This window comes from Ochotona curzoniae, unplaced genomic scaffold (assembly GCF_017591425.1).
Source record: "Ochotona curzoniae isolate NIBS_2020 unplaced genomic scaffold, NIBS_Ocur_1.0 scaffold_4937, whole genome shotgun sequence".
Lineage (NCBI taxonomy): Eukaryota > Metazoa > Chordata > Mammalia > Lagomorpha > Ochotonidae > Ochotona > Ochotona curzoniae.
Window position 1 is genome coordinate 3,587,699 of NW_024467126.1, and position 69,435 is coordinate 3,657,133.

The window sequence follows — 69,435 nt, forward strand, 5'->3', positions numbered from 1 at the left end:
ATTGGAGTGGCGGGATCAACAGCAATCCAGAACTGTGGAACTATGGAAACCTCTTGAGCAGGACCCTCGGAGCAAGCTCCACATCGGGGACCGGGGTGGCTGGGAGGCTGGGTGGGGCTTTTCCCCGTAGCTCCCCATCTCCCCAGATGCAGGAAGGAACAAAGAGAATGTCAAAACAGTGGTCTCACCCACTTTCCTCTAGCCCTCGACTCTTCGCACTCTAATCAAATATGTAAAAATGATCAAAAATAAAATTTATGTAAAAATGAAAAGAAAAATCATCGAGACAGACTGGGCAGAGGAGAGCTACACAGTTTATCCTCGCGCTGCAAGTCCAAAGACCGAGTGAAACGACACCTCAGCTTGACACTGGTTTTAATTAAGACCATCATTAATTCATTGCTAATTCAATCACATGATAATGAAATATTTTGGTTAACCCAAGATCCAGAGGCATGGGAATGTGGGCAGTGCCCAGACAAGGTCTGTGAACGTAATTAAGAACAATCCTGGGGACCCGGCGGCGTGGCCTAGTGGCTAAGGTCCTCGCCTTGCATGCGCCAGGATCCCATATGGGCGCCGGTTCTAATCCTGGCAGCTCCACTTCCCATCCAGCTCCCTGCCTGTGGCCTGGGAAAGTAGTTGAAGATGGCCCAAGGCTTTGGGACCCTGCACCCCTGTGGGATACATGCAAGAGGTTCCTGGATCCTGGTTTTGGATCAATGCAGCACCGGCCGTTGCGCTCACTTGGGGAGTGAATCATCGGACGGAAGATCTTCCTCTCTGTCTCTCCTCCTCTCTGTGTATCTGACTTTAGAAAAGAACAAAAGCAATTGACTGGAGGTGACGTGGCTGGGTGCGTCAGTTTTCCTCCAGGTCCCTGTCCTGCACAAAGATGACACACCTTGTTCAGACTGAGAGAAAGTGGACGGTGCGGGTTCTGTCACTCAGCAGGGGGCAGTGGGCCAGAGGATTGCTCAAAGGGCGAAAGGGGGACTCTGCAGCAAGTGCCGCCCGCTGCTGGCACTGGAGCTGCTGCTGCTGCAGCGTGAAGCCGCCGGCAATTCCAGGGCGTTTTCACAAGTTCCGTGTGGAGATTTGCACACAGATTCCCCGTATTTCCACGGGAACTCCCCTGGAATCCTGGCTGAAGTAGGTGCAACGTGATAAAGAGCTTCCTGTGTGTTTGTTTTTAAAGATTTATTTATTTTTATTGAAAGGTCAGATATACAGAGAGGGAGAGGCAGAAAGATCTCCCATCTACTGGCTTACTGCCTCAAGTGGCCGCACCGGCTGGAGCTGAGCAACCCGAAGCCAGGAGCCAGGGGCTTCCTCCGGGTCTCCCACACGGGTGCAGGGTCCCAAGACTCTGGGCCGTCCTCGACTGCTTTCCCAGGCCACAAGCAGGGAGCTGGATGGGAAGCAGGGCCGCCGGGATTAGAACTGGTGACCATATGGGCTCCTGGCGTGTGCCAGGTGAGGACTTTAGGCACTAGGCTACCGCAGCGCTCCCCGTAATGGGGGTTTTGGCTGACAAGGAGGACAGAATAACCTTTGGTGCCCGGGACTTGCGTTCCGCCGGCCGACCACCTGCCTGCGCACCCTGCGTCAGAAGCGTCTGATCTACGCTCACCGGGATGGGTTAGGAAAGCTGCCACGCTGCCTGTTTAGGGACCGCGTTGGTTTTTACTCTCCATACGAAGCATAGTCACTCAGCAGCTTACCTAAGCCACGCGACATGCTGCGTCCGTTCACCTCGCAGCTCGTTATTTTGGTCTCGATCGCGCGAAGCAAGCGTTTCTTTGGCCAGAATATTTGGTGCGCAGCATATGTGCACTCCGTTCCAACCACCCTTGTCACCTAGAACAGAACGTGATGACCACGACCAAGCTTCATTCATAACAGATCACTGCAGAGATCTGAATCTAAAAAAAGGTTAAATCTGGGAATAGTTTTAATCCAGACTTTAAGAATTAAGAAAGGGTCCAGCATGGTAGCCTAGTAGCTGAAGTCCCCATGCCCGGGTGCCAATGGCGCTGCCCAAGGCCCTCCGGCTGCCCAGCAGTGTGATGTATAGAGCATTCACAAGGAGCTTCGAAGCTCAGCCCGAGCACCAGCCCTGTGAGAGACCAGATCTGGGCTAGTTAGAGTCAACCAGGGCATGAGAACTGGTGAGCACGCGCACTAAAGCGAGGGCTGGGGGCCTCTTTGGCAGGGCCAGGTCACAGTGTGCACCAGTGGGAGCTGGATCAGGGAACTGGGAATGCTAGGCTGGGCCACGGCACTAACCAGCACGCGACAGAACTGGGTCTGGGCACAGATTCTGTGGGGGGATGTGTGGGCCCACCCCTGTGGAATTGCAATTTGCGCTGGTTTGCTTGGGAGCTGGGGTTCCAGGCTGAGCCATGCATGACCTCCAACACTTGTCAGTACTGGGGTTCAGTACAGGCTGGGCTGGTCCAGGCTGCTGCACCTGCAAGCACACACATGAAATACGGTGGTGGGTCGGGCCATGACATCTACCATTCATACACAAGCTGGGACAAAGAGGGTAGTCTGTGACCAGTAATGGCCTAGAACCCGTTGGTACATGCGAGATCTGGGTTTGGTGGGGCAACTTGGGCCGTTCACCTGGTGGGCCATTGGCCCCACTAGTAAGCAAGAGAAGCTTGGAGAACTCCTTTGTCAGGTGAGCACAAGAACCAACAGACCGAGCAGGGTAGCTCCACCCGCTGGCAGATGTGTGAGTGGATTCTGGAAGCGGGTGGACCGGGCAGGGTCAGGCCAACCTTAGCTCACTTGCAAGCACAGGAGCCAGGCTGGAACGTGGGGCATGCCAGGTGAGGCTGTCACACCTACTGATTTGTGTGAGTCAGAGATGAGATCAAACTGGGCAGGGCCAGGCTGTAACACTGGCCGGCAAAAGTTGGGACTGGGGCGGGTTGGGACAGGCCAGGCTATAGCATCTGATGGCAGAGGTCAGACAGGGGATGGGCTAGGCTGTGCTGCGTCAGAGCAACCACTGGCATGCACAAGATCTGGGGCTGGGAACAGGCCTGCCTGGGGAGCTTAGGGGGCGCCCCAGCTGGGTTGTGTTTCCCACTGGTGAGCACAAGAATTGGGAATGGGGTCGGTGGTCCGGGCTGGACATGGCCACAGTGGCCCTCAGCATTGGTGTGAACTGGGTCTGGGACGCATCAAACTGGGCTAGACTTCAGTACCTGCTGGTACTCGTGAGGGCCAGAACAGGTATAAAACGGGCTGGGCCAGGTCTCGTTCCTGCTGAACCACGCTAGCGCTGTCAGGGTGTGGATCAGGTGTGGCTGATCAGGTGTGGACTCTAACACCCAACAGTAAGTACCAGATTGGGTGTTTGCAAGGGCAAAGTTCCTGCCAGGACAGGACGTGGACTAAGTCATTCTGGGCCAAGGGCCTGCTGGTGTGTGTGAGATCTGCCACTGGGAGGAGAGCCGACAGAGCAGCGTGGGGAACTCCTCTGTCAGGGTTCAGTCCCTGCAGGTGAGCACAAGAACCAAGGCAAGGAGCAGCCCAGACCAGGCCAGGTAGCAGTACCTGCCGGCATATGTGTGGGTCAGGACTGGGGGTGGGCCAGGCTGGGCCAGCTCATAACACCCACCAGCAGATCTGAGAACCAGGACGGGGTGCAGGCCAGGCCAGGTTGGGCCACAACAGCAGCCAGCTCACATTAGAGCTGGGACTGCACATGGTTGGATGGTAGCACCTGCTAGTGTGACCTAGGACTGAGGGCAGACCGGGCCGAGTCAGACTGCAGCACCTGCCAGCAAATGCCAGGTAAGATGGAACATACCAGACTGGGCCACAGCACCCACCAGCACATGTGCAACCCAGGGGTCGAGGTGAGCCTGGAAGGGGAGCAGTGAGGACTCCCCTGCTGGGCCTCTGCATCAGAGCTGGGACTGGGGCAAGTCCTGTTGAGCTAGACTGCAAAAATGCCTGGCGAGCACAATATCCGGGGCAGGGGGCGGGCCCGTAGGGAAGCTGTGGGCACCTCTCTGATGGGCTGTAGTTCCCACTGGTGAGCACGGGAACCAGGACTGGGTGTGGGCCTGGCTGGACAGGTGGTGGCACCTGCCGGCATGAGTGTGGGCTGCAGGGTGGAGTCGGTTGGGTTGAGTTAGGCTCCAATGTCCAATGATGTGTACAAGATTTGAATGAGATGTGGGGCAGGCCAGACCAGTCCACTGCACATGCTGGCAGGCACAGGAACCAGGGCTGGGGGCCGGTCCAGTGGGGGATGTTGGGGGTCGCTCTGACTGGGCTATAGCTCTCCCTGGTATACTTGAGGGCTGAGCATGTGGTGGGCAGGGCTGGGCTAGGCTGCAGCACCCATTGGTTTGCAGAGAAAGGCAGGCAGGACAATGATCAACTACTCCAGTGAAGCTTGATGGCAAATTTCTAGGCAAATGGAGACTGAGGTGGACTATGTCGGCCAGTCAACCTTGGAAGGATTTCCTCATCCTTGGATCAGCAGCATCTCATAAGCCACTTGAGCAGAACCCTCAGAACATGCTCCACCTCGGGGACCCCGGGATGACATCGGGTGGCCGTTCCCCATCCCCGGGTGCTGAGGCTGTTGAAGGCTGGTGGAGGCTTCTCCCAGAGAGGACGCGGTCTCTGGGCTCAGGACGCTTACACTCCAACGAGGGAAACCCACAGCACTCAGATGGAGCCCCCCCCCACCCCGAGACAACTGCAGTAGCAGGCACCGCACCCCGGGTCAGGCTTCAGGTCACCCCGACGCTCAGCTCTCATGCTAGGGGGCCCAGACTTGCCCCACACTTGCTGGGCTGGCTCTCCAGGCCTGCTCTGTTGCAGCTCTGGGCTCTGGCCACTGGGTGGCCCTGCCCTGCCCTGCGCCTGGCGGGTGCTGCCATCCCTTGCTAGGCCAGGGGTGTCCTGCCGCTCCCTCTGCTGACCTGTGCCTGCTGCCTGGGAATGCTCCCACACCTGCCATCCCGAGTGGAACTGCACACAGTTGATTACCAGCATACACCACAGCCAGGCCAGAGCTCAGGGCAGACTCATCTCCAAGTAGTTCCTTGTTGACACCTGCCACGTTTTTTTTCTTCCAAGATTATTTGTATTTTTTAAATATCATTCATAGGCCAACAAGATTATCAACTTAAAAATTAGCTTAATGTGTCAGGGAAAGCAGTACAGGACGGCCCAAGCCCTTGGGCCCTACACCCACATGGGAGAACCGCACAAGCTCCTGGCTCCTGGGTTTCGGGCTGGCCCAGCCCCAGCCATTGCAGTCATAGGGGAGTGAGCCAGAGATGAAATATGAATTCACCTCTCCTCTCTCTGTAAAACTGGCTTTTAAATCAACACAAACAAATCTTTCATAATAATCAGCTTCCTTTAGATTTATTAAATTTTGAGTTCCCCGCGGTCACCTCGGTAGGGCGAAGCTTGCATGGCCCTGGACCGGCCATTCTCCACCATGCTAATCTTACAGCTAGGTTCTCATCTCCAGAAACAAAGAGCTGGGCGTGTGTGGTGCAGAATCCTCGGCTTTCAGGACTCCAAGTCCTCTGCTAAAGGATTTCCGGGCTCCCTCATCTACAGGCTTGCCTCAGAAACACTTCCTCCGGGCTGCCGCTGGCGGGAGTGCCACCCGTCTCCTTTATCTCCACCTAGAAGAGCCACCGCGGCCTCGTGAGCACGTGCTGGACGCTGGCTCTGGCAGCTGCCCCCCGCAAACTGACCCGAGTACCACGGGAAGGAGCAGCCCCACGCTCCGAGTCTCTCCCTCATGGGGCCACTTCAGGACTGTGGGCCCTCCAGGGGACGAGGGGAGACAGGCCCATTGCTTTGCCTCCCCTCCTTCACAGCAGGCCAGCTGAGGTCTCAGAATGTGCTGGAACACTGACCCTTCCTTCACCCCCCGAATTCTTCAAAGTCATCAACAAGGCTGTATTTAATGTCCTAGTTCATTCTTTTGTTTTTCCCTCAACACGCCAACGATTGGTGTGATGTGTTGGTCCAATTGGAATATAGTTATCATCTATATTTGTGCTAATATTTAAATAGTAGTCCTGCTCTGACTCACCAATGGGAAGATAGTTAAAATGACCCAGGACCTTTGGGAGCAGTGTATGCTCAGCCTGGAGGCCAAGGCCACCACCCTCCCGCAAAACCACTCAGCAATGACACAGTGGGAAACCAAGCCCTGGACATCCGCTTCCAGCAGGGAAGGAAGCCTGGGAGCCTGGGAACCTGCGAACGGCCCAGGGAACTAGAGGTGTCCAGGGCCTCGGAGGCAGCGGGGGTCCCGGGGACACCTCGGGGCCAAGGGTCCTGCCCTCAGCAAGGGAGCGACGCCCACCTGGGTTTCCAGCCCCATGGCCCCCAGCGGCAGGCAGGGACCCTCGATCACGTCACCAGCTCGGCTCCCCTCACCACGCAGGCCACCCGGGACACCCGACCCCAGCACCCAGGTTTCTGGCGCGTTCTCAGAATGCTGGCTGAGGAGAAATGTGCAGAGCCAGCGGGTGGGTGGGGCCAGGTCCAACGCCCGTGCCCAGACTGGGCAACCGAGGCACCTGCAGGATGCTCTGGGGATGCACAGGGCAGCAGTTGGCCCCTGCACATCCTAACCGTGCAGACCTCCGGCCCTTGGTGCCCCAGCTTGAGAGTGCGCCAGGGTACTGGCTGGTTCCATTCAAGCACAACGAGCTACCCGCCCCTGACGGGGACTAGGAACAGTGGTCAGAAATGACAAAGGCACTTCAGAAAGTGCGCAGGGAAGATAAACTTCAACAACTAGGTGCACTTTTTTGTGTGATCTAATATTTCCACACGTTTTTGAAGACCCCTGCCACCCTCTAAGTCACAAATGCAACTAAATTTGTGTGTGAGGTGAGCCAAACCCACGGAAGAGCAAAAGCTCTCCCTGAAGCGGAGGTTAAAAGTTGTCATGCTCCTTTTCAGTCGGGAAACGCAGGGCGGCCTCAGGGGGCTGGCCCGAGCTGCCTGTGACCAGGCGCGGTAGGGAGCACTCAGCCCAGGGTCTTTGCACCTGCAGGCAGTGCTGCAGCCGACGGGAAAATAAAAACGTGTTTTGTTTTGTTTTTTTTTCTCATCTCCAAGGGGAGAGACCATGCCACAGCAGCACTGCCTTGTCAGGAGACAGTTCTGGGCGGAGAGGCTCTCCTAGCGCCCCAGCCACGCACCTGGCCCCTCACGCGCTGGGGAAGAAGAGACAGATGACAGCAGATGGCATTGTGTTTTATTAGTGGTAATCTACATCCACTCTGTGCACTGACGGCCCGAGAGCAAACGGTATTTACATGCGATGGACGGCCCACGACGGCTGCGCTCCAAATTCAGTTCCTAGCGTCTTACACGCCCTAACACTAAGCCTTTGAGCACCCTCCTGCCCTCCTGGACACGGACGGCTGCCCTGAGGAGCAGCAGCGTGGGACCTGGCAATCCCGGGACGCTCGGCCGGCAGAGTGGCCGGTGGTCGCCGCCGGCGTTGCGGGGAGCTCTGCTGGCCCTGGCAGCGGTGCCAGCTTGTCCGCACCGACCCGGCTGGACACAGGGATCGGGGAGCTGCTGCTGTTTTTTTCTGCCCTGCTGTTTTCAGATCTTGAAGGAAAAACAAACCTCAGGTACATTTAGATGGGATTTCCACACTACAAGACAAACATAACGAAACGGGTAACTTTCTTCTATGGTGCCCGCAGGTCAGGCCAGGCTATTGTAACCATCAGCGTAGAGCAGGCAGGAAGAGGCAGGCCCGGTTAGAACAGAGGAGTCAGGGGAGCCCGGAGCAGAGGACTGTGGGTCCACAGGGCTGCACTTGGCCCCCGCAGCACAGCGGCTCGGCCTGTGGAGCTCTGGATTCACAAGAGGCCGCCCACGGAGAGTTGCTGTCCGTGGGACAGGCTGCGCCTGCCATGGCCCCACTCAGCTCCACTCCTGGATGGCCCTGCCCCCCATGTGCGGCTCAAGGCACCCCTCTGAGCAGGTGGGGCGCCAGGGAGCGGGCGCCAGGACCACAGCACGGCCATCCTGTCTCCGGCACAGTGGTTCTCTGGAGACAGCGGTCCTCAGGCACCTGCTGTATTTGTCCTTCCACAGGTTCTGCCGTCACAGCCCTCCTCCTCCTCCTGACAGATGCCTGCCAGCTGACAGACGCCAGTCCCACAGGACAGTCACAGAGCAATGCTCCCTCTAGCCACGGGGCAGTCACGGCCAACGCTTTGGAGGGAGGCCCATGGTCACCGATGTGAGGGGAACACACTGCCACCAGGGCCCTCCTGGGGGACGTCACCCAGAAGACCCTTCCATCTGGGCGTTTCACCCTAAGGCACTGCGTTTGGAGGACTTGGGAAGCTAGGGACGCAGCATGGGGCTCACTGCTCACCCAGAGGGGAACATGGCCTACGGATCAAGACAGCTGCCCACGGGGACAGTGCCTGCCTGCAGCCACGGCACCCCCTGACGGTGCGTGACGTGACGTGTCGGCGCTCTTCAACAACACAACCCACCTGTCCCTGAACACAGCCAGCGTTCACACGGCCATGATGACGTAAGAGGCCCTGACGCCCCGGCTGGCGGCTGGTCGGCCGCCCTGAGGTCCACGGGCAGGACGTCCCCCTCCTCCAGGATGCCACCGCCCTGCCATCCCTCCCCCCACCAGCCCTGGGGCACCTGGGCAGCTGCTGCCGAGGGGCGCGGGCCCGGCAGGGGAGGGCGGCACTTGGCTGGTCTAGGGAAGCGTGGGCTTTTCTAAGGTGAGTTTCCATCCCGGACTGTGATCACATGGCTCGCTCCAGGAGGGTCCCTGCTGCTGCTCGGGGGGCTCCCGGCCATCACTTCCTGGAGTTAGATCTGAGCCCGAACAGAGCGATGATGTCGGTCATGGCTTGTCTCAGGTGCATTCCGAAGCGATGGGAGTCCTGGGAGGCGAAACAAGATGGAGGAGAATGAGTAGCCTGCTGCACCATGGCCTCTTCACGTTTACCCTAATGCAACACTGAATGAGAAAAGGCTTTAGCGGCCAGCATGCTGGCATATCCGACAACGCTCCTGTGGCACCGGCATCCCATATGGGTACTGGTTCAAGTCCTGGCTGCTCCACTTCTCATCTAGCTCTCTGCAGATAACCTGGGAAGGCAGCAGAGGGTTCCAAGTCCGTGCGCCCTGAACCCCGTGAGAGACCTGGAAGAAGCCCTGGCCCCCAGGTCTAGCTATTGCAGCCATTTGAGGAGTTAACCAGCAGGTAGAAAAACCTCTCTCTCAGGCCCAGCGTGGTAGTCCAGTGGCTAAAGTCCTCGCCTTGCATGTGCTGGGATCCCATATGGATGTCAGTTCTAATCCCAGCAGCTCTGCTTCCCATCCAGCTCCCTGCTTGTACCCTGGGAAAGCAGTCAAGGACAGCCCAAAGCCTTGGGACCCTGCACCCACATGGGAGACCCAAAAGAAGCTCCTGGCTCTTGATTGGCTCAGTTCTGGGCATTGCAGTTATTTGGGGAGTGAATCATCAGATGGAAGATCTTCCTCTCTGTCTCTCCTCCTCTCTGTATACCTGACTTTGCAATAAAAATAAATTAATCTTAAAAACAAAAGGAAAATCTCTTTCCCTCTCTTTCTTTATAACTGTGGCTTTCAAATAAAAGAAAATACATATTTCCCCCTCATGCCTTTTGGCCACTCCGGTGGCTTCGGCACTATCCTGCATGAGTTTGGAGAAACCTCAAAGCGCGTGGACGCTGCGGCCGTGGTTCTGATGTGTAGCTAAATAGACTCTGCATACTGCAGCACACGGACGCCGCTCTGCTGGTAACAGTGGCCTTGACGCCGCCTGTCGGCTGGGCACAAGGCGGGAGGAGGATCCAGCGGAGTAAATATGCCAGGTGAGCAGCAGCCCACCGCCTGAGGACCCGGACATCCAGGCTCTGTCACGCAGGCCTACTGTTTGTCAAACATTAAAATGGTTTTGAGAAGTAGGGAGGGAGAGCAAGTGAGCACACTTTCATAGTACGTAGTAAACGCAGAGTGGCCAGGCTAGGGCCAGAGGCTGGGCCCCTATCCACGCACCCCGCCACGTGCGGCAGCACCCCATGTTTCTGCAGTATGTATCCACAGGAGGCTGGAGCCCAGCACCAGAGCTGAGCCTCAAGCCCGGGGCCCCCGGCATGGGACACGGGTGACCTGACCGTGGCCTTAGCTCCCAGCCCGAGAGCCGGCCCCGTGGGGAGTCCTGCGCGCTGCCGCGATCATGCTGACCCCTGCTGGCTCCGCAGAAGGCACTCACACCCTAACACTCAGCCGTGTTTCCCTAACGCCGGGCCACAGGACGTTGAAGCTGTGTATGCAGATGCCACAGCGAGTAACTGACCTGAGACTTCCTGTGAAATCCCGACATTCCCCTCACGCCCCACACCACCCCCAAACGAAGGACATACAAAGAGCCCCTCTGCAACAAGCTCCTGTTCGTACACACCGTCTCAGGACAGGAAAACTTGGAGGAGATGTGGAAGTGGATGAAGTTCTCGCCCACGATGATGTAGGACACGCCGTAGCCATCGTCCGCAACCTGCGGGGTAAGGTGTACCGTGGGGAGGCGGGCCCACGCTTGGGGGCTCGTACAACCAGCACCTGCCATGCAGTGGGACGGGCCCCCCACCGCCCACAGACTCTTGCTGCACGCACCGGCCCGAAGCCCCCTCCGCCGGAGACGTGCTCTGGGTTCCGCTCAAAGTCAAACAGCTCCACCTGCTGCTGAGGAGTCTGGCTTGTCGACAACCTCCAGGGCTCCGATAAAACCTGGCGGGCAACAGGGAAAGGCTGCTTCTGTCCTCTGGGGGCTGAGAGGGGCCCCCGCGGGGCTTGCTGCTGTGCAGACTGGGCCACGGGCACAACGGGTGCCCAGGAGCCAGCGGCCGTGCAGCCAGCGCAGTCAGAGGGGCTGGTGGACACACTGTCGCACAGCGGCGGGGCAGGGGCAGGATTGGAGGCCTGGTGCGAGTCCCGAGAGCTGAGTGACCGTGACATCTCCCTTTTAATGGCTTTTTATTTTTATTTGAAAGGCTGAATTTTATACAGAGAGATGGAGACAGAGAGAGCTCACCGTCCATGAGCCCAGTTTTCAAATGGGCACCACAGCCTGGCCGGAAGCCCGAGCCTCGTCTGTCCCCAGGCGGCAGCAGGCCCCGAGCACTTGGACCACCTTCTGCATCTCCTGAGAGCGGGAGGGGAAGTGACGCAGCCTCGACTTTAAAGAAGCACCCGTGCGGGATGCTGGCATTGCAAGAGGCAGCTTTACCCACCGTTAGTGGCTTATAAACTCAGCCATTAACCAAAAAATTTACAACTTACACTGAAGAGACAAGTGTGGTGGTGTGGTGGGTTAAGCCACCGTCTGTAACCCTGGCATCGCATGTGGGCATTGGGTGCAGTCCTGGCTGCTCCATTTCCAATCCAGCTCTCTGCTAATGTACTTGGGAAAGTGCTGGAAGATGGTCCAAGTGCTCGAAGCCTGTGCCCACTTTGAAGACCTGGAAGAAACTCCTGCCTCCTGGCTTTTGCCCAGCCTAGCTCGCAGGCACGCTGCCTAGATGCTGCGCTCAGCTGAGCAACAGGGCACAGTGAGGCTGCGCGGGCTGTGCGGTGCCACAGCAGGCGCTTCAAACCATGGAAGTGGATTCAGAGTATGAGAAAGCAACAGAGGGACCAAGCAGCTCCAAAGGCCTGAGCAAATGCAACCCTAAACCTGCAGACTAAACCACCGCCCCCGTCTGACCCCTGACCCCACCGGCGCACTTGCCCGCTGCCCCCTCTCCTGGACCAGGCTCTGCTCACGGGCTGAGCCTGGGCCCCATCCAGCAAGCACAGCGCCTCCCGGGGAGAGGGACTCACCTCCTTCAGGAAAGGGGACTCCACGCCCAGGTACTTGGACACCACGTAGAGGCAGAAGAGGTGCCGGTCGATGCCCGCGCCGGTCATGGCCAGGCGATACAGGTGCTGGTGCTTCTCGGATGCCAGCTTGAACAGGCGGAGCCTCTGTTCCACCTGAGAGACCAAGGGCGCAGGCACGGGACGCGTCAGGCCGGGCCACCTGCCTCTCAGCCCCCAGGAAAGGGGCACATAGGCACCTGGGGTCTCCTGGTGCCACACAGGGCGGGCAGCTGCCCTTCCCAGGGGGCATCCCCAGGAAAGGGCTGCACTGGCCCCAGGGTCTCCTGATGACACACAGGGCAGGCGGTTGCCCCTTCCCTAGGGGGTTCCAAGGGGCAAGGCGGACAGCTGGAGAACCACACCCGAGGTCGCCTGGGCCTGTGTGCCCTGTATCACTTCACCTGTTCGCATCATACCCACCGTGTCTTAGCCTCCTTGCCGTGGCACCATGGGGTATGGTCTGGCTGACAATTCTAGAACAGCACTTCTGTGCCCTTAATTCTGACCCTGAGTGCCCCTCTCAGGTTCCTTGGGACTCGGTGACGGAAACCATCAGGTCAGGGCAGCGTAATGCTCACTCAGTGGACTGAGTGCCACCCATCAGGTCTTCAAGGCCTTTTCTGGAACAATCCCATCAGAGCCATGAGCCATGGCTCATTTCTCTCCTCAGAACTAAGAGCCTTTTCAAAGCAAAATTTCCCACAGAAAAGAGAACCCTGGCCCGCCCGGGGTTGGGTGGCCTGGGCACAGCTCTGACAGCTGCCACTTACTAGGTGGGTGGCACTGACTAGGTCATTTAATCTTGCTCTGTTTCTTCGTCCATGGAAGGGAGATGATACTATGTCCCAGGTACTGCTGGGACTTGAACAGGCAACCTACAGAAACCCTTCACTCGATTCTATTGCAAAGACCCATGGGGAGCACAACCTGACTTCTAGAAGCACAGGACCCAGCCCTGATCTGCCGCCTGTCCCTGCCCGCTCCCTGGGGATGGGGGTGGGGGTGTGGGGAGGCAGGGAGGAGCAGGCGGAGGGCCACAGCACGAGGAAGGCACCGCACCGGCCCACCGCTCATGTCCCTCATGGGAGGCGGCAGGGCACTGCGTGTTACCGTCTGGGTGGGGTCCATCATGGCCAGCACGAAGTTGCAGGACTCCGTGGTACAGGAGCGCACGGTCTCTGTCCTCCCCTCTCGGAATAGCCGGGTCATGGAGGCCTCATACGTGAGGCAGAATTTGCCCATGTCCTGGGGGAAGAAAAAGACCTTCAGGCCTGGGCTAGGCATGTGGTGAACCCTAAGGCAGGAGGGTGGCTGCTAGGCTGGCAAGGAGAGACTCACTGCTCTGTGCTTTTCTCTTCAGTGAGAGCCTGTGTTGGCACGTCCTGGTCACACGGAGTGGACAGCCGTGGTATTTGCTTTGGGACAGGCTGGGTCAGGGATTGATCCCTGGGTGTCCCAAGTATGCCTTGCTACCACCAACTCTGTCGGAAGGATTGGATGCAATTCCACAAGGGGCAACACTTGTGGATCGAGCTGGGCACAGCGTGATGCAGCTGTGCAGGGTGGCCCTCAGACTCAATGCAGCTGAGAACGGCCTGGTGACACTGTGGACATGGTGACAACACACTACGAGGCATGGCTCCCGACCGCACTGCCGATCCTAACCCAGCTCAGGACAACGAGCCACGTGTCCTCATGTTTGGTACTCACACCCAGCACTTCTCCTCGCCCTAGAGTGGACGTCCACAGCGCGCAGGTGGGACGCACTCTGGCCCACACATCCTGAGCAGACATTGGGGTCCCCCGTCCTCACTTTCCCACCCAGCTCCCTGCTATGTGTGCTCCGTGGGGGAGAGCTGGATGCCGATGGTTCAGGCAGCACGGTCTCTGTCACACACAGCAAGCTGGACTGCGTGCTACACTGCTGGTTGAAGTCTCTCCCAGCCCAGGCTCACAGACAGGGCCGCGGACTCCAGGTCTTGGCTACCCTCTGCCCTGGCTCTGCGGCAGGTGCACCTGGCCAGGCCCTCACGATGCTGAGCATCTCACATCAGGCTCCGTAAGTTCTTGGTTCCTGTGCTCTGCACATCCCACGGCCCTCCAACTCAGGACCTTAGCCCCATGTTATAAGACAGGGGGCATCCCGTTTGATGGCTGCTTGACAAGCAGGGCCCAGTGTGAGGTCTCGGGGCCACTAGGGCACGGACATGTCCTCAGAAAGCAGTTCTCAACAGAGGGACATCACAGATGACGAAATCAAGCCCAGCCAAGCCCCTCTGCCACGTCACTTCTGGGCAAACCCTCCCTTACAGGCCCCACCCCTGCAAGGACGCCAACTCCCTAAAGTGTGCACCTCATCAATAGGTCTTTTCTCTAGTTACTAGACGGTGTCTGACACGTTCTGTTGTGTTGCTGGAGTCAGTTAACACAGGGCTCTAGGCTCCCCAGACTTCCCGGAGCACGGAGGTTTAGCAGGCGGGAGCAGGGCTGGTGCTGTAAGCAGTCAGATGGGCTAACAGGTACTTATGGTCTCTGGTCCACGGCAAAGTTATTTTTTAAGCAATGGCTCAGTAGCTAATTCCTCACCTTGCGCACACCAGGATCCCATATGGGCGCCGGTTCTAATCCCAGCTGCCCCACTTCCCACCCAGCGTCCTGCTTGTAGCCTGGGAAAGCAGTGGAGGATGGCCCAAAGTCTTAGGACCCTGCACTCACATGGGAGACCAGAAGAAGTTTCCTGGCTCCTGGCTTAAGATTGACTCAGTTCCGGCTGTTACAGCCACTTGGGGAGTGAACCAGCGGATTATCTTTCTGTCTCTCCTCTGTGTGAATCTGCCTTCCCAATAAAAATGAGACCATCAAGACCTACGGCTTGGTGGTGTTGTCATACCGAGAGCATCTCCGAGTTCCTCTCGGAGTTGAGCTGATCAGCAGCAGGGGAGGAGGAAGCCCGCAGCCCCACCCTCCCGAGGGCCCCCTGCTCTGTCCACGGTGAACGTGCTCCTTGCTGAGACGGTGCCCAAGACAGCACTTCTGCCTACAGCGGCTGGAACCCTGCGGAAGCTCCAGGTGTGAGGAGTCAGACGGACAGTAGGCAGTTGGGGTCTCTGGTCCCTGGAGAAGCGCCTCTCCATTTCCTACCCTCCCAAGAGCACGTACTCCTGTGAAAGGGGAACCAAAGGGCAGGTGAACACATCAGTTCCCTCTCAGCACACTCCGAATGGGAGGAGGCAGCGGCCCCAGCCTCCCGCTGTCCTCTGCTTTGCCCTCCGAGTGACTCCCCTGAGATGCTAAGACACCAACCCCACACTTCCCTGGGGCCTCTCCTGTCACTACGGCAGGAGGCCTCTTTCTCCCATTCCTAAGTAAATCCTGCTTTGCAAACTAGATTTGTCCCCACAAAAACTCTTCTCTCATGTGACAAGAAATGAGGCTGCTGCCGCGTTTCGTATCGAATTCCTTGTGACACTAGCTCATGGCTCCTACCTCTGGACCAGCCTGGGCTGCTGCAGCCCTGTGCGAAGAGAAGCAGCAGGCGGAAGGGCATTCCCTCTTTTTGTAACTCCATATTTCAAATAAATAAATACACTTAAATTTTTTTTTCTAAAAAAAATAAAATTCTCTTATAAAAAAGTTGGAACTGTGGGACTGGGTGGAGCGGAAGTGACCCAGGTGACCTGCTCAAGGGGACACTCCCAGCTTAGATGCTTACAATGCATTGCTGGGACCACCTGACCTTGCGTACAAAAGGTCAAGATCAAACAGGAGGAGCAGTCTGTGCTACACCCTGCATGTCACACTGCAGTCTCCTCCAGTTCCCAGGGCCAAGCAAGGGTGCCCGCTGAGCCAGGACCCCAGGCCCGAGCCAGGACCCCAGGCCCGAGCCAGGACCCTAGGACTGAGTCAGGGTGCCCGCTGAGCCAGGACCCCAGGCCCGAGCCAGGACCCCAGGGCCGAGCCAGGACCCTAGGACTGAGTCAGGGTGACCACTGAGCCAGGACCCCAGGGCTGACCAGGACCCCAGGCCCGAGCCAGGACCCTAGGACTGAGTCAGGGTGCCCGCTGAGCCAGGACCCCAGGGCTGACCAGGACCCCAGGCCCGAGCCAGGACCCTAGGACTGAGTCAGGGTGTCCACTGAGCCAGGACCCTAGGGCCGAGCCAGGACCCTAGGACTGAGTCAGGGTGCCCGCTGAGCCAGGACCCCAGGGCTGACCAGGACCCCAGGCCTGAGCCAGGACCCTAGGACTGAGTCAGGGTGTCCACTGAGCCAGGACCCCAGGGCAGAGCCAGGACCCTAGGACTGAGTCAGGGTGACCGCTGAGCCAGGACCCCAGGGCTGACCAGGACCCTAGGACTGAGTCAGGGTGACCACTGAGCCAGGACCCCAGGGTTGGGCTAGGATCCCAGGACTGAGCCAGGGTGCCCACTGAGCTAGGACACTAGGGCTGACCAGGACCCCAGGGCTGAGCCAGGGTGCCAGGGCCAAGCCAGGACCCCAGGGCTGACCAGGACCCTAGGCCCGAGCCAGGACCCCAGGACTGAGCCAGGGTGCCCACTGAGCCCAGGGTGCCCAGGTGACCCCAGGGCTGAGCCAGGGTGCCAGGGCTGAGCCAGGACCCCAGGGCTGAGCCAGGGTGTCCGCTGAGCCAGGACCTCAGGCAGGCCCTGCAGCTGAGCTGTGCTGGGTCTGTGTCAGCACCTGGAACACCTCGCTCAGCGGACACCTGGACAAGTTCATGGCACTGAATGAAGTGGATTTACACTTCCGGTGGGCTGTTCTAATGGGCAGAGTGCTGTAGGAACCTCTAACCTCGGGGAGGGGCCTCGTGTTGCTAACCGGAGCTCCAAGAACACACCTCAGCTTGGGTCATGAAACAAATGATTCTTTTCTTCTTGAAAAGCAGAGTGACCAGGTCTGGCATGATGGCTCAGCTGGCTAACCCACCTCCAAGCACCAGGATGCCATGCGGGGGCAGGTTCATGCCCCCACAGCCAGCAGACCGTAGGCTCCAGCGGGCGGCCCCTGGGTTCTCATAGCAAAGTAGAACCTCCACTTCTTCTCCCTTGAGCCAGAGCTGCGCGCACCTGCGCTGCTGCACGCATCTCCCCAAGCTGGGGAAACAGCCTGACCTCGCAGGCCTGCTCGGGCACTGAGCCAGCACCTGCCCTGCAGGCGCGGGTGCCCCGGGCAACGGCCGACCGGCTTTCCTGTCTCATCATCCCTCAGAACGCACTCCGACCCGTTTGTTCCCGCTCACTGGGCAGCTCTGAACGCCAGGCCCTTCCCTTCTAGACCTCCGTTTATATTTTCTAGCTGCGGAGGAAGCTGAGCGCCACCGGCTTCACCTCAGCCCAGTCAGTGGCACCTTGGAGAGTCACCTGCCTCCTTAATCTCGTCTTCCCAGTCTGTGAAATGGGGTCGAATGCTCCTCGGTGAGAGACTCAAGAAGTCCGGGAGGCACACAGGCCAGCGGAAGGCCCATCATGGCCCAGCTGCTGCCACACGATCCAACTCGTGCCACAGGTGCACAGCGAAGTGGGGCTCAGCCTTGGCCAACACCACGCTGTCCCCAAGACAGGCAGGAAGGCCCATGGACACTGAGTGAGGAGGAGGACACACCCAGGAGGGCAGTGCTGTGGGTGCCAGGGCCCAGGTCCTCTCTAAAGCCATGGAACCGCATAGCGCTCACATCTAAAGCCCCGGTTCGCAGCCTCACCTTGTAATGAGCCAGCTGCAGGGCCAGCTGGATGAAGGCGTCCGGGCTGGTCCGGCACTTCTTGATCAAACCTTTCCCAAAGGTGTGGAAAGGGAATGAGTGGAGATCCACGTCGCTGGCCAGGAGCGTCGCGCTGCTCAAGGACGCCTCGATCACCTCTTGGCACTGGGGAGAGAGCAGACAGGCCCGTCAGCGTGGGGAGAGGGTCTTCCCGACGCAGAAGGCCCCTGTGGCTGCTGAGCGGCTCCTTGCAAACCACAGAGCACGTATTCACCTGGGTCCTTTTGGGGATACCCATCATCTGGAAACCCCAGGGTGCTCCACTCCACCTGCCACCCCATCTCAGGCACAGCGGGGTCATTGCAGGGGCTCTCTGGGCTACTGCTTGCCAGTGAGATCCCCCAGGAGTTGTGCTTAATTGAGCTGGCTGCTGCCTCATCCAGGCAGTCGAGGGAGCCTTTTGAAAACAGTAAATAAAGCGATGAGTGGAGAATCAAGATGGCGGAATAGGGTGAGGACACGTTTAAATAGAGAAACATTAGCCGGTGTGAAGCCAGGAAATAGGAGAGGGCAGAACAGCAGCAGAGGGGCACCTGGAGACTGACAGACACAGGAAAGCAGTGAAAACAACAGGGTGGTGTTGCAGTGACTGATACCCCAGCGTCATTTAGCTAGTGCCAATCTGAACTCCACCAGCAGCCGGAAATCCACCAGCAGTCAGGTGGGAAGACCATGGTGGAAATCTAACATAAGATCCCAGGAGAGGGTGGCACAAGTGACTGCATACCAACTGCAATAAGTAAAACTGAACTGTAGACCTGTGGGTGTCAGAGCTTAGAAACCTGCCCCAAGGAGAAGACTCTGCTAACCAGAAGTACAATGACCAAGGGCAAAAGAAGAGACAGAGGCACAATGAATATTACTGAAGACTCCCCTGCAAAGGAGCAAAAGCCTTTGCCTACCTCAGCTGAGGAAGACATTGAGTAATGGGGGATACGGAATTCAAAACACGTGTTATAAAGCTTCTTATCAATAATGAGAAACACGTAAAGTAGGTGCTCACAAAATTTAAGGAATATGTCACACTGGGAATGAATCAAACGAAAGCTGATACATTGGAAATGAAGAACACAGTGGAGCAAATTAAAAGTACAGTGGAGAGTCTCCAAAATAGAATGAAAGAGGCAGAAGAAAGAATCTCAGAATTAGAAGATATTTCCTGTCACCGGGGAAAAACAAACAAAAAGCTGGAAGCAGAGCTGGATCAGGCTAAAAAAAAGTATTCAAGAATTAAGAGACACTATTAAAAGACCAAATATAAGAGCCATGGGAGTTCCAGAAGGTGCAGAAAGAGAAGCTGGGTTTAAAAATGTTTTTAATGAAATAATAAGGGAAAATTTCCCTAATCTAGACAAAGAATTGGGAAACAACATCCAGGAGGGGCACAGAACTCCCAACAGGGTTGATCAAAAGCTGTCTTCACCATGACACATGATAATCAAACTCTCTTTAACTGAACATAAGGAAAAGATCCTTAAATGTGCACATGAAAAAAAATCAATTGACATATAAAGGAATGCCAATTAAGCTCACAGGAGATCTCTCACAGGAAACTCTACAGGCAAGAAGAGAATGGAGTGATATATCCCAGATTATAAAAGCAAAAAATTATCGGCCCAGGATAACATACCCAGCAAACTTTCCTTTGTCTTTGAAAATGAAATAAAATTCTTCCACAGTAAAGAGAAGTTAAAAGAACGTGCCTCTTCCAAATCTGCCCTACAAATGATACTTCAAGATGTTCTCTTAAGAAAGAGGACTAGAAGAGAAATCACCAAAACCAAAGGCAAATGAGAACATTCAAGTAAAATAACCGAAGACTAAATCAATGAACAACGCATTGCTAAACTCACAGGATGTTAACCCTGAATGTAAATGGCTTAAACTCACCAATCCAACATCATAGATTAAAAATGGATTAAAAAATAAAACCCATCTGTTGCCTACAGGAGGCACATTTCACCAACAAAGACCAGAGGAAACTGCATCTCGGGGATTTTGATTTGTTTGTGTGTGTGTGTGGTTAGTTTCATCTCTTCAAAACACTTTCTTATTAAATTCTTCAATGACTCATAGATCATACAGAGCAGCATTTTCTTCAAGAAGATTCTTGATTTTCTTTCATATTTCTTCAGAACACATTAGTCACCCAGTAGCACGTTATTGAACTTCATGGTGTTGTTAATTTCTTTTTTTGCCCTATTGTTGATTTTGTCTTTCAGCTTTTCATTTAAGGGGTTGTATGGTAACTGTGTCATGGAGACTATCCTATCCAGATGTGAGGATACAATGCAGTAGGCATCTCCACTTCCAGACAAAGATGGACTCCCAAGGAAACAGTTAACTATACCTTGGAAATAGGATGCTGAACTCTGCCATTGTCCATGTCTGTAATGATGGACATATGACTGTGTATGAAGAACTATACTATAGTCATGATATAGGGGACTCAGTGAGGAGGGAGGGACTCTAGGAGGGGGTAAGGGAAATCCCAGGGCCTATGGATTATAAAATGATCATAATAAAAAGAAGTAACATTAAAATTAATAAATAAAGGGATGAGCACACATGGTGGTAAGGGGCATTGGTCCCCAAGCGCTCCGGCAGGGCAGGCTGAGCAGGGGAGGCCCCTGTGGGGACAGGAAGTATTCACCCCCAAAGCTAAAGCTGCTCTGGGACAGGAAGCAAAGAAAAGTGCTGTGGTCACCAGCAGGACCCCAAGGACAAGCGCCCTTATCCTTCAGGGGACCACGCCGAGCCCGTAGGAGGAAGGCGGAGGCAGGAGGTAGCAGCTGGGATGTCCCCAGGCCCCATGAATATGCCCAGCTGAGCACTGCCTACGGGGTCTAGAACCCTGAGTGTGGCAAACCGATGCTGGGGCTGCGCTGGGAGAAGCAGGCTGCATCCCCCACCCCCCGCGGACCGCCTGGACTCACCTCCTCGGGGATGTCCCACTGCAGCCTGGTGGGGTACGGGATGCTGGGGTTGGGGTCCCCTTTGCAGTGTCCATCATCCGCGTAGCCCAGCTGGAAGCAGTCCGTGGCCATGACGTACTGTGGAAAACACAACGTGAGCCTCGAGGCCAGACACTGTGTAGCTGCGGCCAGCGCTGAGACACGTCTGGCCCCAGGCAGAGGTCATGCTGCTCCCTACGGGGAGCCTGGCGCCATCAGCCCTCTCAGGGGGCACTCACAGCACACTTCCCACCCAACAGACTGGGGGCTCAGCTCTACTGAGGACATGAGCAGGGTCAACCCCTGGACTAAGACCACAAGACACTTGGGGAGCACAGCCAGGACCCACGCAGAGTGCCAGAGCACATGCAGGCCGGAAAGCCGCCCAGGGTCTGGGCCCTGCAGCAGGACCTCTCTGTGCGAGGTCATGCGACGTGAACATGTAACCAGGTGGACAGAGAGGAGCTCGGCCTCGTACTCCACACTCACACTCCACAGGCGGCCAGGCCCTGACAGCGTGGACGTTCACCGTTCCCTGCCGGGTAACCCTAAGCCGACTTCTGCCACAGGACTCCTCAGGGCCTTGCAGGGGGCTGGCACCAAGCAGCAAGGACTCTGGCCTTTCCCCAGCAAGTGGCACACAGTCACCCCTCAGCATCTATGGGTTCCTGCTTGCAGGAGCCTCCGAAGACACATGACATGCCGATCTAAGGGTAGGCCTTCTGTGCGGAGTTAGGGTGCCACTGAGATGCCGGCGCCTCTTACTGGAGTGTCAGTCCTGCCCTGGTGCCCTGCTGTGTGCGCACTGAGCTCCTGGCCCCTGGCTTTGGGCAAGCCTAGCCCAGGTCCCCAGCTTTAGACCCAGCCTGAGCTCCTGGCCCCTGGCTTTGGGCAAGCCTAGCCCTGGTCCCCAGCTTTAGACCCAGCCTGAGCTCCTGGCCCCTGGCTTTGGGCAAGCCTAGCCCAGGTCCCCAGCTTTAGTCCCAGCCTGAGCTCCTGGCCCCTGGCTTTGGGCAAGCCTAGCCCAGGTCCCCAGCTTTAGACCCAGCCTGAGCTCCTGGCCCCTGGCTTTGGGCAAGCCTAGCCTTGGCTTGTCTGGTCCTTTTGGGATCACAGAAGATCTTTGTCACTCTCTTCCCCTCTGTCACTTTGCCTTTCAAAGAAAAAAGACGATATCAACATATTTTTAAAGAAAAAAGCCTGATTTAAAAGGCAAAGACATCCGCTGGGTCACCCCCCAACACACCCCTCAGCAGCTGGGACCTGGGTCAGGGCCGAACCAGGAGCCCAGAACTCAACTCAAGTGTCCACATGGGTGACAGGGACCCACTGCGTCTTGGGGCACGGATGACAGGAAGCAGAGCTGGGACTTGAACCTGGGTACTCTGGTATGGGCTGTGAGCATCCGAGCTGTTCTGCCAGACATCCACCCCCGTGCCATCTTACACCAGGACCTTCTGTAGCCTCAGACATGGGGGTAATAATACCTACCCAAAGTCAGGTTGACCTGGGGGAGCACTGAGAGGGTGCAGGAGCCAGTACTCCCCTTTAAGCTGCTCCAGACCAGACTAAATGAACACAGAGACGCAGCAGGAGCAAACAGGAGGGAACCTGGGCTAAACATGGCTACAAAGGACAACGTACCTGCAACATGTGGCACTGGACCTCTGTGACGAGGGACTAAGTCAGACCCCACCCATGCCCGAGTGCCTGGGCTCCCGTCCCCTGGTCCCCTGGAGTCACGGGCCAGCCCGCCAGCTGGACAGTGGCAGTCCAACAGCAGCGCTCTGACCAGCCTGGCCTAACACCAAGTCCCCGCGGCCTTATCCAGATCTGGGAAACCTGTAGCCTTCTCTACTGGGGAGCGGGGTGCCCTGTACAACCCAGACCACCTGGGATCACAGCCCTGGTGCCTATGTCACTAGGGAAGCTTCTGGAAGGGGTGGAGGGGCCTGGAGGACCGTGCCCCACTGTGAGTTGCCAGGTGTGCCCGTGGCTCTGCGTGGGCTGCAACAGGTGCCAGCATTTTCGCTGACAGCACCTGCTCAGCTTGGGCTGGCATCAGCAGAAACCTGGTGGGGGTGGCGGGGTGGGGATAGGGACCTCTGGCCACGTGTCTGCCGTTTACCACGAACGAATGTCTTAAGTGGCAGCTTTTCCTTCTACACCACAGTGCTAACTCCCCTGTCGGCTTTCTGCGAGCCAAGACTTCAGGCTTGTTTGTAGCTGGCCTAAACCTGGGCGGGGAGCTCAAACGGGACTGCAGCAGAGGAGAGCTGGCCGATCCCAGGGAGAAGGGAGCGCAGTCCCGCCCGAGGTGCCCCAGTAACTGCACTATTTTGGTTCTATAAGGACAGGGCACGAAGCACTGTCACCTCAGGAACCTGGGTGACAAGAGTGGGGGCAGAAACACAGAGTAGTGACAGGTGTCAAACACGCAGTCAGGGAGAGGGGTGTCAGGCCAAATGGTGACAAAGCCACCCGAGGTTCCTGGATCCCACTCTTGTCCCGAGTGCCTGACTGGGGGCTCCCCATCCGCACGATCCCTGAGAGGCGACAGTGATGGCAAGGGAGCGAGGGCAGCTGCCTCCCCTACAGGACACCCCAGCGCACTCAGAGCTGCCTTCCAGCCACCTGTGCTGGCTCAGCAGGCCCCCGGGGGCGGCTCCAGTGCCACCGCTGCAGCACTGGCTCAGGAACTCCCTCGTGGCCTCTCACACAAACATACAGCCCCTTGAGAAGACTGCCTGGGACAGCCAGACCACCATCACTGAGAACTCACCTCCCAGAGGTGGCCAACGATGGGCGCGTCGGCCCACGAGTGCTCTGCGTTCATGCCCATCTTGCCGTTCTTGAAGACGATGAAGGTGAAGGACTTGTCAAACCACCTGGGGGACAAGCGTGTCATAGAAGGGCCCAGGGCACAGCGCGGCAGGCAAGCACGTGACCATCACGCAGCACCAGGCCCCAACCAACCCCCTGACGCTGGACTGCAGCAGGGGCGGGCGACACAAGACGGGACCCACGTGTGCACACACACACTCTCTCAAGCTGTGTGTGACACTTTCCGCAGAGGAAGAAAACAAAAGTTCTACGTTCAGGCCAGCTCCTTCCTCACATGCAGATCCTTGAGACTGGCGTCGCCCACGCGGGACGTCGCTTCCAAGCTCCCAGGGAAGGGAAGGGTCTTACCTATCGAAACACTTGCCGTGCAGGAGGGACTTGGCGTAGCTGTCCATGGACGCTTCCGGCTCTTCCTTTCTGTAGCCCTGCTCCGTTTCATCCAACGTCACGAAGAACGCTGCTTTCTCGATGGCGTCCAGAGACTGCTTGTTTTTCCCGCGTCCGAAATAGGCCTGGCGACACTTGGCCCAGGGCACTCTGCAGCAAGATCAAATGCAGCTCAGCTGAGACCTGTGGCCACGCAGGGACAGCTGCCTAGGGAGGTCTAGAAGGCAGACTGGCACAATAGGGGCAGCTACTGGGTGGCAGCTGAGACAGAGCCCCATACGGGGTTGTCTGCTGGTCCCTGAGGGACTGCCCCCACTAGGGGGTACAAAGGAATATAAAGCACCTGGCCGCCTCCAGAGACAGGCCAGGTGGAGAGGGCCCGCACCTGTCAGCCGCGGTGAGGGCCGCCAGCTTGGCTTCCCCCGCCTGGGGCTCCGAGGAGTCATCCAGGATCCTCTGCATCTGCTGCTCCAGCTCCCGGGGCTTCAGCAGCCGCCCGTCGTGGTACAGCCAGACCTTGAAGTAACGCCCCTTGTGGTACACCACGATGTGCCTGCTGTCCTTGAGGTGCTGGAGGGTGTCTGGGGGCACAGGTCACACACACTGAACCCAGGGTCATGGCCACCGCGAGCGTGTGCCCGTCACACCCCGGCTTTGCCAACAGCTGCGATTCCTGACCCCGCGTCATCCCCTTTGGGTTCCCGCATCCTCTCCCAAGACTGCTGACAGCATGAAGTGCACAACAGAGTGGGGCTCTGTGGAATCGGGCAGGATCTGGCCTCAAAGCTCAGCTTGGTCACTCACTGGATGTGTGGTCTGGAGCAGTGAGTGACCCCTAAGCCCCAATGTTCTCATCTGGGAAATGGACACAATACAGCCCTGGAGTGGCTGTACTAGAATTAAAAACAGCATCCACACAGCTCACAGACAGTAAACTGTACAGTGAGCTTTCCACTCATGAATTACAATAGGAAACCTTAGCCGATGTTCTCAGAAGGGAAATGGAAAATGGCTCAAAAGAACGAAGGCTGTTCCCTAAAATGACTCAGACAGAGGGGAGCCTCAGAAAGCTTCAACGCAACAGAACCACGATAAAGTGAGGCGCGTGTCTCAAACACTGTGTAAGTGCTGTTCAGGGTGGGGCGTGCGGGGACGGCTGGACAAGACAGGGGCTGGGGGACCGCAGGATGGGCACATCAGGTGAAGCAGGTGAGCGTGAGAGGAGGCTGAGAGCACGTGACCATGTGAGCCAGCCCTGCTGCCACCCGCTCAGGAAGTGACCTGGGAGAAAGACCCGCCACATCCAAGCTGGACCGCCAGTTCCAACCTCAGCAGTTCCACCTCTGACCCAGCTCCCTGCTGATGGCCCGCAAGGGCAGTGGGGGATGACCCAGCCAAGTCCTTGGGCCCCTGCGCACACGATGGAGACCCGCATCAAGCTCCTGATTGCTGGCTTCAACCTGGCCCAGCGCTGACCACTGTAACCATTTAGAGGATGAACCTCCCATGGAAGATCTTTCGCTCTGACTCTCCTTCTCTCTCTGTAACTTTACCTCTCAAAAAAGAAACGAAAAACAAATCTAAAAACAACAACAACAAGAACAACAACAAAAAACCTGTGGCCATGCAGCCATCAGCAAGCACCTACTGAGCTTCAGCAGTTTCGTGCAGAAGCTCGGAGTGAATGTGCACCCCAAGTCCTCGCCTGGAAAGCCCACGTGGGGGGTGGCCAGATCGTCTGGGACACGTGCGACCCTTGCTGCAGCACCCGGCCTTCCCAGAGTTCCTGGCTCAAGGCCACGCTCCTCTCCGCCACAGCTTCCTGAGCGTGGGGGCAGGAGGCGGTGGGATGCGGCCCACCTGGGAGACCCAGATGGAATTCCTGGCCCCGTCCTGACTGCTGTGGGCACCTGGAGACCGAGACAAGGGCCAGAGCGTCTCTAGCTCTGTCGTCCCCACTGAGATCCTCTGGCCAGGGTGGGGGAATAGGAAACGGAGATGACAGGCATTCGAACGGAGCCAGTGACACGGCTGCTTGCAGAATGGGACCAGGTGTTGTGGCGTGCTCATCTCACAGGACAGCAACAGGCAGAATACCCAAGGGGCTGAAGAGCCAACAGCAAAATGATAACAGCAACAATGCGATTACTAAATAGGCACATGACGTGAACAGTGAGTCCTCAACAGGAGACACAGCAATGACCAACAAGTCCGTGAAAAACCCCTGCGTGACTCATCAAACCCCCAACGCGCCATTGCCTCAGCCCGGTTAGGGTGGACGCTGCCAAGAACGCTGAGACGACAAGCTGGCGTGGATGTGGACAGAGCGGGACTCACTCCCTGCGGTGGGGCAGGTTCGGCCAGCGCCCGGACACTGAGCTGCCATGGCGGCACCTCCACTGAGGACGCTTCTGCCCTGTTCCCTTGGTGTAACTGCAGCCAGGGAGACCGAGACAAGAGCCAGTGAGGGCAAGGCATCACAGGCCGAGGGCACACCTCAGGAAGGTGCGTGTGGCCATCACACTGCCCAGTCATGTCCCGTGCTGTGAATTTTACGGTGTTTAGGTGAGCATTTCCGTAACACATTCACACCTGTCCCTCTGAGCCTCCTTGCCAACATGGCTCCCACTGTCTTCCTGCTGGAGCCCGGGCCCAGCACAGTGGCCTAGCGGCTAAAGTCCTCGCCTTAAATGTGCCAGGATCCCATATGAGCACAGCTTCATGTCCGGGATGTTCTACTTCCCATCCAGCTCCCTGCTTGTGACCTGGGAAAGCAGTGGAGGCTGGTCCAAAGCTTAGGGACCCTGTACGCATGTGGGAGACCCAGAAGAAGCTCCTGGCTGTTGGCTTCAGATTGGCTCAGCTCTGACCATTGTGACCTCTTGGGGAGTGAATCAGCAGATGGAAGATCTTTCTGTCTCTCCTCTCTTGCAACATGTCCCCAGGTGACGCCCTCATTTTCATTTTGTTTGAAAGTAGTGACACAGAGATTTTCTGTCCACTAGTTTATGCCCCAAACACCCCTGCGGGACAGGGCTGCTGCCCACGCAGACTCGGGGGCAACAGAGGCTCACAGAGGGCCCAGCCAAACCCCAGGGACAGTCCCCGCCAGTGCCCGCTGTCCCTCCCTGTCACACCTGGACGGCCCTGTGCAGATGGAGAGTTTGTGGTCACTGTCCTGGGTCAGTCAGCTGGTACGTGAGCAGCGGAGCCCGATTCAGACCATATTTGCCAAGAAACCCTGCAAGCAGGCTAGAACCTGCCGGGAGGGGCCTGGCAGAGAGCAGCTGGGGAGATGGCCCTGACATGGAGAGGCGGATGCTGCCACATGCCAGGGCGCAGTGCAAACAGGAAGCTCAGGGGCCCAAAACGTCGCCAACACAGAATCCCAGGCAGGCTGGCACGCCAACCTGCCTCAGGACGGCCCTTGCACGCCGGTCACTTCTCCGTGACTCCCCATGGCCCCCGGGAAGCCCCACTCACCTGTTTCCACACCGGGGATGCGAGAAGTATTGAACAGGCGCTCCCACTGGGCGGAGCAGAGGGGGATGGTGGAGCCCAAAAGGCGTATCTGCCATAAAAACACGTTTTTCAGACGGCGACACGGCGCCAATGCACACCCCATTCTGACATGCAGTGAGGCCACCCGCACAGGGCCAGCTCTGCATCCCGGCTGCTCCACTTTCCATCCAGCCCTCTGCTAACAGCTGGGAAAGCAGTGGAGGACAGCCCAAGTCCCTGGGCCTCCGCACCCACCTGGGGCGCCTAAATGCAGTGACAACAGCCCGCCCAGTTCCAGCCACTGTGGCCATTTGGCGACTGAACCAGGGGAAAAGCTCTCCTTCCATCTCCATTTCCTCTGTAACTCTGCCTTTCAATTAAATAAACAACTTAAGAAAAACAAGAAGACAGAACGCTATGTTGGTCTGTCTTCATGCTGTGGGCTGGGCTTGGTCTTCACAGGGGGTCATCCGGGGACTTGTTGAACCAGGCCAGGGTGCAGGTTCCTGGCCAGTCTTCCTCCCCAGCCACACTCTCTACTGGAACAGGTGCAAAGGGACCCTGGGGACACAGGGCTGCCTGAGGAGAAAGTGCCTTCACAAGCAAACAAGGGCTCCCCGAGGGGGCCGAGGGCAGGAGGAAGGCCCACAGGGGCGCGTCCACTCAGCACCCTCAGGGAGTCCGCCGTGACCTCCGCACGCCCAGGGACAGGGGCTGGACAAGAGCAGACCCAGCCCAGCCCGACAGCGTACGCCTCACGGGGATGTTCAGTGGCCAGAGGTCCCGGAGGGGGGTGTGATGGGCACGGAGTCCCGGGGGAGGGACCGACCCAGTGACCTGAGGGAGTGGACGCTTTCAGCAGGAAGGAGCAGACAGACTGGAGCTGCGCACCCCACGCGGGACAGCGCCAGTGACCCCCGGAAGAGCCTGCTTACCGGCGTGATCTCCTCGCGGTCCACCTTGCGCCTGTACAGCAGGATGGCGTGGATGGTGTTGCCCGCGCGCGCCGCCTGCATGGGGGTTGGGATGACGTACAGGAAATCCTGCAGGGGGACAGGACAGCAGCGGGAACGTGACTGTGAGAAGGGCAGTTTGGCCAGCCCTTCCACGGGCGCTTGTGCCTGGCACAGCACTGCATTCACGACCCGGATCGCCCGGTGCTGACCCCGCTGCCCGCACGCCGGGAGGCAGCAGGAGGCGGCTCAGCAGTGAGCAGTCCACACAGAGTTCCCAGGCCCGACTGCCACGGGTGGGTGGGCAATGAGCCATGCATGGCCGCTCGCTCTCTGCTGTCTGCCTCTCTGCTTTCAGGTAAATATGAAAATCAATAAATACACATGTGAAAGATTTTCAATGCATTATGAGGCAGGTCCACCACATTGATAATAAAAAAAAATCTGTACTTAAATACCACCACACCTGCTGGGAAACAAAGTAATTTAATTTCCTATACTTGCTCAGTTTTGTTTTCTTAACATACTGTAACACTGCCAATCCTAGACATTCCTGAAGGTGACAGAGTGTTATCCCGGTGGCCTCGAACACCCGGGGAGGAGAGCAGAAATGTGGCATGCGACACACCTTAGCAAAGTTCCAGGAGTAACCAGGATTTCATGGTCACCTTCCACTAATACCTCTGTACCTGCCAATTTCTATATTTTCAGACACATTTCTAAATGTTTCTTCTGGAAAAACTGCCAATATACAGCTAGCTGACCTGACGGTGTCCGCGTGGCCAAAGGTGTGCGCACACAGCTGACATGCTGTTTGGGGTTGTGCGCCCTGGGATCAGGGTTTGGGTCGGCTTCCTATTCCGGCATCCCATCAGGGCACGGCACTGGAGGCAGCAGGCGGTGGCTACAGGTCACCTCCCGGGAGTCTGAGGGAGCAGGCCGGGTCCTGCACACCTGCTGTGGGCGCGAGGGGAGTGCCCAGGGGATGGAGGCCTGTCTCTCTGCCCTTCCAAAGGCAGGGGTGGTCCATGTGCACGGCGTGCCTCCAGTGAGGGAGGGAAGCACGCCTCTTCCTGGGGAACAAACGTAAGACCCCAGGAGGGGAAGGGCCCCACAGGCGCAACTCACTACCCATTAGTGCAGGGAATCGGCTCTGGGTCCCCTGGACACGGGTCTCCCAGTCTGTGACTCTCAGATGGAAAAATGGAATTGAAAAGCAAAATTCTGAAATGGAGCAACAGGGAAGGGAAAAGGAACTGATGGAAACAGGGGAACAAAGAGAGAAGTGAAGACAAGAGAGCAGGTGCCAGGAGTCACACGAGCTGTCACTACACAGGGCTGAGCACCCCCACTGCCATGCGTCAGACAAGGAGGTTGAGGCATGGGAGACGCACGCCCCTCCGTGACTTAGCAGCGAGGGGCCGAGCTCAGAGGGGCACATGTCCTGGCCAGCCCTGCCCCCTTGCTCTAGGGGGATAGGAACTGCCAGGTTGCTGGAGCACTGGGTGCTGTAAGCAGCAGGACTGGGATGCCCACGGCGAGGAGCTCCCAGCGCCCACAGAGCCGTGCCTGTCCCTCAGCTTCCCCTGCAGCAGCTCAGCACCCGTGAGCACCCACGGAAACACAGGGACGATCCACGTCCTCAGGCGGGAAGCAGCCGGGCTCCCGCACAGGATTAGGAAGCTGGAGCTGTGGCCGCAGGACCAGGAGGGACAGGGGTCACATCGCTCCCCAGAGCCATCCCAGGAAGCCTCCACTGGGCAGCTGACCCCGTCCGACAGACTCACCATCGCGTAGTAGTTGCTGTTCACCATGAGCGGCCCGCGCCCGCGCAGGTAGACGTATTCCTCCCACCAGTCACTCACCTAGCGGGTGCAGACAAAGGAGCACGGAGAAGCCCCGTGAGCGCCGTGTGGCAGGCACGGCAGCATCTACACGGACAGTCCAGAAAAGGTCCCAAGCAGGTGGTCAACAGGTACACACTTACATAATTTGTGGCCCACCAGGACTTCAGCTTCAAATACCACTGCAGTTTGGGTCCCAGCGTGACAGCAAAATCTTGAGCAAGCGCCGTCATCCGTTCAAAGTCTCCTTCCTTCATAAGGGGCCTCACGGATTCCAGGTACTGGAGCGAACAGAAAACGCCACGTCAAGGCCTGCAATGTGGAGTTGGCATTGTGGCCAAAGACTAAGCCACAGGCATCTCTGATCTCAGCCCTCGTTCGGGTCCTGGCTGCTCCGCTTCTGACCCAGAGCCCTCTAGTGTGCCTGGGAAAGCAGCTGGAAGACAGCCAGCGTACTTAGGGCTGGGAGGCCTGCATGGGGCTGCTGGCTCCTGGCGGTGTCCGGCCCTGCTGGCCGTGGTGGGTATTTGTAGATTTTTCTCTGCCTGCCTTTCAAATAAAAAGGGGAAATACAACATAAAAGAGGAAAATAAATTTTAAAAAATGTTTACATTATCCAGCGGGGCCTCGGACTGTAGAAGACCTGGACCCTGATCCGTGGCTGGCTCAATGTCACGATGTCCTCACCAAGGGAGAGGAAGCCCAGACTCCCTCGGGAGCCAGCCTCCCGCGGAGGAGGGAGTGCCTGCCCAGGACTGACAGCCGGTGCCCAGGGTGCCCAGGAGGTGGATGCCCGTGCCACTGCTCCTCATGGGAACCTCAGAGGAAGAGCTGCCGGATGGCGGACGGTGGGCAGTGCTGTGTCCACTCCATGGAGTACTATGTAGCAAAACAGGGACGGAGTTGAGGGAAGCCAGCATGCACAGGAGCCTCCCCGTGTAGCTAAGTCAGAGAGCAGGCCCGGAGAACAGCCTGCCACGCGCTCCCATTACCCAGGACGCCGGGAAGGACAAGGGGGAGCTGTGGGCTGCCCATGGCTGCGAGGAGGGCAATCTGGACGGGAAAGCTTCATCGGGCCCAGGTGTGGGGTCCTAAGTCAGCAGAGGGGCACTTGTGGCCACTTGGTGCCCTTACCAGCAGGCTCCAAACCACTGCCCCTTTGGGCCGGCATGCTGGCTCACCAGGCCAATCCCCCACCTCTAAGCACCGGCACCCCCACATGGGCGTCAGTTTGTGTCCTAGCTGCTCCACTTCCCATCCAGCTCCCTGCTGTGGCCTGGGAAAGCAGTCGAGAACAGCCCAGCCTTGGGACCTGCACCCGCATGGGGCGCCTAGAGGAGGCTCCTGGGTCCAGGCTTCGGATCAGCTCAGCTCTGACCATTGTGGCCATTTGGGGAGTGGATGAGTGCATGGAAGATCTTTCTGTCTCTCCTTCTTTCTGTAAATCTGCCTTCCCAATAAAAAATAAAGAAATCTTTAAAACAGACAAAGCAAAACCTTGTCCCCTCCAGAAATGGATACCACAAAATGCGTTTTATCTGTACAACACTATCTGTGAATAAAAGGAAGGCATCCCGACCCATGTCGCACACGACACAGGTACCCTGCAGAGGCCTGCCCACCGAGCGGCTGCCGCCGTCAGGGACCGCTCACAGGAGGCCCCTGAGACAGGCAAGCTTGCAGAGACAGGAAGCTGAACCGACCCGAGAGCTGGCGGGAGAAGCAGGAGGAGGGAAAGGAGGAGGATTGACTGTGCAAGGGCTGCTGCTTCCAGCTGTGGAGGGGGTTGGAAGTGCAGGTCTGTTTGCTCTAACTACCCTGCGGGGGGCTGTCCCAGACAGGAAGCCTGAGGGTGCCTGGGGTTCCAGGGAGGAGGTTCATTAATCCCCTCAGAGACAGGGCCCCCACTGTCCTTCCACGGCACCAAACGTCAGCCTCCTGGGAACCAGTACCGCCCGTAGCCAACAGCCAACGGCTCTGTGTTCCAGGGCGGGAATCCTGCAACGCAAAAAGCTGCAAAAGCAGCTTTCTGTCTAGGAATCAAGACCTTCTCCGAAGACACGGGAGAAACATCCTAAACGGGTCGCTGCTAAGGACGGACACGAGGACAGAACGCAGGACGCAGGGCGGCAGCTCCTCCGTGAAGAGGAGCTGCGCGTGAGGCTGGAGGGTGCGGCAGGCCTACCCGCTGCGTGGTGTCCTTCACGGCCGGCACGGGCAGGCGAGGCAGCGAGGTCTGGAAACTGTACAACATGGGCTTCCGGCCCGAGAAGATCTTCACCATGCCCTGCGGGAAGAGGGGTGCCGTGTCAAGGCGAGGCGAGGTCCGGGCGCCCACTGTGTGTAACCTGCTGTTCACCCAAGCCAACCCCAGGTCCCCGGGAGGGAAGCAGGGGCCCAGGAACTTGGGCTGTCTTCTGCGGCATGCCCAGGTGCATCAGCAGTGAGCTGCATAAGACGTGGAGCACCAGGACTTGAATTGGCACTCCACGACGGTACGTCAGCATTGAAATGGCAGCTCGGGCCTGACAGTAGCCTAGTGGCTAAAGTCCTTGGCTTGAACATGCTGGAATCCCATATGGTCACAGGTTCATATCCCAACTGCTCCACTTCCCATCCAGCTCCCTGTTTGTGGCCTGGGAAAGCAGTGGAGGACGGCCCAAAGCCTTGGGACCCTGCATCCGCATGGGAGACCTGGAAGAAGCTCCTGGCTCCTGGCTTCAGACCAGCCCAGCTTGGGCATTGCAGCCACTTGGGGAATGAACCAGCAGATCTTTGTATCTCTCTCCTCTCTGTATATCTACTCTTCCCAATAAAAAATAAAGAAATCATAAAATAAAAAAGAGAAGGAAGAAAAAGGTGGCTTGACAATCCTAGCCATGCCCCCTCCCCCCGAGACATTTTCAGTATGTGAGAGACATTGAGAGAGGAGATTGCCCCAGGGACCCCGACAGCCAGGGCAAGGTCACAAGGACACCAGGAGCTGGACACTCCACTTGGAGCAGGGCTTCAGGAGCCATCACTGCCACCTCACACGTGTCCCTCACAGTACTGACATGACACAGGATCCAGGGGCGGCCATGCAGAATGTGGCAGATCCCAGGAGGCGTCCTAACTCCAAGGCCAAAGTGTCATGCCTTCTTCCCCCTTGAAGAAGCACTCCCATACGCTGAAGCTGCTGTCCATCAAACATTGTTTGACCCGCAGACCCGCCCACCCAGCTCCTCCCGAGCAAGACCCCCTCACCATCCAGATCCTGGTGGCACGGCCCATCTTGCCGTGCTCGGCGAACATCCAGCCGTGGTAGGAGAGCAGCACCTTCAGGGAGTAGCGCATGGCGACAATGAGGGTCACCCAGAGGCCCGTGCCGAAAAGCACGCCGCTGACCACGTTCTGTGTCCGGCTGGACATGTAGCCCCTGGGGAGGAAGGAGAGCCACGTCCACTCCTGAGCCGGGGCCGGGACCAAGCGGCTGCCGCGGCTGCGTGGGAGCCACACCCACTCCTGAGCTGGCCAGGGCTGGGGTCGGGGGCTGCGGTGCCGCGGTGTGAGAGCCAAGCCCCCTCGCAGCTGCCTCGCGTGCACCAGCCCAGGGCCTCAGACATGACGTGGTGCACACGTGACAGCTGGGTGCACACATGGGCCTCTCAGGGTCGGGGACGTGCAGCTTGGGGGCCACGGTGCAGCTGAGACCTGCACAGCCCTGGGGACACTCCGCGCAGGGGTGTGCGGTGGCTCGGGCTCTCAGCACCCACACACTCCAGCTTCTCTCCTCAAAGCTGCCTGCAGTTTTCCCAGGAGTCCAAGCTCGACTCGCTAGCCACAATGACGGCTCCACGCTTACACCCCGAGAGCCCGTCTGTGGCCCGCGGAGCGTATTTGTAAAAACAAAAAACAACAGCAAAATTGGTGCTGTTCGATGAATGTGTGAGAGGTAAGCGGATCCCGGATGAGTGATGGAAACTCCAAACAGAACGTGCCCTTGCCAGGGAAGGGAAGCAGCACAGTTTTAGGGCAAAGACTGACTTTAAAATGAGACAAAATAAAGCTATTTTGTGCTTTTGTTTTTAATCTGCAGTCATTCTTAAAACCTCACAATATTGAAATGGTTAAAACTACTTAAGTATTCTTCAAATGATTAAAACAACCCACTTCTGTGAGCTAAAGGCCCCTCCAGAGCTTTAAAAATCAAGGTACTGGGCCCGGCGCAGTGGCCTAGCAGCTAAAGGCCTCGCCTTGCATGAGCCAGGATCCCATGTGGGCACTGGTTCTAATCCAGGCAGCTCCACTTCCCTCCAGCTCCCTGCCTGTGGCCTGGGAAAGCAGTGGAGGACGGCCCAAAGCCTTGGGACCCTGCACCTGTGTGGGAGACCCGGAAGAACTCCTGGCTCCTGGCTTCGAATTGGTTCAGCTCTAGCCGTTGCGGTCACTTGGGGAATGAACCATCATACGGAAGATCTTCCTCTCTGTCTCTCCTCCTCTCTGTATATTTGATTTTGCAATAAAGATAAATAAATGTTAAAAAAAAAAAAAGAAAAGGAAAGAAAAGAAAAGAAAGAAAAGAAAGAACAAGGCACTGCCAAACTTTCATGGAAATCAGAATTAAAAGTCGGCTTTGGGAGCCAGTATTGCAGCATAGCAAGCAAAGCCACTGCTTGTGATGCCAGTATCCCATAGGCGTGCCGGTTCAAATCCTGGCTCCACTGTTTCTCATCCCTCTCCCTGCTAATGGCTTGGCAGACCCAGAAGAAGCTCCTGGCTTCCTGTCGACTTAGTTCCAGCTGTGGCCACTCTGGGAGTGAACCAGCAGATGGAGAATCTCTCTGTCTCTCCTTCTCGCTGTAAATCTGACTTTTCAATGAAAGTGGATAAATCTTTTTAAAAAAAATATCCTTGGACATGCATATTATGAAAAACTCCTGCACATATTTTTTTTCATTTTGGGTATCAACATAAATTTATCTTTCAACTCCATTTTTTCATAATTGTTTGAGCACCATCCCAATTTCAACCTATGAACACATGCTTCTGATTTTCTTTTTTAATTGGAAAGGCAGATACACTGAGTGAAGCAGAGACAGAGAGGAAGACCTCTCATCCGATGGTTCACTCCCCAGTGGCCTCAACAGCTGGAGCTGAGCCGATCCGAAGCCAACACCAGGAGCCTCTTCCGGGTCTCCCACGCGGGTGCAGGGTCCCAAGGCTTTGGGCCGTCCTCCACTGCTTTCCCAGCCACAAGCAGGGAGCTGGATGGGAAGTGGAGCAGCCAGGACATGAACTGGTGCCATATGGGATCCTGGCACATGCAAGGTGAGGATTTAGCCACTAGGCTCTTTGCTAGGCCCACGCGCGTTCAATTTTACACTCTCCTGTGGCCTGGCGAGCCCAGCACTCGGCCTGCACTGTACTCTGACTCTGTCACCTTCTGACCGTTATAACGTAGGAGCAGCCTTGGCTTCAAGCACCTGGGCAGTGACCTTCTGGGTGAGCTGCCCTTGCGATGAACTGGTCACATATGGCAGGGGAGGAAGACATCTGTGGTTACTCAATATTCCTGTTCAAACAGCGAGTGATTCATTCAGGATAGTGTTTATACACGAGCAGCCACTTGGAACCAAAGTCCAAAGCTTGGACCGGACAGCGAAAAAACCCCACACTGCAAAGACAAATCTCACTTCGGAATGTTCCTCTCCCAACGACAGCTTGGGACCAGCCTAGCCTGCAAGATGCTGACCCCTAAACTGGCCTTTTCTTAATCCCCCAGGTGGCCCAGAAAGAGGAAGATTATACTGGGCTTTAAATAGCTGTCACTCCTCAACATGATCCACTTTTAGGAGACGGCCCTCACTGGGGAGCCAAATAAACCTGGCGGTTAACCACGCAACACCCCGGGCCCAGTGAGAGCCCTCGGCACAAGGTGGGCTGCCCGGCTCCCAGCCGAAAGGCAGCTGGCAGGCAGCCGGGCCCAGAGCGCCTGGAGCCGCCAGGTGCTGTGTCACACGCAGGAAGACAGGAATCCCGCCCACAGCTGCCCCAGCGTCCAGGTGGCCAGGCCAGGCACGCTGCCACAAAAGCAGGACACTCCGGTTCTGTCACCTGCAGACACACACAACAGAATGACCCTGCTGTGCGGGCTGAGCTTGAGGGCCAGAGCCCCTCTGTGGGTGACTCAGAGCAGAGGCCCCCTGCAGAAGGAGCAGGGCGTGGGGGACTCCTCAGGAGACCCCCTCAGAAAGATGGGCCCCCTGCACAAGCGGCAGCCATAATATTCACGGCAAGGGCAGTCCGCTGAAATGGTTTATTTTCTGTTATCAGAACCAAATTTGCCCTTGGCCGAGGGTGTCACCCACTTCGGCTAACTGCTTCCTGTTCCTTTCGGATGGAACAATGCTTAACAGAACGAGGGCAGAAGGATGCAGAACAGTTACGGCTTCACTCCTTCAGCTCAGTTCAGACCCCGCACTGCCCGGGGCCAGGACACGGACCCCGCGGCACAGCCCTTCGGTGGCCGTCCGTGTGAACCAGTGCTGCAAGGCTGGAGCTGCCCAGCCTGCTTGGGAACTGTGGGCTGCTGCTGGAGTCCTGGGAGCTGCCCAGCCAGCAGACAGGGAGCGCCAGGTCCCTGAGGCCCTGGAGTCAACTGTCAGGCTGGCAACAGTGTGGGCGCTGCCCCGGTGTCAGGCAGGCCCTCGGGGGAGACTCGGTGCCCGTGGAGGCCAGCATGAGCCTGGAGCTGGCACTGCCCCGGTGTCGGGCAGGCCTTTGGGGGAGGCTCGGTGCCCGTGGAGGCCAGCACTGAGCCCAAGGCTGGCACAGCTTTCCATTCCTCCCTCCATGCTCCCTGCCAATCCCTCTCTGAAGCTTATTCATGGGCACCGGCAAGAACCCCATGAGGCCGCATGGCCCAGGGCTGGCCCTGAGAGCCCAGCAGGATGACAGGGCCAGCTCCTGCAGGGCAGGCCACCAGGACAGCAGGGAAGCTCAGGAAACGGGTGCTGGACATGACCGAGCTGCCCTCAGGAGCATGCCCAGTGGAGCCCAGCTGAGGCCTAGGACCTGGTCCCAACTGGGAGCCACTAACTTCCCCAAAGGCCCCTCAGGCCTCTAGAACTGTGGGTTCCCTGGGGGTCCTAGACCACTCAAAAGGAACCAGGCAGGGGCCGGTGTTCACTCCCCAGCAGTGGGCTCAGGGGTCCCAGAATGGAGCAAAAGAAGGCCATGTCAGGGGTCACCCTGGTCCTTTCTGGAACCCTGCACTGCCAGCTACCACCTAGGTCCCTGACGCTTTCTAGCAGGTGCCCTGGCCTGTCCCTATTGTCATACTCAGGGAGGAAGGGCCACGAAGGACTGCCAACTCCCAGGGAACCTTCAACACCACTGACAGGTGCAGGAAGTGAGAAGAAAGCAGACAGGAGAATGGCAAATGCTTCCAATGGAATCCAGAACAGTGAAAGGCGTTCTATTTGAACAGCTTTAAAAACATCAAGAAGAGCCACAGCCAAGACGCTGGGAGATCTGTCAGGCCTACTCACGTGCTGCCGAGGGTCCGGCTGATCTTCGCGATGATCCCCAACGAGGGATCCACCTTGCCGTACATGGATGACATGACGCCCACCACCACGATGAACCAGCTGGAGGGGCTCGCCGGGAACACCCCCGTGATGATGCCATTCTAGAACCAGACAGGGGAGCTGTGAGCTGCATCATATTCCGCCCCCCAAGAACCCCACTGGGGATACAATCCCCATGTCCCTAGTGACTGAGTGGCTGCGACATCAGGCACTTGGGGAGCTCAGGGAGCCCCACTCTCACCTGCTGGAAATCCTCTCCTGAGGCCCAGGCTGCAGCCGTGCCAGCCACATCTGCTCTGTCCCTTGCTCTGAGCCAAAGCCCTCCCTGTGACAGTCTCCCCGGGACGTTACAGTCAGCCACGTGGGGGTCAACAGCTTCCTGAGCTCCCCCGCGTGGACCCTGACCCCACTGCAGGAAAGTGCGCCTATGTCTCGGCCAAGTCCTCTCCCAGGCCTGTTAGGCGGAGCACGCCCTGAGACCTGGGCTCCCCCCGTAGCCCCCCTCTCATTCCTGATCAAGGAGACCCCGGTGAACCCTAACACGCTCACAGGAGACCCCTCTCCAAGCTGAGAACCCGCAGGAGGGCACAGCACTTGGTCCAGTGCTTCAGGCGTCCGAGTCTGCACACAGTGTGCCCCGGTCCGCTGCCACCTCAGGCTCCCGACTCTAGCCTCTTGCTAACATGGGCCTGCGGGCAGCAGCAATTCTCCAGTGACTGGGGTCCTGCCACCCAGAGGAGACCGGGGCGGGACTCCTGTACACCCGGGCCTGAGCCGCTCCACTTATGATCCAGCTCCCTGCCGACGCGTCTGGGAATCCAGCAGAGGACGGCCAGGAGCCTGGGCCTCCTCACCCACCGGGAACACCCACAGTCCCTGGGCCCCGGCTTCAGCCTGCCCCTGCTCCAGCTGTGTGGTCGTTGGGAGAGTGTACCAGCAGACGCAAGACCTTCTCTTTCTCTCCTCTCTCTGCACTCTTTCAAATAAATACAATAAACCTTTTTTTAAAAAAAATGCCACTTGGAATACCCACATCTCACATTGGGGTGCCTGAGCCAGGCCCCCGTTCCTACGCACGCATGCTCTGGGTGGCAGTTAGCGAGGGCCCCCGTGACAAGGCCTGTGCCACACGCTGGAGGCACTGAGGCTGAGCCGAGCTGCCTGGTTTCTGCCTTGCCCCGTTCTGCCCGCAGCAGGCATTTGGGCAGTGGGCCAGCAGACGGAAGATCTCTCTCCCTCTCTGCGCCTTTTGGATAGTTGAAATACATTTTAATTCTTTTATGAAAGAATTTATGGAAAACATTCCAAAAGAGAAGGTTTCTCTGAAACAAAAGCGGTACAACGTTGCTGACAGAGCACTGGGTAGCCCACCATGGAGACGGTGAAGCTGGCAAGGTGAAGCTGGCAAGGCAGCCGCCTGACACAGGGGCAGAGGACAAAAAAAAAAAAGGCAGCAAGTGTGTGCTGGAGCCAGGAAACAGGTGGGGCAAGCAGAGCAGTGAGGACACCTGCCATCCCCGGCCCATGCCACACCCCTGTCCCCCCCATGTCAGCCCCCTGTCCTGTCCCCCGGCGTCAGCCCCCTGCCCCACGCCACAAGGGCTGGGAGGCCCCTCAAGCTGAAGAAGGAGGTCCTGGGGGCTTTTCATATCCATAAACCCCAGACCCAGTGATGTCCTGAAGAAGGCAGGAAGGGAAGAAAAACAAAGACTCACGCTCAAGTCCATAAAAAACTCCAGCTCAGGCCTGGCAGTGTGGCCTAGCAGCTAAAAGCCTCGCCTTGCATGAGCCAGGATCCCATATGGGCACCGGTTCTAATCCTGGCAGCTCCACTTCCCATCCAGCTCCCTGTCTGTGGCCTGGGAAAGCAGCGGAGGACGGCCCAAAGCCTTGGGACCCTGCACCCGTGTGGGATACCCGGAAGAGGCTCCTGGCTCCTGGCTTTGGATTAGCTCAGCTCTGGCCATTGGGGCTGCTTAGGGAGTGAATCATCGGATGGAAGATCTTCCTCTCTGTCTCTCCTGCTCTCTGTAAATCTGACTTTCCAAAGAAAAAAAATGAATCTTCAAAAAAAAAAAAGCCTCCAGCCTCCCATCAGACTGGCGCCCGATCCGTGCCAGTGACACACCTGTGTAAATGTCTCTGTGTGTGAATAAGACGCTTCCATCGCCACCTCACTACCAACACTACACCTTTCCCTTCACGTGTCTGTTGCCCATGCCAGGGGATGCACTCCTGCCTGTGCACGTCATCAAGGCTGTGTTGAATATATGAGCCAACCTTGGTACCCCCATATACCTGCCCATGGGGCTTCCAATTCTGGATAAAACAAATTAATTCATTTAAAAAAACAAACAGGCAGGGAGGAAAGTTCCAGAAAAAAAAAAAAAAGACTCTCTTCCCGCAGGGCCTCCCTACTCCTTTAGCAACCATGACAAGGCCCTGGAGACAGCAGGTCTGTCTGGCAGGGTTCCCTCTGGGAAATGGCGAGCTTCCTAACGAACCGCAGGGCAGATGGTTAGGGCTCTGTATTAGCTGTGCCAGCTGCAGCAGGTCCCAGGTGGGCAGCTGCAGGCCTTGAAAATCAGAGGTTTCTCTGGGATTCGATGAGATTCTCAAACAGGAAGCTAGAAAGAGAAGCAAACAAAAAGACCCTCCCCTCTGTGGGCCCACTGCCACACCACCCCTCCCAGCCCTGCCCAGAGCCCGCAGCAGCCCACCTGGGCCACAGCCAAGCCCCTGTGCTTCATCCACCTCTGCAAGCCTCAAACGCAGGGCGGGCGTGCTGACAGAGGAACGCCAGCAGTGCCCGGCCCACTGCACCCAGCGCCAGCCCCCACTCCCTGGGGTTGGTAAACTTGGCTCCGGGCTCTCTCTATGGGGACGCACCCTCCGTTCAACAGAAGAAGCCAGAGAGAAGCAGTGGATGTAAGCACAGTCAGGCTTTGTTCTGCCAGCCCACGCTTCCCGGGCACAGCACTTGCTCTTGGACACTTGCCCATCACCTACAGTGACACATGGGGAACTCCCTGGGACGGGGGACCCAGGGAACCCCCAGTCTATAAACAGCTTCTCCGGGGGCAGGGAGAGGAACCTCCACCTGCTGGAATCCGATTACCTTTACAATGGTTTCAGTCAATGGAAGATGAGGTTGTACCTGATGGAGAAGTGGGACTGCGCATGTGTGGGGAGCTGGACCACAACGCGCAGGGCCAGTTCTCAGTGTGCAGCAAGGCAGCTTATTAACAATCTTAAAAAGTTATTTAAAAAAATTAAATCAGAAAATGTGTTTAAGGGGCTGGAAAAGTGGCATGACCGGTAAAGCTGCCGCTGGTAATGCCAGCGTCCCACAGAGATGCTAGCTTTTTGTGTGTTTGTTTGTTTGTTTGTTTGTTTAAAGATTTATTTATTTTTAAAGCAAAGTCAGATACACAGAGAGAAGGAGAGACAGAAAGAAAGATCTTCTGTCTGATGATTCACTTCCCACGTTTCTGCAACGGCTGGAGCTGAGCCAGTTTTAAGCCAGGAATCATGAACCTCCTCTGGGTCTCCCGCACGGGTGCAGGGTCCCAAGGCCTTGGGCCGTCTTCAACTACTTTCCCAGGCCACAAACAAGGAGCTGGATGGGAAGTGGAGCTGCCTGGATTAGAACCGGTGCCCATATGGGATCCTGGCTCATGCAAGGCGAGGACTTGAGCTGCCAGGCCACCGTACCAGGCCCAGATGCCAGCTTTGAACCCCAAATGTTCCCTTCTCTTCTAGCTCCCTGCTGACAGCCTGGGAAAGCAGCAGACGAGGGCCCCAGTCCTTGGGCCCCTGTCACCCACATTGGAGACCGGGGGAAGCTCCTGGCTCCAGCCTGGCCCCGTCGTGGCCACTAGAGCCATCTGGGGAATGAACCAGCAGGTGGAAGATCTCTCTCTCTCTCTCCAACTCTGACTTCTAAGAACAAGTAAATCTTTTAAAAATATTTTAAAATTTTAAGTTATTAGAAAGTCTTTCCAAGGTGTAAAGAATCTTGAATACAGTCAGCCAGAGTACATGTGAGGGCATTCCCTAGGCTTAAGTCCCAGGGACCCAGGGGGTGCTCTGGGACTCCCTGGCTTCCGTGGCACCCAAGGGCCCAGGACCCAGGGGACCTGGGTGTGGCCCGAAGCAGCCGTACCTTGAACCGGATGAACTTCTTCTTCCAGGAGTGCAGCCCGGAGAGGCAGATCTGCTTCAGGGCCTCATGGCTCAGCCGCAGGTCGATGCCGTCTGGGGTGACCGTGAACTGGAAGGCCACGGCCTGATGAGCCTCTGCCATCTTTAGGGGTTACCTGGCGAGAAAAGCAGACACGTGACAGCGGGGAGCAGCATCCAGGCACTGCCAACCTCCCTGACCACCGGTCACTGCCAAGGGCCCCATCTCCAAGCCAGGGTCCCAGGCCCTGACCCTGCCGGACACAGGGAAGACCCTGCAGCCTCCTGCCACACTGGCCAGAGCCCCGACCTTCAGGGCTGACCCTGCACCAGCATGCAGCACCAGGGCCCCAGGTGCACCTGTGGGCACTGCTCTGCAGAACTAACAGCCTTCCCAAGAGCACCCCCCACCCACAGAACCCTAAAGGGTGGGTGCTCACAGGGTGGGGTCTTGCTCTGGGACCCCACCTGCCTGGCTGTCCCAGGGGCTGCGAGGCACCTGCAGCGGCTCACCCCGCCCTGGAGCTCAGCCTCCCTGCCTGGCCCTCCCTCATGGCCCCTGGGACTGCGCCGGTGCCCCACTCCCACCTGATGTGTGACTGCATCTTCCTAGTGCTCCTACAAAGCACTGAACGAGTAAGACAAAACACCAAAGAGAAGAAAAAAAGAGTACCATCGTGGGGTGAGCACGGGAGGCGGCAGGGCACCTGGGGCTTACGTTCCCGACTCCAGCTTCCTGCAAACAAGCACCCTGCGAGGCAGCAGGGACAGCTGGAGGCACCACATTCCTGCCACCCATGACGCAGATGGAATTCCTGGCTCCTGGCACTGGCCTGACCAAACCCTTGTGGGAGAGGCATCTGGGAAATGAACCAGCACATGGGAGTACTATTTCTCTCTCTGAAATCCATCAAAAATATTAACAGGAAAATCCAGGCCTGCCCACCAGGTCTGCACCACTCTGGCCGGCCAGCCACACCCTCTCCCAGGGGGCTTCTCCTTAGACAGCCGGCCACACCCCTTTCCCCACGGGCAAGGACTGCACCTGCCACCTCCAGCACCTGACCTTTCTCCAGGAGTGTGTGGGGACAGCGTGGACCCCTCTGCCAAGTCTCCCCAGACACCTGGAAACAGTATCCAGAGTGACTGAAAAATGACATGGCCCCTGTGGCTGCCCAAGGCTTGAGCTCACACCAGGCCCTTCCTCCATCACCCACATTGGGTCCCGCCCCGCCTCCATCACCCACATTGAGTCCCGCCCCACCTCCATCACCCACACCAAGTCAGGCCCTGCCTCCATCTCCCACGTAAGGCCCTGCCTCCATCACTCACACCAGGCCCCTCCCCTCCTCCATCACCTGCACCACGCCCACCCCACCTCCATCGGCCACACCAGGCCAGGCCCTGCCCCGCCTCCATCACCCACACCAGGTCAGAGGTTCCTAAGGGCCCTTTACAAAGTGTTTCCTCTGCGTAAACACATAAGAAAGGGCAACACATGAGGAAGCCACATTCACGCTCGGTGTCCTCCAGTCTGGGGCGGGAAATCCAACAGAGACAGCGGCCAACAGGGGCTGCTATGACCAGCGCTGCAAACACGGGATACAGGTCTGTGAGGGCTCAGGATAGCCCCTCCTGCCCAGGCCCCCACCTGGCTCACCTCGCCTCGCCCTCCTTGTAAATGGCACAGTGGCAGGGGTGGCAGAGATGTGGGTACTGCAGGCCAGCCCAGCAGGGCAGGAAGGGCACAGTGGGCCAGGGTGTGTGTGGTAGGATGAGGCCCCAGGCAGCACCACACTCTCCAACAGCAAGACCCTTCTGTCCTGCGTGTTTTCAATTAGAAAATCTGGTAGCTCACAGGGAGGTATGTGACAGCACCCACACCCCCACCCACGAGAAGCGACACACAGAACTTTCTCTGTACCCATGGGGTACAGCGCCACCCCCAGCACACTTGCTAAGCTCTGAACAGAAGATACCACCTCCTCAGGCCTGCCTGGAATGCTGTGCTGGTCTCACGCACACACACAACTGGGCGCCCTTGCATGGCAGTTCCATCTGCATGCCTGCAAAGGGTGCAAATGCTCCCACACGCACCACCCCCCACAGCTGCTGGTCACCTGCCTCTTAAGCACACCCTGCCCGGAGGTGCCCATGTCCACCCACGCTGCCCAGCTCTTGCATCCCTGGTTCTGGTACACGTCCTGTTCCCAAGGCAGCTGTGTCCATCGACACGGCCCCAGCCACATACCCACTGGCCCTTGCAAATGTCCTGCCCAAAGGTGCCCATGTCCACCTATGCAGCCCCGCCCCTGCATCCCGTCCCTCGTGCACGTCCTGCCGAGACGCCATGTCCACCCACGCTGCCCTGGCCCGGTACTCTGCCAAGCCACCCAGGCGCCTCTTGTCACTTCACAGTTACCAACAAGGGCGTGGCACGTGACTCTGCACATGCTGGAGCATGACCATAATTTAATAGCAGTAGAGGGTGGCCCTCAAAACAGCGTGAGTAACAGCAGCTGCCAGCCAAACCCAGGGCCAGTGTCCCTCTGCCTTCCTCCAATGACCTGCCCAGTGTGCCAGCTGAGCCCTTAATAATAAAAACCTGGTCAGCGGCTCACCGGCCCGTCTCTGTGTCCCGAGCTGCAGTGTGGGGCAGTCTGGCTGCCCTGCTCACCTGGCCCTAGCCAGCCCAACACTGTAGGCCCAGGGGCCCCAAGAAGGCAGCTGCCCTGTGCTTTGCCAGCTTGGCCTGGCTTGTGCCAGTCCCTCCATTCATGTGTTGGGACACGCCCATCTCTGCCACCACAAGGCCTGAGGGCAGGGCTTGCCAGGCACAACCTGCCCAGAGGCACCTGCCCCTCCTCTCTGGCCACCTTCCACTGAGGGCAAGAGGCCAAGGGTACCTGGCAGGACTCCCTGGCGTCCCAACCGCTCCTGCTATGCCACTAGATCAGCACAGCTGGCAGTCCCAACACACTGGGGGAGGAAGGGCCCACAGGCCAGCTGTGTGGGCTCCAGCTGGCAGGCCAGACCCAGGCCTGGGGCCAGGCTGCCTCCTCTGGGCAGTCGTTTCCTCACCCTTCAGCCTGGCAGAGCCTATGGCAAGCTCATGCCCCTCACCTTCACAGGCAGCCAGTGACCATATCACGCCCCCCATACAGTATGTAATGTTGGTCTCCGTGGCCCAGCCCCCAAGAAAGGTCAACAGGCCCGGTCACTGTGGCCCCTCGCCCCACTGGCCAGGTCACTCCATTCGGAACCCCTGTACTCCAGGAGTCTCCCAGGCCCTGCCTGTGCACTCAACTCCCAGTTTCAAACAACTTTTGATTGTGCCAAAGGATTTGGACAGAAGATGAACCTGGCCACCTCCCACCTCCTGTGCCCTCCCCACCACTGCCAATGCCACCGCCAGTGCCAGCACCACCACTGATGAACCTAGCCACCTCCCACCTCCTGTGCCCTCCCCACCACTGCCAATGCCACCGCCAGTGCCAGCACCACCACTGATGAACCTAGCCACCTCCCACCTCCTGTGCCCTCCCCACCACCGCCAGTGCCACTGCCAGTGCTGGCCCTTCCCAGGCTTGAACAGATCAGAACTGTTCCAATGTATCACTCCCCAGCTACAGCTGCCATGCGTGGGCACACCGTCCCAGCTGGGCTGTGCTGCTGCCCCCTGCCCACCACACACTCACACACACACAATCACCCAGCTCAGCGGCTCTCAAGTCCACGTCCTGCCACTGCCACCAAGGGCTGACCCACTTGCAACTCACAACTCTGAGACCTATCACAGCCCTGAGCAGAGAACAGTCCTGGCTCCCCACAGGCAGTTCACCTAGCACACCCGTTGGGCTGAGCACACACCTGTGCCCGGGGACAAGGATGCGCACACCTGTGCCCGAAACAACAGCAGGAGACAGGCGGGTAAGCAAAGGCGACAGGGAAACTTGTCATGGATGCACCAAGGGAGCTGAACCCCTCCGTCGGCCGCCACCTTGCTCCCCTCGGGCCTGGCACGATGGTTCAGGAGCCAACTACTTCCTCGTTGCCCTTGAGTCATCCCAGAGCCTGGCCCTGGGTCTCTGGGCTCCAGTTCTGCACCCGAGGGAGCTGGGTAAGACTCGCCTCTGAGTGGCCACACCGGCTGCTGCTCCCCACCAGCAGGCCTGGCCAGCCACACAGGGTCCCTGAGGAACGTGCCCCCATAGGCGACTTGGCGTCCTCAGGTGAGCCCGGGGACACCAGAGGCGGTCACAGTAGCAGCGACGCTCGGCTGCTGGAGGGCCCAGCAGAAGTCCAGGGCATCCCAGCCAACAGGCCCTGTGTCCCCCTGGGCGTGGCTGTGCTCACAGTCAGGGAAAGCACACTGACACGGCTTTATAATTCTTTTTTTTTTTTTTTAATTTACTACGAGCTAGAACCACCAAACAGCAAGTTAAACGTCTCAACCTGAGATCCTGAGATGCGTAACAGTTCGAATCCCAGCTGCTCCATTTCCAATCCCGCTCCCTGCTAATGGCCTGGAAAAGAAGTGGAGGATGGCCCAAGCGTATGCCCTTGCACGCACGTGGGTCATGTGGTTGGGGGCAAACCAGCAGATAGAAGATTTAGAAGAGTGAGCTCTGTCTTTCCTTCCAACTCAGTCTTTCAGATAAAAAAACACCTAAATCTTTTAAAACTAAAATTATGTAAAAGGCAAAGAGACACAGTGCTATCTTCCACACTGGCTCACTCACCGTCAAATGTCCAGCACAGCGTGAGCAAGGCTAGGCCCAAGGCAGGAGTCAGGGGCTCCCCTAGGACTGGCAGGCACCCCGTCAGCTCCCTGGGGTGCCGGAGTAGGAAGTGGAACAGCACTGCAGCCCAGGACACCCCTAGGGATCTCAACCACCGCCTCAAATGTCCACACCAGGTATCCATTCAAAGAAGCATGTGTGGGACGGCCACGAGCCCCGAGTGGCTGGGTCAGGTCAGGGTGACCACCCAGCAGAAGCTCACTGCCCAGGTCCACCCTGGCATGTAGGCACCCGGTGTGAACCCACTCCCCAAAGCGCACAGCTGAGACCACACTGCTGAGTCCGCGCCTCACGGCTGTCCCCCCACCATTGCAGCCAAGTCCGCCAGGCAGGGCCCCTTCCTGCTCAGGCCAGGCCCCTGGACCCACAGTGGCCAAGTACGGGCTGACTCAGTCGGTCCCGCAGGGACCTGCGTGCGGCTCCTGCGCTTGTGGGCACAGGGCTTTTACTCCTCATACCGGGATCACTTCCCACACTTGCTAGTTTTGCAAGGACACAGACCTCAGTTCACTTCTCTCACAGCAGGAGAAAGTCAAATGTGGGACTGACAGGGCCCAATGCGTTGGCTCAGCTGGCTAACCTTACACCTCCAAGCGCACATCCCGTATGGGTGCCGGCGGGAGTCCCAGCAGCTCCACTTCCCATCCAGCTCCCTGCTTGTGGCCTGGGGAAGCAATAGAGGACGGCCCAAAGCCTTGGGACCCTGCACCCATGCGGGAGACCCTGAAGAAGCTCCTGGCTTTGGTCTCTCCCAGCAACAGCCACTGCGGCCATTTGGAGAGCGAACCAGCAGATACAAGACCACCAACCCCTTCTCCCTTTCTGCCTCCTCTGTTCTCAAATAAATAACGTAAAAAGAAAAGAAAGTGAAATGAGTAAGTTTCCATCTTGATCAGTTCCTTCATTTTAGTGAGCTGGCTGGCTCACTGCATACCCACACCCTGGCCACTGGAATATTCTCCCTGTCTTGACCACCAACCCCTTTCCACCCTGACCCTGCCAGCTCAGGGACCAAGGGTCTGTGAATCGGAGCGAGCGCTGGCAGCCAGCGAGGGGCAGGCAGCTCCCACTGCCTTCCTGGGGTGGCCCTGGAGCCTGCTGGGGTGGGGGGGACCCAAGCTGGTGAGGGAAGTGGGTGAAAGGTCGGCAGGAGGCTACGTTGAACATAAAACTGCCAGAACATAAAACCCGCCCAGGGAACAGCAAGATGGGCAAACTGCCTCTGTCATAAAAAAAAAGAAGAAGAAGAAAAATAAACAATAAAACTGGCTATGCAAGGACAGAGTGCGGAGGCAGCAAGCGGGCACAGCAGCGGCGCTAAGTGAATGCGTGCAGGGCTGGCAGGTGTCCTGACAGAGCACGCGGGGAGGCTCAGGGCGGCCAAGGCAAGGACCACAGTCCTTTTACCAAACTCCAGACAAGACCCACTACTGTCTGGTTTGCTCCCGAATGCCTGGCGTGGCCAGGGCTGAGCAGCGGCTGGCATCAGGTACCTTGGCATGTAGCTAAGTCTCACCTGCAGGTGGTAAGAGCCCAGCTATGGAGCCACCGGAGTCGCCTCTGAGGGTCTGCACCGGCAGAACACGGGAGTCAGCGGCCAGGGCCAGGACTCGAACCCCCACCTTCCCACGCGGGGTGCAGGCAGCCTGACTGCAGTATCCATGAGCAATCCAAGACGTGGTTGTCCAGAAGCCTGCCCGAGGTCATGGCCAGGGAGCAGTTGCGCGGTTCCAGGCCGAACTCCAGAAATGTTTTCCTCGCCTCCCAAGGTGAACGGTAGGTGCTACTTAACACTCCCAAGGTTACAACACAGATATAAAATTAGGTCACTGTTGTTACCCAAATGCGGTGGCAGCCAGCTGTAAAACTGCAGTAACTACACGCAGGACTGGGGCCAACTCTAAAATTATTCCGATGCTCCAGTCTTCAGGCTGGGATTACACAATTCACACAGCACACAGAAAGGAGAGCTCTGCCTTCTAGTAAAATCCAGGCCCCACGGCGCAGGCGGTCTAGCGGTCCACAACCGGGCCGGCCCAGCCAAGGGGCCCCGCCGGGTTCCCTGGGCAGCAGCGGGTATGAGCCCATGAGCCGTTGCAGTGGACGCTACGGGCGGTGCCCAGGGTGAGGCGGCTGGCTGTCTTCGCCTCCAACCCCACGGTCTGGGATGCCCCAGGGACTGGTGAGGCCCGGGAGGACCCTGCTCAGCCAAAGCCAGTTCCCACCTCCAAGGCCGGCTCCACCTGGGGGGAAACCCATAGCTGCCTGCATGATGACCCAGGCCGGCCTCGTCACTGCCACCTTGAAAAACTTCAAGGAAGGTGTGAAGAACATTCTAGAAGGGTAGCACCAGCCCTGGGGATTCCCCACTGCGGCAAGATTCTTGATTCTTCTCAAGTCAGGTGTGGGCAAAAATTAGCAATAGCGATTTAACAACAACAACAAAAGACACTTCTCTCGGACTACTACTAGCCACGTCATCATTCATTTGCCCCAACTGGGCCCTTGCACTTTCCCAGCAAATGTGCACACGCACGTTTCTGGAACCTGCTGGAAGCACCTTGGACGCAGCAGCAGGAGGACTCCAATCTCCCATTATGATGGTTTCTTGGCGAGGAGGCTGGGACCATCTTACAATGTGCAAAGGCAGCTGGGCCATGGGCAGAGACTTCAGTGCTGAGCAGGGCTGGCCGCCAGGGCTGGTGCCAGCTGCCGACACCAGGGAAGGGGCAGGGCACAAGGATGCAAGGGTACAATTTCTGGGTATGGCTGTTCTGGCAGAAATCAGGTGGAGACTGGGGGCCCACCTCTGGAGGTGGGGAACCTGGGTGAACTCTCAGGACAAGGAATCATGAAGTGGGGTGGACCCTTGGAGGACCCTGTCTCCCTCGCAGGTTAGCACAGCTCTCATTGCTCACCCCTGTGCCCTGTGGCTGCCCCTGGGAGCAGCATGTGTAACTTACCAAACCCTCTGATCCCCAAACTGTGGCAGATGCTGCCCGGGAGCTGCCCGGGAGCTGCCCTTCACAAAGGAGTGGCCGACCAACCACCCAGCGCTGGCCCGGGGCGGGGCAGCAGACGGAAACTCCAAGCACGCTGTCTACGGAATGCACTTGTGCCAAGCCCATAGTCCCCTAAGCCTGGGTGCCCCTTGCTTTTACACACTCCATCTGACCTCTTAGTCACTGGGGCCCCATCAAACCTACGGACACAGAGCAGCAGTTGGCAGGGTCACCACTCTACACTACAATAGAGGAAATGGGCCTCCTGCTGTCACACCCAGTCTGAGGGTGTGCCCGGGAGGGGGAAGTGGCAGGTGAAAGTCCTCTAAAACCCAAGCTCTCTGGCTGCCTGTGGTCAGGAAGAGAGAGAGACCACTCAGACATGGTTCAAATCCCAGCCCCACCACTTGAACCTAGGCCTGGAAACCAATACCACAGCCAATCACAGTTTGTTTGCTGGCATACAAATTGTGCTAACACCTGGGCTGGTATTGTGGCATCATGGGTAAAACTGTTGCCTGCAATGCTGGCCTTCCAAATGGGCACCGGTTCACGTCCCAACTGCTCCACTTTCAACTCAGTTCCCTGCCAATGGCCTGGGAAAAGCAGCAGAGGATGGCCCAAGTGTGTGGGCCTCCACATGGGAGACCCGGATGAGGCTCCTGCTTGGGCCTGGCACAGCCTTGGTTGCAGTGGCCATCTGGGGGCGAGCCAGCAAGTGGAAGATCGTTCCTTAGGTATCTCTCTAACTCTGTGAAACGGGGTGTGTTTGGCCCACGGGTGGCGAAGCTACCCTCGGTGTAGTCAGCGGAGGAGCTCACGGGATCAATGCTTTCATGAGCTCAGATGTGAGACGCAAAGGTGAGAGCACCTGGTGGGTGTGTGTACGTGTGTGTTCCCCCAGGAACGACTGATTGATCTGAAAGAGTTACAGACACAGAGGCGGCATTCTCCTTCCACTGGTTCACATCCCCAGTGACCGCACTCATTGACGGGTGCTGAGTCACCCCAAAGCCAGAGCTCTGGCCAGGTCTCCTGTGTGGGCAGCCGGGACTCTGGTGCCAGCATCTGGGGATGCCAGCTTCCCAAACTGCAGCTTTAGCCACCACGCTGGCCCCTGCCGGTGTTCCTTTTTTAAATGTTTATAATTTTCTACAGTGTTTATTTTTTATGATGTTAACATAGTTAAGGAGGCACTCCCCTGTGGACCACTGTTTAGGGTGAGGAGCGTCGAGGACGGGAAAAGGGGGACAGAGCTGCTCTTAGCGGCCCAACTGCACCAGCACCTGAGGATGAGGACGGCCACCATGTCACCCCAGGGAAGTCTGCACTGCCCTTACGGGCCCCTTCCTGGTCTTCCTTCAGCACCCACCTGGACGCCCACACCGCACCACAGAACACGGAGGAGGAAGGGTGGTGCAGGACTTAGCAATGACTGCACCCACAGACTCGGGGACAGCAGGGACCTCACATGAGCCTCGGGGACCTGGGACGGGTGCCATGGACATCAGACACATTGAAAGTCTTTTTCCTTCTCCCCGCGTTGAGGCAGTGTCCCCGGGAGGAAGGACAGGAGCCACCCCATGTGCGAACCCCCCAGGGCAGCCAGCCCACCCTATCCCCTGGACAAAGACACTGTGGCCTTCACCATGAACTTCCAGAGAAGTCCTGGCCACGAGACAGGCCAAGGTGACACCCGTCCGTGACCCACACAGAGCCGCTGGCCCCTGCCCTGGAGCCTCAGGGACCCGATGTCCCCCTGGTGTTTGCATGGGGTCATAGTTGAAGCTTACAAACAGGCAGCAAACATTTGAAATCAGATGAGCAGAAAACCTCCCTCACTTGTGTCAACATTAAAAATAAAACACGTTGTGGGGGACAGCCACCTATCTCCCCTGCCCCCACCATGCCCTGGGGTGGTAGGGTAATCCTCAAATCCTCAGCACCCCATATGGGCACGAGTTCAAGTCCCAGCTGTTCCATGTCCCATCCAGCTCCCTGCCTGGGAAACAGTAGAGGGTCGCCAAACGCCTTGGGACCCTGCACCTGCATGCAAGACCTGGCTTCAGCTCCGCTCCGGCCTTTGTTGCCACTTGGGAAGCGAACCAGCAGGTGGAAGATCTGTCTTTCAAATAAAAAATATTTTAAAAGAAAAAATAAAAGCATCAGTGTGGGCTGCCCACCCCTCCACATCACAGTGCTGGGGGTTCTAGTCCCTTCCAGCTTGCTGCCCATTGGTCCCAGGGGAGGCTACAGGCTGGCTGGAGTGTAGGGAGCCATGTGCGCCCACCGGGCACAGCCTGACTGTGGTGGACATTTGGGGAGAGAACCAGCTGACTAAGCTTTGCCTTTCAAAGTAAAAACTGGGGTCCTGCATAACCTGCATTGTCCTCAAACTAACTACCCCAATGGCTGCTGATGGGGAGGGGGTCCCCCACCAGTGAACCTTGCTGATTGTCAAATCCACAGTGCCAGGAGAGTGAAGGGTGGGAACCAGCTAGGGCAACCCAGGAGGACCTGCAAACCCGGGGAAAGCCCTGGGAGATATGACTTTGCCCTTGGCCCTGCAGGGTGCCCAAGCGGAAGTGCCCAGGCCCAAGAGCTGCAGCTCTGGCCCGTCTCAATGGCCACCAGCTTCCCAGAATCATGCTGCAGAGGCAGGTTCCTTCAGCCCGGCTCCCTCAGCCCCTCTCCCATCTCCCTCAGCCCTTCTCCCTCAGCCCTTCTCCCTTCTCCCTCAGCCCTTCTCCCTTCTCCATCAGCCCTGCTCCCTCAGCCCTTCTCCCTCAGCCCTTCTCCCTCAGCCCTTCTCCCTCAGCCCTTCTCCCTTCTCCATCAGCCCTTCTCCCTTCTCCCTCAGCCCTTCACCCTCAGCCCTTCTCCCTCAGCCCCTCTCCCTTCTCCATCAGCCCTGCTCCCTCAGCCCTTCTCCCTCAGCCCTTCTCCCATCTCCCTCAGCCCTGCTCCCTCAGCCCTTCTCCCTTCTCCATCAGCCCTGCTCCCTCAGCCCTTCTCCCTCAGCCCTTCTCCCATCTCCCTCAGCCCTGCTCCCTCAGCCCTTCTCCCATCTCCCTCAGCCCTTCTCCCTTCTCCCTCAGCCCTTCTCCCTTCTCCCTCAGCCCCTCTCCCTTCTCCCTCAGCCCTTCTCCCTCAGCCCTTCTCCCTCAGCCCTTCTCCCTTCTCCCTCAGCCCTTCTCCCTTCTCCCTCAGCCCCTCTCCCTTCTCCCTCAGCCCTCCTCCCGTCTCCCTCAGCCCTTCTCCCTCAGCCCTTCGCCCTCAGCCCTTCTCCCTCAGCCCTTCTCCCTTCTCCCTCAGCCCTTCTCCCATCTCCCTCAGCCCCTCTCCCTTCGCCCTCAGCCCTTCTCCCTCAGCCCGCTCCCTCCCGCCCGTCCTCCCGGCGCAGCGCGCAGCCTCCCGCGGCCTCCCGCCCCGCCCGCCCCGCCCCCGGCGTCACGTGACGGCGGAGAAAAGTAGGGGAAAGGTTAGCGGGACCCGCCCCCCCGCGGCCGCGCGTCCCGGGCGCTCGGATCCTGTTCCACCGGCGGTGCCCACACAGCCCTTCCGGAGCGACCGCGGCTGCCTTCGCCGGGAAGGCCGGGCCTCGCCCCGCTCCGGGGCAGCGAGAGGAAGCTGGCCGCGCCCGCCGGGCGGCGGAGGCCCCGGAGCAGATGCCGGGCGCTGCGCCCGCCGAGCCTCGAGCGCGGCCCTCGGGTCTTCGCCTGCGGAGAACTAACGGAGTTTTTATGGATAGAGCCGCGGGGCCGGGGCTCCCCGGGGGCCGGGGCGGGCGGCTCGCTGGCCCCTCCACGTTGGGCGGCTTGTTTTCGGGACCCACTGGGAAGGTTACTTTGGCCCGGGGCCCGCGCCGAGCTCCGCCACTGACGCACGGCCGGTGCAGTCCTGGACCTGCCCGTTCTTTCCCCCTGTTTCCAACCGCTGCGGAGATGCAGTGCTAGTGCAAGGTCAAGGCCAGCAGGGCCAGACCGGGTGAGCCTGGCTGGCTCTGGGTCCCCGGGCCAGCCTGGCCGCGACGTCCCCACCCCCACGCGCTGCGCGCCAAGCACCCGTGCTGCCAGCGTGTTTAATTCACTCGGTCTGCGGCGTGGCAGGAAACAAACACGCCTGCATTTCTGGAATGACCAGAAACCAGACGCCTGTGCAGCACAATCCACTTCTGGAAAGGTTAAACTGATTTTCATGTGGCTCAGCTAAAGTGATCGGTTTCCTGCTAACACCTGCCGGGGACTCGGGCGGGTCTGTGCTTAACCGGCTGACTTGGGATTTCACTCCTGGGAGTATTTTGGTTAAAAAAAAAAAAATCAGCCTTCATTTGTTTCCTTCCACTGCTGGCACACGAAGAAAGACGAGGTACCTGTTCGGACCCAGGGTGGCCCCGCTGGCCCCGCCACGGGATGCCCCAGCCTGACCAGGCTGCATCCACCTGCTCCGCGCCTAGCGCTGCCCAAGGTTGAGGAAGCGTCCAGCTCGCTCTGCACCAGGAGCCCCCCGCGCGCGCGCCCAGGCGGGTCCCGAAGGGGACAGGGTGGGCGTCGGCGGCGCGCCAAGCCGAGGGCCGAGCATCTCTGACGGTGCAGCCACACACAGGGCCGGCTCACGCGCTCACCGACCCCTTGGCAGTCCTGACCCCAACCCACTCGGGGAGCCGGGACAGGACGCGGCCAGAAAGAAGCCGGTGACTCTCCCTGGCGCCGGGCCGAGGCGTCGGGCCAAGTCCCGCGAGCGAGCATCCCTGCCGCGGTGGCCAGGGACACAGCGACCACAGTCCTGGGGCGGACCCCAGACCCGATCCACGATCTGGCCGGGGCGCGGGGACAGAGAGACAGGGGGAGAGGGGGGTAACCGGCGCCCCGTCCGGCCAGGGCCGGGGGCCGAGCATCCCTCCGGTCGGCACAACGGAGTGGCTCGGACCCCAGATCCGGCACCGGGGGCGCGGCCTCCTCCACGCTCCAGATCCGGCTTCCCCTGGAGCCCCACGGGCGAGGCTGGGCTGCCCGCCCCGCAGCCCCAGTCCCGGCCGCGCTCCCAGGTCTCCCGGTGCGCCGCAGCCCGCAGGGCGCGCGCGCAGCCCTCCCTCCCCGGGGCGCGCGGCGGCGGCCGGCCTTACCGAGTCGGCGGACCGGCGGCGCGGCGGAGGCGTACTGAGCGAGCGGCGGCGCCGGGAGCCGGGGGCGGGAGGGCCGCGGGCGAGGCCGAGCGCACCGACGCCGGCCGCCGCCGATTGGCTGAGGACGACCGGGGCCGCGGCGCGGGGCGGGCGGGAGGCTGGGGCGCACGGCGGGGCGGGGCGTCGGGGGCGGGGCCCCGGCGGGCGCCCAGGGGACGGTTGCGGGGCGAGGACACCGAGGTGCGCACCCTTGGTCTGTGCCAGGTGGAGCTTAGGACGAGCTTACGCACTCTGCGAGCCTCAGTTTGCTCATCTGTGAAATGGGCCTGCTCGCTGGGCCGCCCCGATTTCTCGTAGCGCCCTACCGGGTTTATGACCTTAGTTTATAGGCATTACTCCATAGAAACCCGCAGGGTAACCCGACCGGGCTAATGCTGTTCCTCTTACACACACACACACCCTTTATTTTACGGGCCAGGAGTTGGACCAGAAAAGGGATGACCAATATGCCCCTAGGTCACGGAGCCAAGAAAGTGGCGGGCAGAGACCCAAGCGTTTCCGTGGGAGGCAGCCGACGCGCCACTGGTCTCCTCCTCCGCTTGGTCCAGCACCGGCGGCAGTGCCTTCCCGGCGCGGCTTTTGGTGAGATTTGGTGGCAATAATTAGGCTGGCGTCAAAGACATGAAAGGATGGGAGTCGCAGGAGCCAACCGCAGGGGTGACCGGGAGGCCACGCCGGAGCTGGGGAGAGGAGTGGGGAGCCGAGAGGTACCCTGGGCCCTGCAGGGCGGGGGTCGGAGCCCAGGGTTTGGGGGGCAGTGGTGGTGGGGTGTGGGGGCGCGCCCCGGTCCCGGCGCGCAGCAGCTCTCGCCGGCCGGTCCTCCAGCAGCCTCCACTCGGGAAATAGCCCCAACTCGGGCTCCCTCCCGAAGATTGCAAGCCCCGCGTCGGCCTCCATCTTCCTTGGTGCGGACGGCTCCCGAAGAGAAAATGAAAGTCACCCCTTGGTCCCGCCCCCGCCGCCGTGCGCTGACCGTGGCGGGCATCTCCCCCCAGCTCTCCGTGGAGAGACGCGAGCACCTCGGTGCTGCAGCTCCACTTGGCCGTCCCGGAGCTCTCCCGCGCCCCGGGACCGTGCAGCCGCCCCTTCTGCCCTGGCACCGCAGCCAACGTCCATCGAAGCTCTCGGACGGCCTGCGTGCCTCCCCGGGACCCCGAGGCTCCTGGAGAACGGGTTTCTTTGACGGGAAGCGGCCTGGAGCAGGGAGCGCGTGGGTGTCACCCGCCCAGCTGTCGCCCGGAAAAGCCAGCTCAGTGCACCACTTCCCCGCCCGCTGGCGGGAGCAGACCCAGCCCGGGATTCTTTATGCCATCCAGGGGCGGGATTCGGGAGTGGGCTGCGTCTTTTATTTCTTGGAGGTTAGAAGTTGGAGTTCTAATTCCCGGGCTGCTCCATGCAGCTCCCACGGGCTCCCGACCCCGTCCGATTTCACAGTCCGAGAAGAGGGGCATCCGGCACGGATCGGCGTTGCACCTGCCCTGGCGCCTCGGCGCCGCCTCCAAGCCAAAAAAACGCTCTCGCGGCTACGCTCACCTCGCGCCCTCGGCCGCCAACCTCCCTGTCCCTCAGGTCCCCTCCAGTCGGTCACTTCCTCGCGAGCTCAGGGCCCTGCGGCGCTCCTCCGCTGGGATTGGCTGCGCGCCCTGTCGTTCCCAGGGTTCTGCGGCCTTGACCGTGAGCTTCCCCCGGGGCCGCCGCCTCCGTGCCACCTGCAGGGCGCCAGAAACCGGTGAACTTACGGGAATAAACACCCCCGTGCGCTCCACACCGCACTCTGTCCCCTCCGACTGCGGATCCCTGCATTTCTGCGTGGATTTTAGTAAAACAAGCAAATAAAACATAAACCAGAGGTCCTCACATTATCCTGAGTTCCCTGGGCCCCAAAACATCCCAGTCTGGGCCTCAGAGGCTAACATAGTCTTTTTCAAGATCTATTGAATTTTCTTTCCCCGACAGAATTCTTTCCAAGCTTCAACCGAAAAATCTTGTAACAGCTACCTACCAAGGCGACTTCAAAAAAAAATATTAGGACCTGGGGCCGGCCCAATGGGTGTAGCGGCTAACCTCTTGGCCTTGCTCACTTCCGGATCCCAGGTGGGCACCAGCTCTAATCCCGGCGGCCCTGCTTCCCATCCAGCTCCCTGCTTGTGCCCTGAGAAAGCAGTTGAGGACGGCCCAAAGCCTTGGGACCCTGCACCCGTATGGGAGACCTTGCAGAGGCTCCTGGCTCCTGGCTTTGGAATGACTCAGTTCCTACCATGGAGGTCACTTGTGGAGTGAATTGCAGACAAAAGATCTTTTTCTCTGTCTCTCCTCCTCTGTATATCTGTCTTTCCAATAAAAATAAATACATCATAAATATAAATATAAATATAAATTAGGGCCTAGCGTGATAGCCAAGTGGCTAAAGTCCTCATCTTGCACACGCCAGGATCCCATATAGGCATTGGCTCTAATCCTGGCGGCCCCACTTCCCATCCAGCTCCCTGCTTGTGGCCTGGGAAAGCAGCCGAGGCCTTGGGACCCTGCATCCATGTCAGAGGCCCAGAAGAAGCTCCTGGCTCCTGGCTTCAGATCAGCTTAGCTCCGGCCATTGCAGCCACTTGGGGAGTGAACCAGAAGACAGATCTTTCTCCGTCCTTCTGTGAATCTGATTTTCCAATAAAAATAAATAAATCTTTGAACAATAATAATAAATACGTTAGTTAAATTAAAAAGATAAGAGCGCTCTTTGGAAACGGCCAGATGGCATAGCAACCTAGCCCTCCTCCTGCATATTGGAATGCAGCTGCTCCATGTCCATCCAGATCCGGGCTGTGGCCCTGGGACAGCAGAAGATGGCCCCGGTCCTTGAGTCCCTGCACTCATGTGGGAGACCTAGAAGAAGCTCCTGGCTCCTGGCTTCGGATCGGCTCAGCTCTGGCTGTTGCGGCCATTTGGGGAGTGTACCAGCAGATGGAAGACCTCTCTTTCTCTGTATCTCTCTGTGTATAAATCTGTCTTTCAAATAAATATAGATTATTTTTTTATTCTAAAAACACCAGCTTAGAAGGAAAAAAAACTTTCAAAAACTAGCAAGGATAGTTAAGGAAGGACCATTGGGCAGCCCACAGCCCAGGCTCCGTCAGTGCCAAGCAAGGGTCGGATTCTTGGGCACATATCTGCAGAGGGGACGGGTTCTGTCTGGAAGCTTTAGCCCGGTGACCTTGTGACGCCTGCCCACTAGAAGCCAGCCCTCGAGGGCCAGCCAGGGCCACGGCCAAGTCCTGGCCGGCAGCCTCCTTCCTCGTGGCACTCTGCGGCAGTCTCCAATCCAGAAGTGTGTGTCAGTTTTTGGATGAGCTCAGCTCCGGCTCCCCTAGGAAATGATATTGTCATCTTGCGGTGCTGAGCGCCTCTCTCTCTCTGTTTGCCAAAGCCTCGCAGCCCTCTGACCTTGAACCCTGAGACTGACCGGCACTGGGCATACAGGGACGGTGGCACGTCAGGGTGGTGACTGCTCAGCCAACGTCGCAGGGGCAGGGAGATGAAGGCCGGACAACGTGCTCCTGGGAGGAGGGAAGGAAAGCCAAACACAGCGACAGATGTGCCTGGCACATTCCGTCAAGCCACTGCCTGGTGATCCCAGCCTGCGGTGTGAGCCCAGGACCAACGAGGGTGTCTGGCGCTCTGTCTAACATCGTTGATGCTTTTTCAGCGCCTGGGCTGCTCGGCACCCTGGCTGGCACCAGGAGATGGGCAGGAAGGCGGTCCCAGGCGAACGGCAAAAGCAGAAGGCGGGAGTGACACAGCAAGCTGCAGCGCACACGCCTGCTGCTGAGCCCAGCTCCTGTCGGAGGCCCATGGCCCTGGCAGAGCGTACATGTCATCTGGGAGCTTGAGGCTGGGCACAGGGCCCAGGGAGGGGCCACAAAGTCATGGCCGCTGTGGATGCCGGGACCCCATGGTAACGCTGCTGCCTTGCAACACCAGCATCCCGTGTGGGCACCTGTTCAAGTCCTGGCTGCTTCACTTGTGATCTGGCTCCCTGCTACTGCACCCGGGAAAGCAGTGGAGCGAGACCTAAGCCGTTAGGACCCTGCACCCATGCGGGAAGCCCACCCATAGTCTTGGACATAGTCTTGGCTTTGGTCTGGCTCACTCCTACCACTGTGCTATTTGGGGAGTGAACCAAGGGCAGGAAGTCTCCCTCCCTCCCTCCTCTGTAAACCTGTTTTTCAAATAAGCGTTTTTAAAATTCTTGAACAAAAATAAAGACCAGTGACAGCTACACTTCGAAGCCATGTGCATCCATTGCAGTAAAAACATCCAGTCAGAACATTCTAGAATAAGCCCGGCCCTGTGTGGGTTAAGAGAAAGCCTAGCTCTGTGTCACATGGGCTGGGATCTGGCGGCCCCTCGGAGGAGCAGCCTGTTTTCTAGAAAACGGCGTCACTGAGGAAGAGTCCGCAAACCCGGGGGAAACGGACAATCCATCCAAGAGAAGCAAGGGCTTCTGGGACTGAGGGCACAGCAGCCTTGCTCAGGCCTCTGGCTTCGTTGTCCTGTCACCTTTTAAGAGTTATCTTTATTTTTTAAAAAGGATTTATTTGTTTTCTTCGGAAAAGCAAATACATACAGAGAGGAGAGACAGAGAGGAAGTCTTCTGTCCAATGATTCACTCCCCAAGCGGCCGCAACGCCTGGAGCTGAGCTGATCTGAAGCCAGGAGCCAGGAGCTTCTTCCAGGTCTCCCACACAGGTGCAGGGTCCCAAGGCTTTGGACCGTCCTTGACTGCTTTCCCAGGACACAGGCAGGGAGCTGGGTGGGAAGTGGAACAGCCGGGATCCCTGCAAATGCAAGGCGAGGACTTTAGCCACTAGGCTATTGTGCCAGGCCCTTCCTATCACCTTTGTAGCCACCACTTCATATGCCCCCTCTTGCAGGTGAAGCATGCCACCTGTGTCATGCTGGGGTTCCCCGCTGCGTGTCCCTGCTGCCCCCCCACGCCCACAGGCTCTCTCCTCTCCCGCGCCTGCTCCCCAGAGGCACTGGCCAGTTCTTTCGCACTGGTCCTCACCTTCAGCTCTGTTCTCAGCCTTGAAGGTCACCAGCCCAGCTCTACCTCAGGGCCCTGCCCAGCGGGGCTGGTACCAAGTCCTTGCTGCAAGTTTCCAACCCCAGGAAGTGAGCGTATTCAGACTCCTGCCGGGAGGGGAAGGTAGGGTTCAGGTTGGGGCAAAACAGGGTTACAAACAGACATCCAAAGAGAGCTACAAGTTGGTGGGTTTTCTCATCCTTATCTCTAAAACAAAAAAAAAATTAATTAAGTAGATTTTTTAAAAAACATTATTTATTTTTATTACAAAGTCAGATATACAGAGAGAAGGAGAGACAGAGAGGAAGATCTTCTACCCACTGATTCAACAGGCAGTGCTGAGCTGATCTGAAGCCAGGAGCCTGAAACCTCCTCCCGGTCTCCCACGCGGGTGCAGGTCCCAAGGCTTTGGGCCGTCCTCGACTGCTTTCCCAGGCCACAAGTAGGGAGCTGGATGGGAAGCGGGGCTGCCAGGATTAGAACTGGTGCCCATATGGGATCCTGGTGCGTTCAAGGCAAAGAGTTTAGCCACTAAGCTACTGCGCCAGGCCCCAAAAGAAATTTTATTTTTGTAAGATACCATTAAAGAGAGGGCCCGGCGCGGTGGCGCAAGTGGTTAAAGGTCCTCGCCTTGCACGCCCGGGATCCCATATGGGCGCCGGTTCTAATCCTGGCAGCCCCGCTTCCCTTCCAGCTCCCTGCTTGTGGCCTGGGAAAGCAGTCGAGGACGGCCCAAAGCTTTGGGAACCTGCACCCGCGTGGGAGACCCTGAAGAGGCTCCTGGCTTCGGATCGGCATAGTATCGGCCCGTTGCGCTCACTTGGGGAGTGAATCATCGGACGGAAGATCTTCCTCTCTGTCTCTCCTCTCTGTATATCCGCCTTTCCAATGAAAAAATAATAAAAATAAATCTTTTTAAAAAATAAATAAATAAATAAATAAAGATACCATTAAAGAGAGAGACAGAGATCTTCCAGCCATTGGCTTACTTCCCAAATGGCTGCAAAGACCAGAGCTGGACCAGGCCAAAGTCAGGAGCCTGGCTGGAGCTTCTGGATCTTGCACATGGCTGCAAGGCCCAGGGTCTTGTCCTCTGCTGCGTTCCCAGACGGTCAGGGGAAGCTGGATGGGAAGAGGAGCAGCTCAGACCCGAACCAGGGCTGCAGGCAGTGACTTAACCGGCCTTGCCACAACGCCATCCCCTCTCCTGCGTATCTTACAGCTCAGCCTGTAAGGGGTGAGGGCGGGGAGGCACTCCTGAGCACCCAGGACTGGCACGGTCTTGCCCCAGTCCTTTGCCAATTCCCTTGTTTGGTCAGCAGACACACTGCATACCTGGCACGCCCCCCGTGGTGTTCTCGCTGTCCCCACAGGTCCCTGGGAGAGGTAAGCCCGAGACGGGGGCTCCTGTGCAAAAGGAGTGTGGGTTTGAGAGGAGCGAGATGGAGCAGGGTGGGTGGGTGCGTGCTGTGTGAGGGCGAGGACCCTCAGCCCAGAACCCGGGACCTGTCAGCGTCTCAGAAAGTCACTGATGGATGGAGGGACGGTGGGCGGGTGAGTGCAGGGTTAGGCGGGTGAGTGGGACGGTGGCTGGGGAGGGAGTGGGTGGGAGTGGGGATGGAGGGGCTGGAGACCAGGATTCCGCACGCTCAGCTGCCTCCTCCTCTCCTTATCCCTCCTCCCCAACCTGGTCCTTCCTTCGTGGCCCTGGTGACAGCCCCAGCCCCCCACAGGGACCTCTGAGACATGCCCTGCACATCCTTCGTCATCGCCCTTCCTGTCCCCAGAGCTCCACTTCATCCGGGCAGGTGCTGACTCAGTGGTGAGCACGGCTTAAGATGCCCACGTCCCATGATGAAGACCCTGGTTCCAGTCCAGGTCACATATTATGGTGGTTCAAGTGCTGGGCCCTTCAAAGCTCTGGCCCCTGGGTGTCCAGGGCAGGTCCAAGATGCCCCCAGCGACCCCCAGCTCCCAGCCTTGTGAGCTCTGTGCCCCCAGTACACCTCCACCTGCAGCACCTGCCCGCTCATCCCTTCCTCGCTGTGGGTGCAGCCGAGGGCCGGGGGCCAGGGTGGGACGTGTAGTGACTCGCCCCCGAAGCCATCGTTTGGCCATGCACAATGCCAAGGTTCTGACTGTGCTGCGCAGGCATCCCTGTTGAGTTTCGGAACAGGTTTCCTAGCTGCACTCCCCTGGAACAAACCCACACCTGGCCCAGACGCCAGGGTTCTGGAACACGTCAGGATCCGGAGATTTTGCATAAACAAACAGCACAGGGCTCCTGCTTCTGATGGTGTTTCGAAGGCCCATCCGTACAGCAGCGTCACGGCCTGCCCTCTGCAGCAGACTGACCACTGACCACGTGGCACTGCCCCCTTCCTCCCCGGGTCAGGTGGTGGATGCCCACAGCTCTTTTATGGGACTGTGAGGGCTGGGGCTAGAGGAGCTCTGACTTCAGAATATCTCCCCATAGCTGTCTTCTTTCCCACTTGGACAATTCCCACTGGGCTCTTCAGATCCAAGCCTGAAGGGCACCAGCTCCCATCGCCTCCCCAGGTGACCTGATTAACTGCCTAATCCCCTCCTAGGCCGCAGGCTCTCCCCGGTGGCAGCCCCAGGCACTGCCCTTTCTAAAGACCCAGATCTCTAGGGCCTTAGCCTCCCCGTACCCATGTGTGGGGCCCTTTTCCAAGGGGAGGAAATACTTCGGGGTTAGAGCGGGGAGGAGGAAGTGACGGTGCCCTGAGCCCAGGAGCTGAGCCTGGCTGCAAGACTTGCTCGTAACAGGGGTCCAAGTGGTCTGTGCTGGGGACCAAAAGGAGCAGGTGGGGCCAGAGCAGATGCAATCAGCTCTCCACCAAGGGAAGGTGGGGGCGTCAGCGGGGGTCAGATGACAGCAGCCTGGCTGCTGCAGAGGCTGCCCCCTGGGGCCCAGTCTGCTCAAGGCCAGGCTGGGGTCTGTGTGTTGGCACTGGACACAGCAGGGACTCCTCTAGTCAAGTTGTCGCCCCCACCCCCCACGTTGGCTGGAGCGAGCGCGACAGAAGTGGGACACACAGGCTGGGATGCCACATACGGCTGGACAAGCGACCCCGCCACTGGGGAGAGACCCTGAAGCAGGTGGCCAGCGACAGCGCCCTCTTGGGCCAGGAGCTCTGATCCGGGCATGCCTAGCAGCGAGGGTGGCCCAGCACCTCCTCCACCCCTGCCCCAGGTCTGGGATGCAGCTGGACTTCCTTAAAGTGACTGAGTGGGTACGATGCCTTGTGGAAAAGTTGAGCTGCACAGAAAAGCGTTCTTTAAAATGGCCTGGATACCGTTTGCCTCTTCTGTTCCTTTCCGTTTGTGCTTCTTTACAGATTCAACAAATATTTTTAAAGATTTACTTACGTTTACTTGAAAGTCAGCTACTGAGAGAGGCCGAGAGAGAATGAGGCTTTCGGGGTGCTCTTGGCCCCTCACTCAGCTGCAACGGCGAGAGCCCGGCTGACCTGAAATTAGAAGCCACAAGCTTCTTCTGAGGGTCCCACGTGGGTGCAGGGCCCCAAGGCTTCGGGCCGTCCTCTGCTGCTTTCCCAGGCCACAGCAGGGAGCTGGATGGGAAGTCGGGCTGCTAGGATCAGAACCGACACCACATGGGGTCCTGGAACGTGCAAGGCGAGAATTTTAGCCACTAGGCTACCGTGCCAAGCCCTGGCTAGTTCTTTCATAGCAAACCTGGAACTTTCTGAAGGTGTGAGTGTGTGTGCAAGTGTGTGCAAGCAGCAGTGGTGGTTCAGGTAGTTGGGTCCTGGGGCTGGCTTTGCGATGCTTCTCTCTCTCTCTTCTACCTGCTGGTCATTCCGCAAATGCCCATGACAGCTTGGCCTGGATGGAACTGAAGCCACGAGCCAGGAATGCTGTCCAGGCCACCCCAGGGGTCCAAGTACTTACCGTGTCCTAGGTTCTGCACTAACTGAAGTGGGGAGCCAGAGTCTGGCGGCGACCCCATGCACCTCCAGGGGGACGTGGGCGTCTCACCTGCCCCCTTCGGCACTACTGCCCGGATGCTCGTGGGCACCCCGTGTCCAGGTTGGAGTGTGTGGGGACGGATGGCCTCTGAGACAGCAGCTCGTGGAGCCTGCCCTGTGCTCAGCGCCCAACCCCACGAGCACCCCCCTGCTGGGACTCTGGGCTGTAGCGCTTCTAGCTCGGGGCCCTTCACCCTGCTCCACCCGTGAGCAAGGGACATCGGAGCCCTGTGTAACACCAGGCGTACGCCCGCTCCAACAGCCATGGCCGGGGTCAGGGGAGCTCCGTGCTGGGGGAGGGGAGGGTCCTGCGACCCCATCACCTGGGGTGTGCAGAGGCACTCACGGCGAGGAGGCCCCTCTTCCAGGACGGTGTGTGGGGTGGGGTGGTGGACAAGGACAGCCCAGACTTGCTGCCAGAGCCAGGCGCGGGGGCGGCCATTTTGGCATTGCCACTTAAGGTCCTGTGGGATCACGCCTGCATCCTGCGCTGGAGCGCCTGGGGCTGAGGCCCGCCTCTGCCCCCATTCCTGTGTGTGGCAGTGCCCCGTGGAGTCACCAACGTGAGATGTGTGGTGCCCGCCAGGGGAATGCCTGTGTGTCCAGGGAAGGTAGCAGGTGCCACGGGCCCCCAAAGGAGAGGTCATGGGGTTGGGGTACACAGCACAGGGATGAATCCAGAATGTTCTTGACCCTCTGAGGCTCCATGTGTCCACAAAGGTAACAGAGACACCGCTGCCTGCTGGATGAGATGGGCGGCAATGGTCCCAGGGTCTGCCAGCAATGGGTGCTGACTGGACAGGGCTTGGTACCCTTGGGGGTGGATGCAGCTGCCCAGAGTACTAAAAAAGAAACGGGGCATTAGATGCCAGCCATCTGGGTGCTGGGCAGCGCAAGGACCACAGGGCTGTGCTGGGACACGTGGGAGCCGTTAGCTCATGAGAGAGCAGGGTCTCTTAGCTCCGGCTCGTGGGGCCTGGAGGCTCCCAGGACAAGGCACCTGCATCCTCTGTGGGCTCCGTGCTGCTTCACACGGAGGGTAGACCCAAGGCATCCGAGCGCATCGTCCCAGGGCACCCCGAGTTTCCCAACAAAGCCACTCCCTCAGTCACCCAACAGGACACGAATGAATCCACCTCCCCGGGCAGAGTTCAGGTGTCCCAACACCTCCCCGTGAACGCCCTTCACACGTGACCCTGGGGACATGATGCTTCCAGCCAAGGCCAACAGCTTGGTCGAAAACTGCAGTGAGGAAATCCACCCCTGGCTTGTCTAAACCAGGGTCTGTTGCAAGCCGCATCTGTATGCACTGGCCACATGCTGTGCCTAAAATGGCGCCGGCCGGAGAAGCCACACCTTCGTGCGTGTCACGTAGCCTAGCGCATGCGCAGTGAGCTGTGGCGTGGCCGGCACGTGAACACTGGGGACTGACGAATCCAGTCGCCCAGGACCCTGCGTGATCATGACGCTGACCTATCATCGGCGGAGGCGGGGCCAGTCAGCACATAAGAGCAGAAAGACTGCCGGGGTCCGCCCCTTCCTCTTCCTCATCTTTGTGCGCGCAATAAACTTTACCGCAGAAGGCTTCAATCGCGTCTGCCTCTTACTGCTGGGCGGTAAGACACGTGGGCGCGACAAGGGTCCATGCAGGTGCAGCCCTACGGTGGCCAGCGCTTCCAAGTGGACTTGCCCTTCCCCAAAGTGGGGGTCGGGGACGACCACTAGCCGTCACTGCTTCCCTGGTGGGTCTGCAGGAGGATAGGGTAGGGGCGGAGGACACGGGGCGACGTGTGTGAACCTGTGTCAGAATTGCTAAGACCCTCACAGGGCGAGTTGTGTGTCTAGGCTGCCTCGGGCCCCTGCTCCACGGGCTCCACTGGAGTGACCGGTAGTGGACCAAAGAGGAAAGAAGAGCCACGAAGGTCCCGTGTGTGTGCAAGTGCCCCTGTTGACGCAGTAGGTGTGTGCCAGCTTGAGTGCCTGGAGAGAGGCGGCAGGGCAGACGGCTCCCAGAGGATGGAGTGCCGGACCGAGAGGGGGAATTCCATGGGCTTGCGGGACTTGCAGGGACAAGGCCAAAGTTCCTTGGGTCCAGAAAAAAACAGGTTGTATAGGAAGGACTCTTTCCAGGGCAAAGACAAAGCCATGGGACCATCTGCCCTGGGGCTGTTGAGATGCTATTGTTTTTGCCTCTGTGTGGTGGGCCCCGCAGCAGCTTCTGTTGGAGGCAGAGTAGACCCCAGGCCGGGGCAGGTGCACGGCAGCACCTGGACCGACCGTGACTACTGCAGGATCCACAGCCAGGAGCAGAAGGAGTCGCGAGGAAGACGCATGCTTCAAGGTTGCCTGAACTCTGCCTTCCCTTGGTGGGCTGAGCCCTCGGGCAGGAAGCCTTGCTCATCCTGGCTGCAGTCCGTCGGCAAAGGCGAAGCAGCCACCGGTGGGCCTGTGTGGTGAGCCCAGCCAGGCCCGAGAGGCCCCTTTGACAGCAGCCAGAACCAACGCAGCCGGAGACTGGCTTGGAGACCCAACTCAACGAGGTCACTGGCAAGCGAGCTACGGTTTCCATCAGTTGATCTACTGGAACAGTTCTCTACTACATCTCGGAGCTACAGCTTTCTTAAAGAAACAAAACGCACCACACCACAGTGGCGCCACGAGTGGAGCTGCCGCCTAGAACGCGCGCATCCCGATGGGCCCTGCTCTCAGTCCTGGCTGCCAGCAGGTGACTCGAGTGCTTGGGGCCCTGCACCCACGTGGGAGACCTGGAACAATCTCCTGATTTCTGGCTTCAGACTGGTCTGGGTAGTACAGCCATCTGGGGAATAAACCAGCGGATGGAAGGTCTCTCTTTGTAACACTGTCTTTTAAACAAAAAGAAAATTATTTTTTAAAAAGAGACAGAGAGATGGTCTCCGGTCCACTGGGTCACTACTCCCAAACACCTGCAGCGGCCTTGCCTGGGGGCTGGAATGCCATTCGGGTCTCCCACATGCCAGCAGGAAGCTGAGCCAGGAGCCAGCCCCCCTGGAGTGATATGTGGGCACTGTGGCTGCCCTAGGCCAGGCGCAGGCTCCTTCCGGGGAGAGCACTGCCAAGCCCGGGCTTACTTCCTGTGGTGGGCTCAGTGTGGTCGCCTCGATGAATGCACACGAGGCTCCCCAAGAGTTCCAGGGTGACACGGGCAGAAATCTCCACATGTTGTCACCCCACGGGTGTTAGGGGAGCCCGGGGCTGGCTGGAGGCTGGCTCTGAGCATGAGCGTGTGTGTGCTGCCCATGGCCCAGCACCCTGTCCGCAGGAACCTGCCAGCGTAGGCCCCACTCTGACCCCCCACTGCCTCCGCCTTGCTGGCAGCCCCCATGTGGGACCTCTTTACTCCATGGAGCGACCTTCGTCCCCAGATGTCATTTCCAGAGGGTGTCTGATAAGGGTGTGTTTACAACCAGCCTGGACGGGGGCCAGCCCTTGCACCTGTGTCCAGGCTATGCCAGGGCTGGGACTGGAGAGGGGCAGGGAGATGCCCGGGCAGCCTTTGGCCCTGCTAGGGGAGCCAGGCCTGCAGTTCTTGGTCACGGGACCAGGTGTCAGCCCAGGAAGTAGGACAAAGGGCACCCAGCCTGGCAAGCTGCTTCTCTTATCTCCCCAAGTTGGCAGGAAGTGGGGTGCGGCTCCTGGGAGTCCCAAGGCAGAGGTGCTAGACAAAATTGCCTCCAGCACCACCCTCCAATGGAGGGAGGGGGTCCTGAGCGGAGGGGAGGCCCGGGGCCCTGAGACAGCCAGAGCAGGCCCTGAGACAGCCAGAGCAGGCCCTGAGACAGCCAGAGCAGGCCCTGACTCAGGTGGGCCGACACCGAGTCTGGCAACCCACAGGTCCTAGGCGTTCCCAGCTGTGACCGGTCGCTCTCCTGGCCCTCAGCCCCGCACCCATGGCCACCTGTGCCTTACTGCAGGTGTCCTTATGGGGCCCAACCCCTCCTGGAGTGTGGGGTCCCGGGTGGGCCCCCGGGTGCTCACAGCACACCTCGTGCGGTCTGCGGTCACTGGGTCGACCCACGCTGGTGGGTGACACGCGTCTCTTCCCTTCCTGTGGCCAGCAGTCCAGAGCGCGGGCGGGGAAGGGGCAGGCGAGGCTGTCCTGGGCTTGTCAACAGGTGTGCTCGCAGGGGCAGGAAGCCGGAAGGGCCCACTGAGGCGGAGCCCCTCTGCCCCCTGCCCGCCTGCCGCGTGCCTCAACTCATCTCTGGGCAGCTCAGGCTGACAGTGCTGTGTGGGCAGCTGCAGCTGGGAAGGCACTGCCCGGGGACCAACAAGGAAACGGTCCCGTGTGTTCAAGACGGTGCTTGGTTCCTCCGTCTGAGGGCAGCCTCGTGAGGAATGGTGGCCATTTGCTGGTTTTGCATGGCTGGTGGGCACTGCAAGATCCTTACCTGTGCCGCTAGCTTGGGGTCACTACGGCACATTCTGAGGAAGGTTCTAGAACTGCCTCCTGCTGACTGATGGAGGTGAGCAGTGTGCACTGTTGGGGTTCTTAGGGGTGCTTGGTTGGGGCCTCAGCCAGCCCTGACCTTTTGGACTTGGGCTCAGGAATTGGAGGCAAGGCCAGCAGGTGCCTCCGGATGGGCAGTCAGGGGACAGGCCCATGTGGCCCAGCCGACCAGCTGACCGCGCCTGGCCTGGCAGTGCAGAGGAACGCGACCTTGTTGAGTGCGGGGGCCGGGAGGCGGACAGGGGGGTGTGCGGGGCCTCCTGGGACATTTGCACTCTGTGCGTGCTGTTTTCCAGTCAGCTGTAACTCATTAATCGAGTCCATTAAAAGTCAAAACAGCAGTGACTAATCACCACGTTAACCCTCCCGAGCGCGCAGGGCAGCGGCACCAGGCACGCTCCGTGTGGTGCAGCTGGCACCCCTCCCGGCCCAGAACCCCACCCTCCCACAGCACACTCCCTCACCCTCAGGCCCCCAACTCCCTGGCCTGTGTGCTCCCACCTCATTTGTAGTTTTAATTAAATGTATTTATTCAGCCCCCACATGGGCTGGGCCGGACCTCAGCCAGAGGCCTCACCTGGCTCTCCTCCGTCAGAGCTGGGGACCCACCTACCTGAGCTGGGACCCCCGGGAGCCTCCGTGGGAAGCCAGAGCCAGCAGCACTGGGACTGGAACCTGGCTCTCGAAGTTAGGTGTCTCAGCTGGGCCTTCACCTCTGGGTCAACCCCTGTCCCCCAACGCAGGCCCGTTCCTGTGCTCCCATGGGGCTGCCACTGGAGGAGGCCAAGGCTGGTGGACAGGCCTGGGGCCACGCGGGGCGCAGCAGAGGTGGGCCCGAGTCACACACAGGTCCATGTGGCCTCAGAAGCCCCTGTGGTCTCAGGGAAAACAGGGCTGTGCA

The 69,435-nt window shown here is 58.5% G+C and overlaps 1 protein-coding gene across 1 annotated transcript; it reads right to left on the minus strand.

The window, feature by feature from the left end:
* Window positions 1-7,483: 7,483 nt before the first annotated feature.
* On the minus strand, window positions 7,484-54,936 carry LOC121150174 (carnitine O-palmitoyltransferase 1, liver isoform). The gene is made up of 19 exons (XM_040970853.1): window positions 54,896-54,936; window positions 41,950-42,103; window positions 37,746-37,885; window positions 33,460-33,631; window positions 32,399-32,500; window positions 30,357-30,494; window positions 30,157-30,234; window positions 28,352-28,459; window positions 27,399-27,486; window positions 24,301-24,496; window positions 23,877-24,065; window positions 23,467-23,572; window positions 20,667-20,783; window positions 17,671-17,835; window positions 13,063-13,197; window positions 11,914-12,066; window positions 10,708-10,821; window positions 10,499-10,591; window positions 7,484-8,951 (listed from the first exon to the last, which is right to left on the minus strand). Exons 2-19 carry the CDS (start codon window positions 42,088-42,090, stop codon window positions 8,865-8,867), a joined length of 2,322 nt encoding a protein of 773 aa, XP_040826787.1. The 5' UTR covers window positions 42,091-42,103; window positions 54,896-54,936; the 3' UTR covers window positions 7,484-8,864.
* Window positions 54,937-69,435: the final 14,499 nt, after the last annotated feature.

Coding starts and splice junctions, on each gene's coding strand:
- LOC121150174 (XM_040970853.1), bottom strand. CDS start 42,090: ATGGCAGAGGCTCATCAGGCCGTGGCCTTCCAGTTCACGGTCACCCCA. Junction 37,886..41,949: donor AGAAGTTCATCCGGTTCAAG/GTACGGCTGCTT, acceptor GTCTGGTTCTAG/AATGGCATCATCACGGGGGT. Junction 10,592..10,707: donor GCGGAGGGGGCTTCGGGCCG/GTGCGTGCAGCA, acceptor CTTACCCCGCAG/GTTGCGGACGATGGCTACGG.